The sequence below is a fragment of the Pteronotus mesoamericanus genome, unplaced genomic scaffold (assembly GCF_021234165.1).
Source record: "Pteronotus mesoamericanus isolate MK-2021 breed Mesoamerican mustached bat unplaced genomic scaffold, CSHL_Meso_final contig_25, whole genome shotgun sequence".
NCBI classification, from domain to species: Eukaryota; Metazoa; Chordata; class Mammalia; order Chiroptera; family Mormoopidae; genus Pteronotus; species Pteronotus mesoamericanus.
This window is the reverse complement of record NW_026555105.1, coordinates 24,301,055-24,372,129: the sequence shown is the minus strand read 5'-3', so window position 1 is coordinate 24,372,129 and position 71,075 is coordinate 24,301,055. Positions and strand designations below refer to the sequence as shown.

At 45.3% G+C, this 71,075-nt stretch overlaps 1 protein-coding gene and 1 non-coding gene across 3 annotated transcripts; both read left to right on the top strand.

The window, feature by feature from the left end:
• The first annotated feature begins 10,679 nt into the window (after positions 1-10,679).
• RASSF2 (Ras association domain family member 2) lies at positions 10,680-45,579 on the top strand. Of its 2 annotated transcripts, XM_054573999.1 has the most exons (12): positions 10,680-10,773; positions 11,745-11,818; positions 29,828-29,918; positions 32,363-32,438; positions 34,449-34,600; positions 36,934-37,022; positions 38,355-38,515; positions 39,299-39,400; positions 40,335-40,386; positions 40,877-40,998; positions 42,211-42,308; positions 43,683-45,579. In XM_054573999.1, the coding sequence occupies exons 3-12, from the start codon at positions 29,860-29,862 to the stop codon at positions 43,750-43,752; spliced, it is 981 nt and encodes a 326-aa protein (XP_054429974.1). In that variant the 5' UTR covers positions 10,680-10,773; positions 11,745-11,818; positions 29,828-29,859; the 3' UTR covers positions 43,753-45,579. The 2 variants fall into 2 exon arrangements, with proteins under 2 accessions (XP_054429974.1, XP_054429973.1); XM_054573998.1 differs by lacking the exon at positions 10,680-10,773 and having other exon boundaries at positions 11,542-11,818.
• Positions 45,580-50,756: 5,177 nt separating this feature from the next.
• On the top strand, positions 50,757-50,886 carry LOC129071042 (small nucleolar RNA SNORA3/SNORA45 family). The gene has a single exon (XR_008529202.1). It is a non-coding gene; the product is annotated as a small nucleolar RNA SNORA3/SNORA45 family (small nucleolar RNA).
• Positions 50,887-71,075: the final 20,189 nt, after the last annotated feature.

Below are 71,075 nucleotides of genomic sequence, written 5' to 3'. Positions count from 1 at the left end.
CACCAATGCCAGCCTCAGGTTCCCAATTTGGTTTCAAGTTTTTATTGAAGCTAGCAGTCTGAGTGAGGATCCGCAAGCATCATCCCCTACATGGGCCTGGCTGCTGAGGAAGCAGAAGACATGAGGGTTAAGAGAGGGACTGGTGATGGACTTTCTGGGTTCATATCCCAGCTCTGGCATCTGCTGGCTGTGATCTTTGCAAAGTTAGCCACTCTGTGCCACTCTGTTTTCTCATCTGTAAAATTAAGAAAAAATTAGTAGCTCTTTCAGGGTTGTATGAAAACTAAATGAGTTAATGTTTATAACCTGGCAAATAATGTGATAGGATTTATTTTTTCATTTCCTTCATTCATCACGTATGTGTTGAGACTCACAGTGTAATAGATGGAGAAGGATTTGAACTAATACATAAGAAACTATCCTGGCCTTTGAGCTAGTTGCCCTGAGTAAGTGCTCATGGTAGGTGTGTTTTGAAATAGTGCTGTGAGAGCACCGAGGAAGTGATGGGGTGAGTGGGGAAAGGCATTTCAGGGAGGACTCCTCAGTAGAGGTAGCACTTGAGCCAAGTTTTGGAGGATGAGCAGGCATCAAGAGCAGCTCCCAATGTGGAAGGCTTATGGCAGCGTTCTAGTTAACCAGGGCCCTGGGGTGATGCACCTGATGTTATATTTGAGTGGATCTTACTTAGATTGTATGTTTAAATTGGGGGACTGAAGGGTAGAGGGCACTGCTGAAGGTTAGTAAAGTCTTCCCATGCCATCTTTGCACTGTCATGGAAAAAATAGTCCAGCAGATAGGGAAGGTAAGGGCATCTCAAGAGAAGAGAATGCCTGAGCATGCGCAAAGGTACACAAACACATGGCACATTTAAGAAACCGACCATCTGAGGTGTCTCAGAAATGCCTAGGGGCCTGGGTCCCACGGAGAATACTTGGCCATGAGGCTGGGCTGCCAAAGATGTAAGGGCCAACAAGTAGGAGAACACTTTCCTCCTCTGTCCACCCCGTCCCTCTCTGAGAAACTGACGCATCTCACGTTCCAGCCCCACCATACTACTGGCCACACAGGGGATGGGTCCCAGAGATTGAGAGAGTTGATGGTGGATGCAAGATCTCTAGACTTTGGGATCAAGGCTGTCCTCTGGGTGGGAGCTGGTACAGATATGAAGAGAGAAGGCAATACAAGAAGGAGGAAAGAAGAGAATGATGTAGCATGAGAGAGAGAGAGAGAGAGAGAGAGAATTCTGTAGGTCATACTCTATGCCAGCGATTTTCAACCTTTTTCATCACATGGCACACATAAACTAATTACTAAAATACTGTGGCACACAAAATACTATATATTTTGCCAACCTCACAAAAAATAGGTATAATTTTGATTCATTCATACCAGACAACTATTGTTGTGTTGGCTGTTGTCATTTTTTAAAATTTGACAATCTAAGTGAAAAGAGGTCAGTGCTCTTGACTAAATAGTCAGGTATTTCATGTTTTAAAAATTCTTGTGTCACACCAGCTGAAAATCACTGCTCTAGCCCATCTTGGACTTGGCTTTTTTATTTCCCATGAGTTATTCCAGAAACTCTTGATTCTTTCAAATCTAACTCTCTTTACTTAGGCTGGCTTAAATGGCTTCTGCTTCTTGTATCCAAATGGTGTAATGAGTTGATTTCTCTAAGTTTCAACTTTTCAGCCCACCAAATGATGTTGTTGGATGAGATTCTGCCTAATAATTTTTTGGCTCCATGATTATTTTTATTATCTTTCCCTATGCCTACCATAACACCTTGCACACCATACCTATCTAGTAAATATCTATCAATATAATTTTGAATGTACACTCAATTTATGTTATGAGAGGATAATAACACTTTCAGATTAAGTAATTACTATTTCGATACAACAAGAAATGGAAGAGGAACTTTGATGGAATGTAACCTTGGGGTAAAAGAAATTTGAATAGATTTCTAGAAAAATTAAATAAAACCTCCTATCTAATTTGAAACACAGTTTTGTTACCAAATTCTGTTTATAAGCCCTTTGTTTAGATGGATAGCTGCCCAGAAAGTTTAGCCTTGAGGCGCTCTACCAAATACTTTTTGTGAAAAGAGATCTATTGGCTGGAAGTGAATGAGTCAAGGCCATGTACTTCGGGTCTTCTGCCCTGCTTTTTCCTTTTACCAGTCCATGTCTATCCTTTAACTGGAGGAAGAAAAATCTAGTAAAATAGGTCTCCTGTTTGGGGCCTGAGACTCACCCACTTGAACCTACTTAGGTACCAATGGTATGAGAGCTTTAATCCACCCTCCCATCTCCAAGGGTGAACTCACATACTCTCTAACATAAATATTTTAGATGCTGTGGAAATTTCTTAGTGGTAGATAAAGTGGATTCTTTTATTTTGATTTTTTTAAATTTAAATAATTTTTTATTTTTCAATTACAGTTGACATACATTATATTAGTTTCAGGTGTACATCCCAGTGATTAGACATTATATAACTTACCTAATGATCATCCTGATAAATATTGTACCCATCTGACACTATATATAGTTCCTAGAATATCATTGACTGTATTCCCTATGCTGTATTTTACATCCCCGTGACTATTCTGTAACAACAAATTAATACTTCTTAATTCCTTCACATTTTTCACCCATTCCCCCAACACCCCTCCCATCTGGTAATTGTGAAAAAGTTCTCCGTACCTATGAGTCTGTTTCTGTTTTGTGTTTATTTTGTTTTTTAGATTAAATTGTTGAGCCCTGACTGGTGTGGATCAGTGGATTGAGCACCAGCCTGTGAACCAAAGGGTCGCCGGTTTGATTCCCAGTGCAGGGCACATGCCTGGGTTGCAGGCCTGGTCCCCGGTAGGGGGTGTGCAAGATGTGACCGCACAGCGATGTTTCTCTCCCTCTCTTTCTCCCTTCCTTCCCCTCTCTAAAGATAAATAAATAAAATCTTTTTAAAAAATTGTAGATGGATATATATTTGTTTCCATTTTATTGTTCATATTTTTAAATTACTTTTCTTCTTAAAAAAGACCCTTTAACATTTCGTGTAATACTGGTTTGATGGTGACGAACTCCTTTAGATTTTTCTTGTCTGGGAAGCTCTTTACTTGTTCTTCAATTCTAAATGATAACTCTGCTAAGTAGAGTAGCCTTGGTTGTAGGTCCTTGCTTTTCATCATTTTGAAAACTTTGTGCCAATCCCTTCTGGCCTGCAAAGCTTGTGTTGAGAAATCAGCTGACAGCCTTATGGGAGCTCGTTTGTAGGTAACTAACTGCTTTTCTCTTTCTGCTTTTAAGATTCTTTGTCTTTAACCTCTTGCATTTTTCATTTGATCTTAGCCAAAAGGCTGAGAAGCAATTAACCTTTTGCATATTAATTATATTTCTTGGTGTGGGACTCTTTGGGTTTATCTTGTTTGGGATTCCCTCTGTTTCCTGGACTTGTATGCTCTTTCCTTCACCAAGTTAAAGTTTTCTGTCATTTTTTTTTCAAATAAGATTTTAATTTCTCGCTCTCTCTCTTTTCCTTCTGGCACCTCCATGATGTGAATGTTGGTATGCTTGAAATTGTTCCAGAGGCTCCTTACACTATTCTCATTTTATTTTTATTTTTTTGGATTTTTTTTCTTTTTTCTGTTCTGATCAGGTGTTTTTTTCTTCCTTATATTCCAAATCACTGATTTGATTCTCAGCTTCGTCTACTCTATTGTTGGTTCCCTGTAAATTATTCTTAATTTCAGTTAGTATATGTTTTTTTCATTTCTGACTGGTTCTTTTCTATGGTTTCCATGTCCTTTTTTATGCTGTTACGTTCTCACTAAGTTCATTGTGCATTCTTATAACCAGTGTTGTGAATTCTGCATCTAGCAGATTATACTTGTCTTCATTTTGTTGAGTTCTTTTTCTGGAGTTTTGTTCTGTTCTCTCATTTGGGACAAGTTTCTTTTTATCCTCATTTTGGCAGCCTCCCTGTGTTTGTTTTTATGTATGATATAGAGCTGCTACACTTCCTGTGCTTTGTAGAATGGCCTTAGGTAGAAGGGGTTCTGTAGGGTCCAGTGGCATTCTGTAGGGTCCAGTTCCACTGGTAACCTCCCTGATCACCCAAGCTTGGCACTCCAGGTGTGTCCCCATCCCTGTGTGGGCTGTGTACGCCCTCATGTTGTAGTTTAGCCTTGATTACTGTTAGCACATCAATGGGAGAGATTTACTCCCAGGCTGATCATTTGCAAGAACTGGCTGTGCCCACCAATCACTGGGGAGGATCAGGTGTGCAAGGAACCACCTCACAGAGCAGAACTTGCTTCAGTGGGGCTCTGGTACCCACTGAGTCCACCCCTTGATTATGTCACTTATGGAGGTGGTTGGGAGATGCTTCAATACAGTTCTAAAGCTGTTTACCATGTGTGCTGTCTCTGGGGCCTCCTGGGAGGTGTGGGCCAAGGTCACCTGCTGCCTGTGTTCTCCCTGGGGCTTCCTGACATGAGCTACATATTGATCTGCAGATGGCTTCTACTTGTGCTAGGCTTGGGGACACTTAGCAAGAGGTACAGGACACCCTGAGGCCAGATGTTGCTTGTTTGAAAGATATCAAGAAAGTTTGAAGCATAAGCCAACATAGGACATTCATATGGAAGAGCCCTGGAAACAGCTTTGGTGGGCTTACAGTTGGGTAGGGTGGAGTCTCAGGGAATCACCAGGGCAGGGTGAACAATGTGAGCCAAGCTGATGGAGGCTCTGATGTGGTACCTGTCTATTGACTCTGTGGGGTTCAGGGGTCTCAGAAAAGGAACAATGGCCTCTGCCAGAACTTTTGTCTGACAGGAAGTTGCCATCCACCCCGCCCTCCTCCCTCGCCACCCACACTAGCTCTACTCTGACACCAGACAATTCAATACCTTATGGTATGTCCCTGGTGCTTTTTGAGCTGCTACCCCAGCACTGGAGCTCAGAGGGAGTGGTTCCAAGTAAGTCGATGCATGGGCCCTTTAAGAGGAACTGTTTGGGACTTCAGAAGCCCTCTGTCTCACTCAGCCACAATCCCCACTGGTTTTAACAGTTATGGGGACTTCTCTTCCCAGCACTGGAGCCCCGGTCTGGGGGGCTGGTGTGGGGCTGGGATCCCTCAATCCTCAGGGGGCACCTCTGCAGCTGTGATATCCCTGTCAATTTTTATCTGTCACACATGGATGTGGGACCAGTGTGGACTCTTTTAATTAAGAAACTCCTTTTCCATGAAAGATAAACTAGAGTTCAGTGACAGAATCTTTGTTACTCAAATTTCCCTCGGTCTCTCCATTTTATGAGAACAAATGTGGTCACATTAACAGACATAAATATAAATTTCATGAGCTCACTGAGACCTCAGCAGTCTGAAAATACCTCTTTACTGCTTTGGGAGGTGGGGGTGTGTTAGGGTGTGGTTCCCAGAGGCATCTCTCAGAAGCCCCTGAATAAATCCAGGAGATTCCAGGGTTGTGTCCACCAATACCCATTCATGTCAGCTTGTTAGGTTTCTGTTTTTCTTTGTATTAAAGGTTTTTGTTTTTTCATATGTTTCTTTCTATCCCCCCAGTTTTATTAAGATATAATTGACATATAACATTACATAAGTTTAAGGTGAACAACATGATGACTTTGATATACATATATACTATGAAATGACTACCTCATCCATCACCTCACATAGTTACCATTTTTTTAACCTGTTAAGTTCTTTAACAGTCAGCTACTGCTCTATAACAAGCTGTTACAAATCTTAGTGGCTTAAAATGACAACCATCTACTTAGCTTGTGCTTTCTTTTTTTGGCTGGTATTTGGGCCAGACTCAGCTGAGCTCCCTCGTGTGTTGGTGGTCAGCTTTGGGTTGGGTTGGGTCTATCACATGTCTGGGGCCTTGGCTCTGGGCCATGTGATCTTTCATTCTCCAGAAGGCCAGTTCAGGCTTATTTACATAGAAGAGCCAAGTTTCAGTAGAAAGAGTAGAAGAATGTAAAGCTTCTTGAGGCCCAGGCTCTAAAAAGGCACATGACCTCTGCCACATTCTATTAGCCATAGCAAGTCGCAACGTCAACTTAGATTCAAGGTGGGAAAATAGACACCACCTCTTTGTGGGAGGAACTGCAAAGTGTATGCAGGGAGGGGAATAATTATGACCATTTTGGCAATTTATTGACTACTTTTGGGTCACCTTGTCAACATACCAAGCCCTTGAAACAGAGAAGCTGAGTGTTGGCATGTCAGAGTCCCAGTGGCAGATCTTACTTGAGCTTCCTTATTTCTCTATAACTCGTTAGATCTTCTATGCAGATTCTCTCCCCTTGTATAGAAGGGGAAAATAAAGGAGTCTGATGCAATAATATAAACAGTCCCACTGGTAACCTTAGATTAAAAACTCTCAGAGTTATTCCTTCATTCCCTAGCTCTCTCTAACATGACTCTTTGGAGGGGGGAGGTTCTGTCTTAACGTTTTCTTGTGCTGGCATGCAAAGATGCCTCTGGGTCCCCCTGGTTCCCCAGCACAGGGCCTGCTCCAGACCATCCCTTGAAAGCAGAATGATCAGGGCCCCATTATTGAGGGTCTGCCTGGCACCTGTTGCTCATGCCTGCAGCTTGTGTGCCTCATGGTCTGGATGCTCCACGCTCCTTCGAAGTTCTGCAGTGCTCCCTAGCCTCCTTTGGGACTTGGGCCTCACCAATGTTCCTTCTGAGTTCCCATCCTGTCCTCTTCCCAACCCTTGACCTAGCCTCCAGGGTCAACCTGTCCAATCCATGCTGGATCCTAGAGCCAATGATCTGTGTGTTCTCTGTCTCATCCCCTCAGCCCAATTCTCTTTGCAACATAGACGTGAAGGGCAGCTCCACGCACATTAACTAGTCCCATCTCAAGTGCCAATGACAACAGCTCCTGCTTTTCTGCTTCAGATGTTTCCCTGAGGCCAAAGATGTCCAGACAGCCAGCCTCCATGTCCAGAAGAGGAAAGCATTCCCAGGGAGTAATCCTTAGCCTGTGGGGGATGAGTCAGCGGATAAATGCCCAAGCCCCCCGCCTCCACAAACTTCAGAGAGCACAGTTCTGAGGCTCATTTTACACAGTTCCTCAGAGAGTCCCTAGAGGGTCCCCAGAGGGATGGAGCCCTAGTTGCATATCCTTTATTAACGTCTTCTCCTTGCCTGGCTCAGTCTCTTGCTTTCTAAAATCAACTCTTAAGTAAATGATCTGCACCCATGTCCTTGTCTCAGGTTCTGCTTTTGAGGGAACCCAAAGATGGTACCTATGGAAGGTCTGTGCTTCACAGTCTAGTTTCATTCTGAAGCCCCTGGTCATTGGGAGCAAGTGGGAACTTTTGCATCATGTCTAGGCTATGCACGAATCCTGAAGTGACCATAGGAAGCTAAACCCAGGCCCTCCCTCTGTGTAGCCATGGTGATCCACTACATTAATTTAAGTGAGGCTGCCCCCTCTCCTTGGTTAGTACCTGAGAACAGGAGAGAGCAGCCGGTGTGGCAGTCTTCTCTCTTCTATCCTCCAGAACTCCCTTCATCCTTTGATATATAGCCTCACTTTGGTCGAAGGTTAGAAGCTGGGTAGATGTGGCATTTCCGGCTGTCTGTGTCCCCTGCTTCCTCCCTTCTCTTAGAATCAATCCATTGGGAATAGAAGAGTGGGCTTTGGGCGCCCACTTCTTCTCTGTATATCTTATTTCTCCTTAGGCATAAAGTAGAACTCAGATCTACTGGCAAAACTGCCTCCTGAGATGTTATAGGGGGATATAAAGGAATTTGGAAAATCATTTTCTGTCTGACCATGCTTGACATTCCTGCCACTGTTCTGCTAAAGAGACAAGGGAAGTTGGCTGTGGGACTCCATGCTCATCAGTGACGTCCTTGCTCCCAAAGCTTGTGCAGTGCCAATAGCGTCGCCACTAGCCACCCTATGTGGCTATTGAGCAATTGAAACGTGACTAGTGTAACTGAATTTTAAGTTTATGTAATCTTAGTTAGAACTTAAATGAAAGAACACTCCATTCAATTATTGGGAAACTTTTAAGCAAGTTGTTTGGAACAATTTGGGTATGTGAATGTATTTTTCAAGTTTTTAATAAAACCTAAATACAGATCAAGTATTTTTGATGAAAATTTAACATCCAAATTGAGATGTGTGTAAACCCACACCTGATTTTAGTTTTGGTAGAAAAATAGAATATAAAATATCTAATGAATAATTTATATTGTTTACTGATTGAAATGGTAATGTTTTAGATATTTTGATTTAAATACAATATATTAAAATTAATTTCATTTATTTGTTTTTACTACTTGTAATGTGGCACAGAATAAAGTATACCTGTGGTTTGTTTGCACTGCATTTCTATCGAAGGACTGGGTGTAGGCAATGCTTGTATGCTGCTTCCCTGAGGCCATCTGCCTCCTGATCCAGTCCCTGGGGGTGGAAGGCTGCAAGAAGCAGCTTTTGAGGGGGTGGGGCTTTAATAAACCACTTTGCAAAATATTGTCCCTGTTGCAATTGTATTGTCCTTATACTGCCTTGAAGGATAAGGGCCTATCCCTTTCTCTCCTGTGACTCCTGTATAAGGAAGTTGATGAAAAGAAAGAGGTTTTCTGTTGTCTTAAACGAATCAATCAATTTATTCACCACCATGGAGAGTACAAGTGAAGAGGAGTGGACTTTATATTAAGCAGAGAGTATGGGTAGGGTTCCTGGCAGTTTTGTTTGGACAAGGTAAGCCCGTCCCTGGCCCCAGTTGATTGGGCATGGGATGGGCATCTGACCCAAGCTGGGCCAATGACCTGCTCTTCTGGGAAACTGGACTAGAGACTAAGGAATTCAAGCTTCACTTGGCTGCTTTCTTCAGCAGGGGAGCTCCAAGGCGCAGTGATGGAAGCAATTGCCAGCCTTTGTCATGTATCTGGGGTGTTAGGAAAGGCCAGTCTGTGATGTAGGGGAAGAGCTGGCCTGTGTTACTGGAAGCCCTCCAGGCTCTGGTTTGCCTCTTACTGAACTTTTCCTGCAGTTGTGACCCTGAGACTACAGAGAAACCTCGATGTCCTCAGAATACATTCCTCTGAGGGTGCTCATGTTACCTGCAAAGGAAAGAAGCTTAACTAATACACAGTAGTGACTCGAGGTGGGAATTCAAGGGAGAGCTTTGTGTTTATAGCTCTAGGGGAAAGAACCAGATGATTTTTTTTTTCTACAGAAAAAGCTGGTCAGTGGCCTCCTTGTTCCTGGGTAGCTGACACAGTTTTCAGTACCATCCTACAGCTGCTTTGGGTTCAAAAGACTTTTGTGACTGGCCTAGGAAGCAGATCACCATGTATAATATTTTCTTTTTTTTTTTTTTTAAACTTTTAAAAATTGTTGTTCAGTTACAGCTGCCCCACTCCCTGCCCCTTTTGCCCTCCCCTGCCCCTCCCCCTCCACAATCAATCCCCACCCCATTGTCCATGCCTATGGGTCCTTTATACCGTTCCTTGACTTGCCCCTTCCCCTTCTTTCCCCAGTATCTCCTTCCCCCCTCCCCTCTGGTCACTGTCAGTTTGTTCTTTATTTCCATGTTATAATATTGTTTCTAAGGGAAACACATTCCAAGATCCAAACAATGAATTTAGTAAAGAATGTTTGGCTTCCTGGAAGGATGAGCTGATCCTGCTGTATCCTGGGGGTTGGCTACCCATTTACTGTTAGGTCCCCTTCTCTTTGGCTGGGGACTGGCTTTTCAGAATTGGGGTATGTATGTAAAGGGAGAATTTTGATGACAGGGAGGGAACAGATAAACTCCCACCCCCGCCCCCGCTCGCAGCTGGGGTGCTCTAAGGCTTCGTGCTCACTGAGAGCCCCCTCGAGGTCCAGGGGTGAATAAGAGGGGGAAGTGAGAGGTGGACAAAGACTCTTAGCCTCCTTCACATTACTGTCACGTCTGCCAGCCCGCTGCTAAGTCGAAGGGGCCTGGCTTAGCTCTTGCTCAGCTCAACCCGTTTTTGGAATAAGCCTGCTTTTGAGGGGGAAAAACATCCTACGCCCACTGCCTGAGAAATTCGGGGCGCTCGAGGAGGGCTCCCCGGGGCAGAGTGACTGTTCCCTGGGAATGGCTGTCACAGCGCGGGGCGAGCCGAGGTGCTTGGGCCAGGACTCCATCCTTCCCCGAGTGGGCAGAGAGAATGGAGCGAGGGGAGCCAGTTCATCCTCCTCACCCTCGGACTCTTATCCCCTCTCCGCATTCACTCCCCCTACCCCCCCCCCCCCCCCCCCCAACGCACCGCAGCCCGGAGAGGCGCTGACAGCCCGAGCCCTGACTCAAAGGCGGGGAGGTAGGGGACACGCAGCCACAGCATTGTCTGGGAGGGAGGGGAGAAGCTCCGCCCCCCCGGGGGGAGGGGAAAGAGGGGGAGGGCGGGAGAGGAGGGGAGGAAGAAAGGCGAGGGAAGAGGGGTGTGGGGAGAGATGGAGAGCTCGAGAACGAGGGGGAGGGAGGACGATCAGACTGGATAGGGGAAGATAAAGCCTTTGGGGCGGGCAAGAGGGGGAGGAGGGGTGGAGGGGGAGCGAGGAGGGCGGGGCGTCCGACCCCCAGTCGCCCGGCCGCCCACAACCCTGCCCGCTCGGATTTGATCCCGACCCTCCGACCGCTGACCCAGGCGCGGGCTGGAGCAGCTCCCCACCCCCGACTGGGCACCCCTCTTCCCAACTCCACGGTCTCCGCCACGCGCGCGAGATGCAGCCGTCTCGGAACGCAGGCAAGGCGCAAGGCGCGCGGCGCGCGGCGCGGGGCGCGGGGCGCGGGGCGCGGGGCAAGGCTGCAGGCGCGGCGTGCGGGACGCAAGGTGCAGGGCGCCTGGCGGGCCTCTCTCCCCTGCCCCTCTTCCGCCTCTCCGAAAGTTTTCCCGCATAGTCCTGTGCTCGGTCCAGGCCAGCCCCTCAGTCCTCGCCTGCCCCTGGTCTCCTCCCTTCTACCCCAGTCGCGGGAGGTTCGCGGGGATGCGGACCCTCCAGGGGCTGCGTGGGCTTGGAGCCCCAGCCCACCCGCCTTCCGGCCGGAGAAAGTTGTGGCTGCGAGCCCGTCCTCCCTCCCCGAGCCTTGGGGGTTCTGCCTTCTCTCCGCTTCAAGGGCGGTGGCTGGAAGACTCCCCTACCTCATCCCCGGGGTCCCGGGGACTCCCTGGCGAGGTAGAGCAGGTCGGCAGGTGTAGGGATGGCAGACCCCAACAGCCCCGGTGACCACCCAGACTTCAATCCTGTCCTTTCCTCCCTGCCCAACGGACAGTTCCTTAGAGGTGGGTTCCAGCCACCCCCACCCCAACCGCGGCCCCACTCAGGCCCCCTCTGCCTTCATGAGGGCGTAGAGTACTCGGGGGCAGGGCTAGTCCTCGGGGCACTTCCCCTTTACGGTCTTCCCGCCCGCCTCCGGGGCTGGTGCTTGAGGTCGGTGGAGACCTCGGCTTTTTGTGCTCTACGCCCGAGAGCGGCAGGTGCCTTGGGCGGACCCCAGCCACTTCTGTATTTCGAGCGCCTGCTTTGCATTCGGCTTCTAAGCAGGGAGAGCCCTGGGGACAGCAGAGAGAAGCAGTGGCCTGACAGAGAAACTGAGGGTTCCATCTTGCCCAGAATTGCTCTCTGGGTCCTCGGTTCCTCACAGTACCTTTGCACCTGCGTGACAGGAGGAACTGAGCACAAGGCTTCTCAACGCTGCCGCGCGCTTTCTTCCCAGGTGACCGGAATCCGGGTCTCTAGAACGTGTTCTCCCAGAGGACCGAGGCTGTGTCTAGAGTGGCCAAGTTTACAGTGAGTACCTTACATATAATGAATGAATGTTTGAACCCCTAAGCTGACAAGTAACAATTTGTCCTGGAGCGGGACTCAGTTCCTGCCACAGTTGATCTTGGTACAATGGAAGGAAAGAATTAGAAACAATGATTGTTTTAAACAGCTGCCTGTGAGCCAGAGCCAGGGGCCTCTTTCCAGAGCATCTGGATGAGGAATCTGGGGTTGGAATTATGTTACTTATCAATCCACATTTACTTACCGGGAACTTTTTCTGTGGCGGTCTGAAAAGTGAAAGGCACTTCATGACTAAGATCCATTGGGTTGCTCTAAGAGAGTTCATCTCTTTAGCTTGTGTCCAAATGCTGTGTCCTAGAGACTAAGTGTGGAGTTGGCCTGGGAGGTGCCCATTTGGGATCAGACCCTGGAGTGGGGCCATGAGTCTGGGCACCGGCTGTGCTTTCTCCTCTAGACAGGCCCGCTGATGCAGGGTGGGGAGGTGTGGATAAAGAGGGCCTCAAATGATGGCTGGGTTCAGAGCTGTGGGGTAGTTTTGGAAAGAGGATAGTTCTTGCTCTGAGAGAAGGAGGCATAGCAAGCAGCCTGCAGGGACACCTAGGAGTCTGGACTGTATAGTTCGGGTTTCCCTGTGCTGGGGAGGGTGGAGGTGAGTCCCACTCCTCCTTCAGAAGATGGGAGAGCAGAGATTGAGTACTGGGGAGACCGGGTAATCTTTGGGGTGCAGTGCATACAGGACCCATGCTCGTCTGTCCTTGTTTATGTGTTGGTGAAATCAGTTAGAATGATGAGGAGCACCTTAGGGGAGCCCGGCTGGGAGGAAGCCAGGGGACCTGGGGCCCTCACGCATGCCCTTCTCCTAGGGAGGGTGGGAGTGTACTTTCTACCCCTGGCTGAATGGGCCAGGGCATATGCAGCACCTGCACCTGCTGCACCTCCAGCTGGCAGCATCCCCACCTTCCTGAGGGTGGTCTCTCTCTGCCCTTGCGCTCCAGAGCTCACCTCTGCATTTCTGCATGGCTTCTACTTGGGAGTTCAGGCATTCTCTCCAGTTTGTGTTATCTTAGGAGTTAGGAGTGGTAGGCGACCCTATACCTTGTTTTCCATCCCTCAGTCCTCCTCAGTGTCTGATGTACTGGCCCAACTGGGACTTACCAGTCATCCGCTGGTTCTGCTTTGATTTCTTGGTCTATTTCCTGGTGCCCCAGAGCCAAGCTTTGTGTCTGCTCTCTGTGAGTGAACTGCTGAGGAATGGCCGAGAGAATGGACTAGAGAGATGCCCAGGACCACAAAGCTTGGCATCTCTGCCAGAGTGCCAAGGGCTGGACTGTGGAACTTGCCAGAGAAAGGTCCTGTCGCCAAAGCACAAGAGGACCTTGGCTTGATTATGGCTTTCAGTTCTAAGATACTTCAGCAGGAAATGTGCTCACTGCGAGGTGGGGTGCAGGATCAGGACCAGATTGCCAGAGAATCCCATGGGGAGGACGGGATGCAAACTGGGAGATCCGAGAGCAATTCTGGGACTTGACCACGTCTTCTTCTTCTCTCCCCCAGAGCGAAAAACTGGGCAGTTCTCCTCCGTGCACTGGGCATAATACAAGACATCCAGTCTGTCTTTAAGACCTAGTTGCTGAGAACTCCTACAGCTGGGTTTATAAAACCAGGACTGCAGGCCCCTCCCACCACTGTTCACAATAGGGTCCAGTGATTTACCCCAATGACACCCTGTCCTATTTAAACACCTCCCTGCCTCTTCGGAAGAATTTTAAATAAATCCTTAAGGTTGGGTGAGCTCCCACAGACTTGTGATTGTGGTTTCATCTATTTGGCCTGCTTGTAAGTTCCCAAGGAGGATGTCTAGGGGGAGGGGATAGGGCAGGAGGCACGAGGAAAGCAGGGCACGATAAGCAGGGACGGCCTTCAGACCTGGCCGGCTGGACAGCCAGGGGGTCATTTTTGGTCATCCCTGGGATGGCAGACTCTAAAGCCTGTAATCACAGGTTGATGCAGCTGCTTGGGATGACAGCTTGAGGCTGCAGAACGCCTGTGCAAGGCGACTGTGGCTGAACCAGAGGGGACAGTCTCTCACACGAGAAGCAGGCAGGAAGGGCGTTTGGCTCATTCCCAGGGGATGAGCAAAGTAACTTCGAAGGGCTTTTTTTAATACTTCTATTGCAAGTTGGCAAAAAGATACCTGTGCTCCCCTTGGACAAGTCAACCCAAAGTGACTTGACAAAGTAGGTTTACTTTACCAGCACGGCGCTTTACCCAGAACTGGCACTCAGTTAAGTGTTTGTTTGATTAGTGGCTCATTTCTTTAAGGGTAATGAAAATAGTATTGAATTTGGAGTTTGAATTGTATTCTTCCATTTTCTAGCTGCGTGGCATTGAGCAATGTCAGCACCCTCCCCATGTTCTTTTGGCTTCAACCAATGGCTGATGGGAGAAGGTGCATAAATACTTCAGCTCCCTCACCTCTTTGTTGAGGTGATTTCGGGGCATGTTCCGTGCTGTCTCAGAGGTACCTGGCTTCTTTCATTGGCTGCCTTCCCTTCCCCGTTCACTCTCCCACTGCCTTCCCTGGCACCTGAACCCTTATCTCAGGGTCAGCTTCTGGGGACACCACCCTGAGAGAAGCTTTAGTCCATAATTAAAAAGTCATTTGATGTCTCTTGAGTTTCTGTTTCCCCAGTTGTAAGATGGAAATGATAACGATCTCACAGGGATATTGTCCTGTGTGCTCAGCCCAGGGCCTGGCAGACAGAAAGCATTCAGGCAAACATGTGCTGGCTCACTGATTAGTATAGAAGGGACTGTGATGAGTTTAGGAGTGAAAATTATGATGGACCGTTGGGATTTATAATGCTGTCTTCAGGTCATGTGAGGAAACTGAGGTCACTTGCTCATGGTTTTTACATCTAGATTGTGACCTGTGATGTGTAACAGCTGGTTCTGCTGGGAGGAAGAGGCCTTGTTTTGTGGCATTTGCTAGTCTCTTCTGTGAAAACATACCCACCATGGCAGATTTCAAACTGCTAACGTGGCATTACTCAATATGGGAGTTGGGACGAGCTGTGTTGCGTCAGCTCTTGAAGCCAGCAGGAACCAGCCTGAGCACACATCTGGTTGTGTCTGAGCTGCGATGGGACCTCCGATCTTGACTTCCAATTTTGTACACAGGAAAGAGCATAAAAATTATACTAGGTGTCAAAATTTGGGGTGTGTTCAACACTGCCCTAAGCTGGCTGATTCACTGTATGTGAGGTACTTCAGGATTCATTTAAAGATTTTTGAAATGTTTACGCTATGAGTCTTTCTGGGCCCCAGTTTCCCTATCTCCAGGCAAGGGGTTAGATGACTCCACTAGTCCTGTCCAGCCCTTGGTCTTTTTAGCAAGAGTCCATTGCATTCTCCCCCTGTCCACACAAGAACAAAACCGTTAACAAAATAAAACCCTTCATGCATCCACAACTTACCTTGTCCACTATAGGACACCCAGCACTGGACCATCCTAGCACTTTGCTGTAGTCTCTCTGGCGGCACATGGATCCAGGAGGCATTAACCCAGTAAAATTCCTCCTTCCTTGGGTACCAGTTTCACTTCATGCCACAGGCATGGTGTGTCCCCAGAGGAAGCAGGGGAGTGAGGAGGAGGGGATGATTTCTCATGGAAAGGACAATCCTTCCTTCCCTGAACCACTGTGCAATGCCATAGACACCCAAGTGGAATCCAGGATAAGTCCACATGGGGAAACAGACTTTTTTAATATGACAGAATACAACATCCCTGCTGCATTTTTTGTTTTGTTTTGTTTTTTTGTTGACAATCTTCCTAAGGGAGTCCCTGACTCAGCAATTCCACCTGGAGGATTTCTTACCCTAAGGATATAGTTGGACAAGTACAGAAGAATATGTGCACAGGGATGTCCTTTGCAGTATTATTTATAATAATAACCACTGCAACAAAACAATGGAGACTAAATGTCCACTAATAGTAAACTTGTTCATTACGGTATATCTATATACTTTGGAATACCATGTGGCTACAAAAAATATAGGATAAAGATGTTTATCTATTAACATGGTAAAATAGATATTTCTAAAGAGCAGGTTACCAAACAGTATGCTATTTTTATAAAATATATCATTCATTTATATTTGCCCCTGGAAGAATACATGGCAAAATATTAACTAGTGATTATCTCTGAGAGGTAGAGTCCAGGGAGATTTTGATCTTAATCTTTTTTACATTAAATATTTTTATATTTAATTATGGTAAAATACACATAATATAAAATGTACCCTTCTAATCATTTTATTCTTGTATGTGTCCCAACAGGGGATTGAACACACAACTTTGGCATGTTGGGACAAAGCTCTAAGCAACTTAGTGGCTGTCTCAGTTTTTTGGGGCCGCTAGAACAAAATACCACAGACTGAGTGACTTGTAAACAACAGAAGTTTATTTCTCACAATTCTGGAGGCTAGAGGTCAAGATAGGGTGTCAGCAGGGTCTGGCAAAGGCCCTCTTCCAGACCGCAGACTTCTCATTATATTCTTACATGGTGGAAGGGGATAAAGGGCTCCGTGGGATCTCTTTAATAAGGGCACTAATCCCATTCATGAGGGCTCCACCCTCATGCCCTAGTCACCCCTCAAAGGCCCCACCTCCTAACATAATTGGCTGTCCATATTTGTGTGTTCCGCATCCATGGATTCAACCAACTGTGAATGTGAAGTACTCAGATGTGGGGGTGGGGTGGGGAAATGTTACCTTATTTCTGATGTGCTCTATGTAGTTAGGCCTACAATAGTTGTGTCTGTACAGAACATTATTCTCTAAACAATACCATATAACAACTATTTATATAACATTTATATTGGATTATAAATAATCTAAAGATGATTTAAAGTATATGGTAGAATATGTGTAGGTTATATGCAAATACTAGGTCATTTTATATATGGGATTTGAGCATCCAAGGATTTTGGTGTCCATGATGGTCCTGGAACCCGTCCTCTGAAGATACCAAGGAATGAGTATACCATCACGTTGGGGGTTAAGACTTCAACACAGGAGTTTTGGGAGGATGTCGAACATTCAGATCATAGCTTTAGCATTAAATGCATTCACAATGTTGTACAACCATCACCACTATGCATTTCCAGAACTTTTCAATCATTCCAGACAGAAACTCAGTACCCGTTGCACTAACTTTCCACTCCCCCCATTCCCTAACCTCTGCCCTCAGCCGCTGGTGGCTTCTCTTTACTTACTGTCCATGTGAATTGGCTGAGTCTAGGTACCTCACAGAAGTGGAATCATATTTTTTTTGTGGATCATAATCTTTTTGATTACCTATATTTAAAAAAATGTTTGTTTTACTTGTGTAATAAAAAGAAAAGGAAAGAGAAAGCCTGGGAGAGAGTTGTGGTATTTGGTCTCTGGTGGTTTCGCTTCAGTCAGTCAGGGTCACAGGGCCTGACCTCCGTCTCAGTGGGGCAGGACAAAGGCGGGCAGCCAGGGGTTGACAAGCAGCCCTGCCGGCCTAGAGGTGACCTCAGTTGTGTCTTGCCGGTCGCTGGCAGCTGGGCCGTGAGCCCCAGGCCCACTGCTGCCAAACTGTCTCGTCCCAGGGTCTTCTGTGTGTGGCAGTGGGATAGAGAGGGTGGGCTTGGGGTTCCCAGCTGTTCTGCCCGGGGTGAGATCCAACAAGGTGAAGTGGGTGGTTGACACCATCTTCCCTGAAGAATGAGAACAAGAGCCTTGGCCTTTCTATTTCGAGCATCCTTTTGTGTGTTTCAGACTCTGCTAAATAGCCACATGGTGGCTGAGGGTATGGCTGCTGAATGTGTGCACAGGCAGGGTTGGCCTGGCCGGGGTGGGCGGAGGACCTTCGCTGGTGTGGTCCAAGAGGCCCCAAGTGCTGCAGGGAGATAGGTGGTAGCCTCAGATTATGGGTGTTCTCTTCCTGAAGCTCCGTATAGGATCTTACAGTTGACCATAGGGTTATTTGGGACAAGGACTGCTTTCTGTGCATGTGATTGTTTGTATATGTGACAGAGTAATCAGACATGTGGTGCAGTGGCGTGGGAAAAGCAGAAGAGGTTATATGTGCGTTTCAGGTCAAGTCTGAGGTGAGAGGAGGTTGGGAATCTTCTGGACCCAGAACTGGGAAACCAGGTCATGTGGCTGTATTCAGGGGTCATGGAGTGGGTCAAGTGGCTTTGCTCTAGGGTGCCTAGTCCTGTGGAAAATGCTTCAAGTTCCTCATTAAGTGAGCTCCCAGCAGGGCCTGCCTGCCACTGCACAGAGCTGAGGAGAGAATGTAGGTCTGGGAGGGGCACCTATATCCACTGGGTTCTCCAGGACTTTCTTTACCCAGCTCTGCCTGTTTTCTGTCTGCCTAGTAAGAGGCTGCTTTTTTTGCTGCCAGAAAGTTGGGGAACTGAAGAGAGTTTACAGAGATGGCCTCTGAAGGCCATTTTGAGGAAAAGTTCTGTTTTTCATGGTGCTGGTTTTCTGTTAGAGTTAGTCATCTGGGTGTATGTGGTTTTGTGGAAAACTTCCCCTCAGCTTCCTGGAGATGTTCTGGAAACCCCTGGACATGCTATCTGAGGGGGTAAGAGATCTGCTGTGTGAGGGTGAATTTCCCTGTGCAGGGTGTAAATGAGGTTAAAGGCAGGGTGGATGTCAGATGCCCCATAATGGCTGTGCCAGGGGAGGGCTCAGCACACGGGGACCCTTCCGTCCCTCTCCCCTCTGGACTGCCTCTCAAGTACAAGGAACCTCCCCTCTGGGGGTGGAGGAGGCCAGCGATCCTGGCTCTGGGTTTCCAGTTCTGGCCCCAGGGAGCAAGGAAGGGAAACCCCAAGATCTCTGCACACAAAGAGTGTGAAGCTATTGCACCAAAAAAGGAAGAACTGTTGGGGTTCCCCGAGGAAGGGGATGTGAGATCAGAGATGAGTCTCATAGAAACCACTCAGTAAACAGGAACTGTGGCCAGGAAGAAATCTGTGCTTGTAGGAGAAGGGGCAGTGGAGGTGGCCCCTCCTCACCTGCCCGGATAGGTCAGCAGGTCCCTGCGGAGCGAGCTAAGACATGAACCCACAGATGGCCAGTTGGGGTTCCGGAGCACATGGGGTGATACAGGCTTCAGGGTCTCCCTGGGGCTCCACTTAAATCCTGTAGTTGCTGGCCTGGAGGAAAGATTAATTTGCCCTTCCCCAGTTAGGACATGGAATTACCCTAAAAAATACGCCTCAGTTTTGAGAAATGCAGGTCAAGGAATGCTTTGTCTTATTTGCCTTATTAGGGCCAGAAGCTGCCTCCACCAACTTCCCATTCTGTCCTCTGAGTTACACGGAATTTCCCACTTTGTTGGCTTTCAGCCTGTGAGGGGTACACCTTGCCAGCGTCCCTTTGGTTGCAGGTGATGTAGGTGCTGCTTTAGGGAGGCAGATGTGACCGTGCCCTTCCCTCGGGATCCATAGATATTAGAGGGTCAGCTTTCTAGATCTTGGTTTCTCTGGACCAGAGTCTAAATTGTACACACACACACACACACACACACACACTCCAAACATGTCCCTCACATACCCATACTTAGACACACACACACAGCTTTTTCTGTCTGGAGTTTTTACTTCCTTTATGCCTTTTTTTTTTTTTTGGTCTCACTCAAACACCCCAATTCTCTGATATGAGGCTGAGGGCCTTTAGTTTTTCTTCTAACATTCATCCAGGTCAAAAGCTTGTTGGGACTCCTCTATAAACAAGTAGTTGTTCATCTGGGCCTGTGAGATGATTGTTTGGGTAGTTGTCAGGAGCGGCTTCCCAGGTCACTTACCTGGCCACCCCTCCTATCCTGCTGGCGTGGGAGTTGGAAGCAGGCCTTCCCGGAGGAGTCCCGGGACCATTTCCTCAGATCTTTCCAATCCTACTGAGAATTCAGACCCATGTGCAGAAAACCTGAGCTGCAATGGGGGACCTGAGCAGGAGCCGCCCTGGGAAAGAGGAGGGGCTTTGCAGACCAAGCTGGTGGGGGCAACCCAGCTTGGCCACCTGTTGAATCTCAGTTCCTCATCTGGTACGTGAGCCAGGCTGGGGCTGCCTTTTGAACGGAGAGTGAGGTTTCCTGTTAGCAGGGACCTTGTATCTGTCATCAGTCAGGTTTCCAGGCTTTTTCTGGATCAGGGGACAGGTAGTTTGTGGGTCCCATGATTGTCAGGGGTAGCTTGTTCTTTAGGCAGAGGATGAGACATTTCTGAGGTGCATGGCTCTGCAACACTGTGAGAGCTCTAGTCTCTGCATAAGTGTCTCCATCTCTGGCCCCTGAAGGGTCTGCTTTCCCTACAGCTTGTCCATTAGGCCAGCCACTCACACACTCACCTCCCTTCCCTGGGACCCCCAGGGCTGCGGTGGCCGGCCACGGAAGCTGGCCGCACCTGCCTGTCCTGCACGGAGCCCGCGTGTCCAGTGCTTAGCAGGGGCACTGTGGAAGGAGTTCATGGCATGGGTTCATGTCAGCTCTGTGACCTGGCATAAGTCGCCCAACCTCTGGGACCTTCTGTTTCCTCACCTGTGAAGTGGTAAAATTAAAGCCTTCCCCATGGGTTCCTGCAAAGTGTAAGATGAAAACTTCTAGAGTCTCATTACCAGCAGCACCAGCATCAATTGGGAGCTGGTTAGAAATGTGCATTCTCAGGCCTCACTCCAGAAGTACAGAAACAGAAACTGGGAGAAGGGGTTGTCAGAATCTGTATTTTAAAGAGCACTTTGGGGGATTCTGATACTCTCTGAAGTGTGAGAACCACTCTGGAAAATGGCTGGGTCAGGTGCTTTTTAGCTGAGAGCTCTTCCTCTTCATCTTAAGAGAAGCTGTAGTAAATTGCGGTCTGCTTTGCAACTTCACATTCCTGGGTTGGCACCCCAGCTTTACCCCTTCCTGGCTCTGTGTTTTGGCAAGTTATTTCAATTCCTTGTGCCTTGTGTCACCTACAAAATGAGGGTGTTGGGGTTTCTTTCTTTCTTCCTGTGCTGGTTGTAGGGATTAAATTGAGTCAAAGCAGGTAATAATAGCTGTAGTAAGTCGCCATTTGTGGTAGCTTTCTATTACTCAAACTTGTTGTCTTTTTATGAGCACAATAATAATACTGTGATTGTTCTGCTTCTGATTTTTTTTGGGGGGTGGGGGGTAGGTATCCAGGGCCTCCTGCAACTAGTCTTCTGCCAGTGCTCTTGAGCTAAGCCCTTTCCTAGAAGCCCTTACCTGCCTCCAGGTAAGTGCCATCTCTTTTCAGGCGGGGCAAGCCAACTTTTTCCACATGTCCTTTTCCTCCCTCTTCTATGATACTTAACATTCTTTGGGGGTAAGGAGGGGCAAAGTCTTTTTTTCATAAAAAAAGTAAAGCCAAGAAAGTTCAGGGAAAGCACCTAATGTTCCCTTTGGTGGCGTTTGATGCTTAGACCCTTTCTGGAGTAGAGTGATTGGGAGAGCTGTGTGGGTGGGGCAGGGCGGGGCAGCCCGGACCCCAGGGCAGGCAAGGGGCTGGCGGTCCATTTCAGGAAGTGAGGGCTCAGGGATCAGTGGGCTGAATGGTCCCAGAGAGGACACGGGACTGGCCAATAAGTGGGCCTTTCATTGGATGGAGCCTGCAGGAAGGAGGCAAAGTGTGCCCTGTTTCCTTCCAGGGCAGCCCACATTTTGCCCATGCCCAGGACAGGCTCAGGTTCGGAAATCAGGAGGTGGAATCTCTTGTAATCTCTAGATCTTGGCAGGGCTCCAGGCCCCAGCTCAAGTCTCACTCCTCGTGTGGCGCAATAGGGCTGGGGTTTCCTGTTTGCCATCTGCACTTCCTCCTGTCTCTGTACCAGGGGGCTGAGCTACAGAGGGGCCAGAGCTCTCTCCTCTGTCAAAGCTGCTTGGCTGTAAAGCAGAGTCCTTCAGGAGACACAAGGGACAGCCTTTAACTGTAGTATGAAGCACTGTCAGATAACTTTTTTCTCCAACCCAGGAGATCCAAATTGTCCCCAGAAGGCAGGGCAGTGTTCAGTGAAGAGGTGGGGACAGACCCCTAAAGAGGAAGTTGCAGGCCTCGAGCAAGCATTTCCTTTGCATCTGGGGCCCAGGCTGGCTTCCTGGCTTCTGTGGTGTGGTGCCTTGCTTTGCATGATGGGCCCTTTGGTTGGCTCTGTGCCTGTGTACCCTGGCCCTCTGGGATGCTCCACAATTGTCCCCTTACCCTTTTGAAATATTAGTGTATGTGTATGTGCGTGTGTGTTGGGGGGTGGGGGGCTGCGCTAAAGACAAAAATTTTGCTTTTGCAAAATTCTATTTTCTCCATTCTTGAAAAGCTGCTGTGAGAGGCATTTGTTGGTGTCCTCAATCTCTATTCTTGTCAGATTTCACGCTGCTTCCCAGTTCTGGTTGTACATTGGCAACCTCCTGGGGAGGCTTTTAAAATGATCATGCCCGGGCCCTGCTCAGAGAGTCTGATACAGTTGGTCTGAGTTACGGCTTGGATGTCAGGAATTTTAAATCAACCTCTCTCACCACCCCTCCCTCCCCCACTCTGGGAGAGTCTGAAGACCATCTGGAATTAGGACCTCTGAGGTGAAGTGTGGTGTCTCAAGGTCAGCTGTTCCTCCTTCCCTCTTGGGTTTTGGCTGAGGCCCTGCCCAGTGTGCAGCCCTCTCCTCAGTCAGGGGGAGGCTCTGTGGGGGGGATTTTTTTTGTGGAAAGCCCTCCCCTCCTCAAGCCTGCCTCTTTTCCTAGCTATACTTTCTTAGACAGTGGGCCTGCCTGTGTCCTATAGATCAGCCTTCGTCCCCTACCTTCCATCCTATGCTGGGAGCAGAGGTAGGAGTGGGGAGGGGCCTGGCTCCTGCTATACAACCAGGAAGACAGTTAAGGAGACCAAACACAAATAAATCACCGAAGGTGGGCGGCGGGGTGGGGGTCAGTGCTTCATCTCACCTTGGACTTTTCTGCCAGGTTTTGCCCCCCTCTTCTCTTGGGACTTGGCAATTGATAATTCAGCTGAGAGACACTTTGTCTCCAGGCTAGACCTGTATAGCAGTTAGCCCAAGAGCCATGGACGCTCTGACATCCGATTAACCACCCTGGGTTGTCGGGACTCCTTGACAGAAAGGGAGTGAGGGCACTGGAGCTTGGAGGAACCAACAGCCAGGAACAGAGGACATTCTACTCTGTTTGGAGCGAGCTTTGGATGACTTTTCCCACCTGCCTGAGCTTGAGGATTTGATAGTTACCCGCTCCACAGGAAGCTAAGCTGGTGAATTTCACTTATTTGGGAGGCCTGGAGCAGGAGGCTGGAAACACCTGTGAGTGGGAGGGGCTGTGAAAAGGAACAGGAAGGGATCCTTCCTGCAACAACTTCAGGATTTTGAGTGGTCCAGAGCTTGGGCAAGTCTGTCCCCATTCCTCCAGCTCAGCCCAGCTCTGCACCTGATGGCCCTATGTGGGCAGCTATTTCCTCCCAGCCTGAGGGTGAGTAGGAGAGGGTGACGAAGCCAAGAGCTGCTTCACGCCCAGACATGGGGCAGGTGTAGTGGACGATGCTGGTCCCCAAGAGGATCCCCTTTGTCTATTGTGTGTTATGGGTATTAACTGTGGAGGGGTCTTAGCCGTTTGCTAGTCCTGAGAATTGCTCTTACAGGGGAATGCCTGGGATCTCAGGCCCTCCTTTGAGGCGTGGCCTGTAGTCAATGACTGACTAGCTCAGAGGTAAAAAAAACCAGGCCTGCTCGGCTCGAGGTGTGACAGCTCTGTGGAGTTAGTCACAGCCTGCAGCTCCCTGGGGATCAGGCTGTGGCTGGACTCCAGCTGAGCTCACTTCGCTCCCAGTCCTGCTTCCCTCACTGCCTTAGTGGGCTTCTCCTGAAACCTTCCCTCAGTGAATCCCGTGCACAAGATTCCACATTTTGGGCTGTGCTTCTAGGAATCCCCTGACCTAAGACCTCAGGTTAGCTGTTCCTTGGGCCGGCTGTTGAATGCCTCCCCCTCCCCCGAAGAAATAATGATAAGGAGAATATTTGAGGAGAGAGTTTTTTTAAATTGACTTCAGAGAGAGAGGAGGGGGAGAGAGAGAGAAACATCAATGTGAGAGAGACATATCAATCAGTTGTCTCCTGTACACACCCACACCACACCTTGACCAGGATCAAACCTGCAACTTATGTATGCCCTGACCAGAAATAGAACCCATAACTTTTTGGTGTACGGGGTGATGCTCCAACCTACTGACCTATCTGGCCAGGGCAAGGGCCATGAATTTTTAATAGTGACAGAGAAGGCAGAAGAGTTGCAACCAGCCTGCAGAGCGAATCCCTGTCTCCAAGGCTGCAGATATTGGCAGGCACCATCGGAGGAAGTGCACTGCGCATACCAGCCCCATCAGCGGCTTCCTCCAACTCTTCCTCAAGTGAGAAACAATACTCTGTTTAAGGAGTGTGGGACTGAACTCTAAACTTCCGGTCCATTGTCAGCTCGGCTGCTGGGCTTGCCTTAAAGTGAATGTAAATTTATCTGGCTTTTCTTTTTCTGTTTCCTCCCCGCAGCTGGCAGGAGGTAGCCAGTGATTTGTGGCGATGGTTAGCAAGTTTGTGAAGAGAGATGCAGATGTTGCCCTTGAGGCAGACAAAGGAGGTGTTTGGTTGGGTCATAGAATCAATCATCAGTCATTTCAGTTCAACAATGTGATAGGTGATATATTTTCCTAACACTTTTATCCCAGGAAATGAAAAAGTAAGAGAAAAGATGAGGAGAAGTCAAGCTGGAGACAAAGACTGGGCCACATGAGTCAGTAGATTAGATTTATAGCAATGGCTTTGGTAAGATCACCCAACAGGTTGAGAGTAGCCATGAGTTTGAAGAATCCTCACATTTGGGCCATCAGACTACTTGATTTATATCTGTAACTGCGAAAAGAGTTTGTCCACCGTGCGCTGGGTCTCTGTGACTATGGCCAGATGGTCTCCAATATAAGGAGAGATGAGACACCTTGGTTAGCCTAAGAACAGAAAGAGAAGAACAGAGCTATACATTTTGCACTTCACAGTGTACACTCATCTGTTGTTTTAAGCTTTACAGACAGGCCTACAACCCTCAGTGGAGCTATGACCCTTCAGAATAATTTTAAGTAAAAGCTAAATTCTAATATATCTAGTATGTTATGATTTGCTGTTGGCTTTGTATCAATTGGTAAGTAAAAATACAGTGATGAGAAAGATTTCATATGTTATTAGCTCTTTGTATTTATTTTTCTGTGAATTATCTGTTCATGTCCTCTGACCAGTTTTTAGGGAGTGTAGAATCTTTTTCTTATTGATTTATTAAAGCCCTGTACATATTAAGGACATTAGCCTTTTTTCATATGTATTGTAAATATTTTTCCACAACTTGTCATTTGCCTTTTGACTTTGGGTAGGGTAAGTTTTTTTCCTAAACAGAAATTTAAAATTTTTACAGATTGTTATCAATTTTTTTATTATGCCGTCTGGGTTTTGGGTCTTTTTTTCCTCCACCCCTGCATGTTCTTCCCCTTTGGCAACCATCAGCTTGTTCTCTGTAGCTATGGGTCTGTTTCTGTTTTGTTTCATTTATTCATTTGTTTTATTTTTTTAGAGTCCACTTATAAGTGAAATCACATGTTGTTTGTCTTTCTCTGACTTTTTTCATTTAGCATAATGCCCTTTAGGTCCATCCATGTTGTTGCAAATGGCAAGATTTCATTCTTTTTTATGAGTAATATTCCATTATATATGCCAATCATATCTTTATCCACTCATCTATTGATGGATGTCTCTTGACTGTTCTGTATCTTGGCTATTGTAAGTAATGCTGCAGTGAGCATAGGGCTACATATATCTTTTTAAATTAGTAGTTGTTCCCCCTCACCCCGATGTATACCCAGAAGTGAAATTGTTGGGTTGAATGGCAGCTTTATTTTTAATTTTGTGAGGAACTTCCATAGTGTTTTTGTAGTGGCTGCACCAATTTACAACCCCACTAAGAATGCATGAAGGTTCTCTTTTCTCTACATCCTCACCAGTACTTGCTGTTTGTTGATTTATTGATGATAGCCATTCTGACAGGTATGAGAGGATATCTCATTGTTGTTTTACTTTGCATTTTCCCGATGATTAATAATGTTGAGCATCTTTTCATATGGCAATTGGCCATTTGTATGTACTCTCTGGAGAAATGTCTATTCAGGTCCTTGGCTCATTTTAAAGTGGAATATTTGTGGGTTTTTTGCTATTGAATGATATGAGTTCCTTATATTTTGTATATTATACTGTGGCTGGTGTGGCTCAGTGGATTGAGTGCAGGCCTGCAAACCAAAGGGACACCAGTTCGATTCCCAGTCAGGGCACATGGCCAGGTCCCCAGTAGGGGGTGCACGAGAGGCAGCCACACATTGATGTCTCTCTTTCCCGTTCTCTAAAAATAAATAAATAAAATCTTAAAAAAATATATTTTGTATGTTAATCACTTATGCCATATATGGCGTGCAAGTATTTTCTCCTATTCTATAGATTGCTTTTTCATTTTCCTGATTGTTTCTTTTGCTGTACAGAAGTTTTCTAGTTTGTTGTAGCCTCACTTATTTCTGCTTTTGTTGCTTGTGCTTTTGGTATTATATCTGAAAAATTGTTGCCAAGATCAATGCCAAAAAGGTTTTTCTTTATATTTTCTTTAAGAATGTTTTTGATTTCAGGTTTTACATTTAAGTCTAATCTACTTCAATTTTTATAAGTGGTGTAAAATAAAGGCTCAGTTTCATTCTTTTGCATGTTGAGTATCTAGTCTTTTCTAATGTTAAGAGACTTTTGTTTCCCCATTGAGTATATATGCATGGGTTTATTTGTGAACTCTTAATTCTGCTCCACTGGTCTATGTGCCAGTATCATACTGCTTTGGTTACTACAGCTTTGTAGTATAGTTTGAAATCAGGAAGTTTGATGCCTCCAGATTTGTTCGTTTTTGTCAGGATTGCTTTGCTTATTTGAGGTCTGTTGTGGTTCCATACAAAGTTTAGGATTTTTCTCTATTTCTATGAAAAATGCCTTTGGAATTTTGATAGGAATTGTATTGGATCTAGAGATAGCTTTGGGTAATATTGACATTTTAACAATATTCTTCTTTCTGATCCATGAACATGTGATATCTTCTCATTTATTTTTGTCTTCAGTTTCTTTCATCAGTTATATAAGTTTAAATGTATAGATATTTCAACTCCTTGATTAAATTTATTCCTAAGTATTTTATTATTTCTGATGCCATTGTAAGTGGAATTATTTTCTTTATTTCTTTTTCAGATAGTTTGTTGTTAGTGTATAAGTACGCTACTGATTTTGTATGCTGCGACTCTACTGAATTTGTTGATTAAGCCTAACAGTTTTTTTGGTGTAGTCTTTAGGATTTTTTACATACAAGATCATATCATCTATGAGCAGAGACAGTTTTAGTTCTTCCTTACTGATTTGGATGCCTTTTACTTATTTTTGTGGCCTGATTGCTCTGGTGAAGATGAGAATAGGTACTCTTATCTGATTCCTGATCTTAGAGGAAAAGCTGTCAGTTTTTATCATTGAGTTTGATGTTAGCTCTGGGCTTGTCATATCTGGTTTTTATTATGTAGAAGTACATTCTTTCTATATTGAATATGTTGGAATTTTTATCATGAAAGATGTTGAATTTTATCATATGCCTTTTTAGCATCTATTGAGATGATCGAATAATTTTTATCTTTCATTTGATTAATGTGATGTATCACATTTATTGACTTGAGTATGTTAAACCATTCTTACATTCCTGAGATAAATCCCATTGATCATGTAATATGATCCATTTAATGCACTGTTGAATTTAGTTTGGCAGTATTTTGTTGAGAATTTTTGCATTTATATTCATCAGGTGTATTGACCTATAGTTTTCTTTCTTTCTTTTTTTATAGCGCTCTTACCTGGCTTTGGTATCGGGGTAATACTGGTATAGTGAAATGAGTTTGGGAGTGTTCTCTCCTCTTTAATTTTTTGGAAGGGTCTGAGAATGATTGGCCTCAGTTCTTCTTTAAATGTTGGGTAGTATTCACCAATGAAACAATCTGGGCCTGGGCTTTTCTTTTTGGGAGGTTTTTAATTACTGATTCAATTTTACTTATTGTTGGTCTGTTCAGTTTTTCTGTTTTTTTCACAATTTAGTCTTGGTAGGTTGTACATTTTTAGGGATTTATCTATTTTTTTTCCAGGTTATTTAGTTTGTTGGTGTATAAGTTAATGGTTTGACAATTTTGTTTATCTTTTCAGAAACAAGCTCTTAGTTTCATTGATCTTTCCTATTTTGCTGTTCTGGTCTCTGTTTCATTTATTTCTGCTCTGCTCTTTGTTATTTTCTTGTGCTAATTTTGGGCTTAGTTTGTTTCTCTTTTTCTAGTTCCTTGATGTATAAAATTAGGTTGTTTATTTGGGACATTTATTTTTTATTACTGTATTATTTATTGCTATAAACTTTCCTCTTAGAACTGCTTTTTCTGTATCTCACAACTTTTGGTATGTTGTGTTTCAGTTTTTTGTTTCAAGATATTTTTGATTTCCCTTTTGATTTCTTCTAAGATGGATTGTTGAATGGCTAGAGGCATGTATAGATGGACAGATATGTGATGAAAGTAAATGTTAAGAGTATTCTACCATGGCTACCCATTGTCTTATTTCTGCAACTTTATGTTGGCAACCCTTTAACTAGACGAAGAAAAGAAGAGAAACAACTCAAATAAATAAAATCAGAAATGAAAGAGGAAACATTAAAGATATCAGTTTATGTTTGAAAATTCTCATAATAAAATAAATTTCTGGTAATGCCATTACCCAGAAACAGCCAGCCTTTCCTTCATTTATACACATATATGCATATACCAGGGGTTCTCAAATGGTGCAATTTAGCTCCCAGGGACGCATAGTAATGTCTGGAGACATTTTTGATTGTCATGACAGGGGAGGTACAGCTGTTGGCATCTAGTGGGTGGAGGCTTGGGATGCTGCTAAACATCCCCCAATGCACAGGACAGCAAAGAATGATCTAGTCCCAAAGGTCAATAGTGCTGAAGTTGAGAAATCTTGACATCTATATGTATATATATAGACATGTATGAGACTGTATACACACACACACAGAGCAGGCTCAAATAATGTGTTTCATTCAATGGCATTCTATTGTAATGTTGATGAAATGCCTTAGGCACTTACCTCTTGTTTATATAAATTAACCTATGGTAAAATTGTTACATTATACATCGTTTTGCTTAAAGTCACAGAACCTGTCGGTAAAGCTGAGGACTGACTGTGTGTGTGTTAATGTATATGTAATTGAATATATGAACATATATTTATTCAAATAAATGTATACATATGCATATTTTATGCTTACATATATTTTAAACATTAGTAGACTCGTAGGTTTGTAACCTGTATTTTCATAATGTATCATCATTTTTCCAGTAATTGCCTTCACAATATCATATTTTAATGGTGATTATAGATGTATATGCTGCAATTTATTGAGCCCAGCATTATCTGGGCATTTTTAGATTATTTACCAATCTTTAATATTCCTCAGTAGAGTCTGAGCTCCCCCTGTCAGATGAATCTCTATTCTGTATTGTGAAGGTTTCTTCAGGGAAGACTCGCTGGTTGTCCTTGGAAACAAGCGAGGTGTCAACATTCTCTGTGGCTCGGGCACTTGTTCTGGGGCTGTCCAAGGGTTGTCATCTTTCCTTTGGGTGCTTTTTTTTTCTGAGGCTGTGGCAAGCAGAGGTGGCAGCCAGCAGTGTAGCTTGTCATTAGTCCTGGGTCACCATTGGGCTGCCTCAGCTATGGATCTGGAAAAGGCACAGAGAACCACGTGCCCCTGGTCCCTTGGCCCAAATTCTGCTGATTTCTAAGGACACAACCTGACTCTAACTTTTGTCTTCTTCTTTCAAATATAGGTCTCTCCTTCTGATGAAAAGAGAAAGGAAGAATGGACTACAGCCACCAAACGTCCCTAGTCCCATGTGGAAAAGATAAATACATTTCCAAGTAAGACTTTTTGCTGTTGTGTTGTGCGTCCCCCGTGGCCAGTCCTGTGTGGATGGAAGCCATGGGCAGAGATGCTTCCTTTGTACACAGGAGAGCTGGGGCTCTTTCTTATGTGTGAGAAAGAGCTAAGTAAGCAGCTAAGTGTGGACTAGTAGGAGCATCAGCAAGGTTGCTGCTCTAGAAAACAAGTCCCCAGAGCTTGGCCATAGAGAGTGAAGTAAAGGGGGCCTTTAAGATATAGAACTTTTGAAAGCTCAGAAGAGATGGTGTCCTGGAGGACTTCCAGGAGGAGGAGTTTGCAGTGGCTGCTCAATGTTGTGTCTGTGGTGTCTCCTGGGGGAGTCTCAGCTGAGCTGAGTGCCTGTGCTGCTGTGGGTCTGGCTAAAATAGGCACAGGCCCCGCCCCCCCCCGCCCCCCCCAGCAGGAGGAGACCCTGTCATTGCTTTATAGGCACTAAAATCTCTTGAAGTCAGCTTTTTGGTCATGTGACAGGGCTGAGCCAAAAGAGACTCTTTTGAATTATAAGTTTCAGGATGTATTTTTATATCCAGCACAGGGATTTACGCATACTGGATGCTCTCTGTCTTAACTAAATGTTTAATTTTTCTGAGTCCAAATTGTATTAATTATTTTAGACACCCTTGGTCATCTACAGACACACAGTTGTGTGAGATATGGGTCATTCTTATGGCTTCATGGGTGGATTTCCCCAGGGGCTTCTACTAACCAGTAATTTTACCTCCTAGTTTCACATCTGTGTGTTCAAAAGTACCAAATGGTTTTTGTTTTAGGATATTTAGTGTCACATCTTTTACTAGGTCATTTCGGCTTGTGTAGAATTACTCCACTTCTTCGGGGTTTAGCTTTTTTGGAGCTTCTTAGAATTTCCAACCAGCTTTGATCTCTGGCACTTCCTCAAACATCCCTATTGAGTGGCTGGATTTAGAAGAACCAAACTCCATTGCCCCTTTTTGGGAACAGGCAAAAGCACACTGCAGCCTCCTCGAGCTTCTCTCCCTCCAAGACCTCATGCACTAGCACACATTTGTAAACAAAACTTGATCAGACTATTCTCAGGTTTGACGAGGGCTTACCCTGATCACAACGGGCATGTAGCATCTCTCTCCCATGTTTAGTAGAGCCGTGTCCCAGAGGAATGCCTGGAAGCCAGTATTTAGCAGCTAAGAAGGCCTGGTACCAGCCTTCAGAGGGGGCTTGAAAGTTAAAAAAAAAAAATTTTTAGTAAGTGAAAGGCACCCAGGATAGAATAAGACAAAAGCACCCAGAATAGAATATCACCAGGGCCCAGACCCCCTCATGCCCACTTCTGGTCACTACTCCCCAAGGAGACCCCCTATCCTGAATTCTGACACCCATTTCAAACTTTATATACTGTATTTAGCCATGTGTAATGCACACCCGCATTTTTTGGCCCAAGCTTTCAGAGAAAAAAATCTTTCATTTTAATTTTTTAAATTCAATTATTTATATATTTATATTTAGATACTTGTGGGGTTTTTTTTTTTGTATTATAAAGGAATTTTAGCATTTATTTATGAACATATTATGGCACAAGAAATTTTATGTAACAAACAACTACAGAACACAAGAACAGATACAAGATATTTCAGGTATTACCCATGTATAATGTGCATCCTTATTCTTCCCTCAAATTTTTGGGCAAAAAAGTGTTCATAGTACATGGCGAATTACGGTGAATGGAATCAGACAGCAGCTGATCTTTTGTGTCTAGCTTTTACTCAATATAATATCTGAGATTCATCTATGTTGTATGTAGTTTATTCTTATTCTCATTGCCATATAATATTTCATTGTGTGACTATTTATATAGCTGCCTTTATTCATCCATTCCACTGTTGATGGGAGTTTGTAAGTTTTTAAACACATGATAAGGTCATGTCCATGAAACATAAGTCAGTGGAACCAGAACTGTCCTTTTTTTTCTCAAAAACCTAGAAGTTTCTGAGCTTTTCTGAGTGAAACAAGTCGGTAGGGATCGTCCTCTCCTGACTTCCAGCATGCATGAGGGAGGGAAGGCTGAGAGGCAGGACAAACCCTGTCTGTGGGCTCTCAAGTGTGGTTGCCTCTGTGAATCTGTGACTTAAGTAAGGACTGCTTATATAGCTTGGATTTGAGGAGTGTTGTCAGAGCTGCCAGCCTTCATCAGCACACAAGGCAGCCTTGGTTTTCTAGAGTTGCTCTTCACCTTCAGTCTGTTCTGGGTGGTGTTTACTCTTGATCCTGGGTGAAGATGGTGATGGGGGTGGCATAGGATGCCATGTGTGTGCATGTACACACGTGTGGACAAGCTCCCAGACTGGGGTGACTGAGGGCCAGGTTAGAGGTGAGAAAAGAGGGAACAACTGCATTATAAGTGGCTTCAGCTAAGACTGTTATACCTCTTGTATTTTCTTCCCCTAAGGAATGAACTTCTTCTGCATTTGAAGACCTACAACTTGTACTATGAAGGCCAGAATTTGCAGCTCCGACACCGTGAGGTGAGGAGTTCCCAGGGGAGGGCTCTGAGGCTCACTCACTGGAAGGCCAGCCCAGTCTTTGTCTCCATCTGTCCGGGGTCTGAGGGGCCCTGTGTACTCTGTCCCTGTCCTCCTGCCACAGTGAGTTGCTTCTTTAGCATATTAACAAGAGATCCTGATGTTCTTTGGAAGGAGACCCCGGGTCCAAAGTTGTTCCAGAAAGGGCAAGCTCTTCTATTCCAGAGACAGCCCTTGGATTTGTGACTGCACTAGCCCCAGCCTCACAGAGGGGGGCCCTCCAAAGGGAGGCTTCTGTGAAATGACCCTTCCAGATGGCTCGCAATTTTAGCAATTCTGGAAACTTCCTAGTCCTCTATGTTTACATATTTCAGCCCATGTCTTATTGTTGCAGCAACCTGGGTAAATCACCTAAGCTCTGCTGGTACCCCTCACTTTTCTCCACAACTGCAGTGGCCTTCTGAGGGTGCCTTCTTGGAATACCATTTGTTAGTCATCTGTCTTTTCCCAGCCCCCATCCTGCATCTAAGCTTACTCATCCTGTATCCATTTCTGTAAAGCCTGTTATCAGATAGATGGGAGTTATATAGGAGCCTGGCAGAGTAATTTATACTCAAGTGTCCTTGACTGATAAGAAGGTATGTATAATACCCTTCTTATGTGTAAACACATTTTCAGGTTATTAAGATAGGGTGATTTAAACCATAGAAAAAGATATCAGATGGTAGAATTTCAGCTACTAAGGCAGGCTGTTGGGGATAGTATGTAGATGGAGTGGCCTTTTCTTTGTCCCTCAAACAAGTCAACTTAGGCAAAGCCCTACTTTGGGTTAGATTCTGTCCTAGAAGAATGGAATGTAAAGCAGTGGTAGCGGCCTTGACCACCAAGAAGGCCATATATGCAGTTGGTACTTAAATAAAGCCCTTCTCCCCAAGATCCACAAATGTCCTAATGTTGCTCAGATCCTCTCCTCTGTTCTTTTATTCCCCCTCCTTCTCTAAGGATGATCTGCGGCTCTGGTTAGTTGTCTACGGGTCAGGTATCATTTTCACCCATGGGGCTTGTCCTGAGGATGTATCCATGGCTCAGATCTGACATCTGTGGGCCCTGCCCAAAAAAGATTTTTCTGAGGCTTGGCAAAGAAAGCCTGAACCTTTTAGGCATTGATGTCAAAGCTTCTACTTATTAGTGGCTGGGCCATTAACAAGACTTTTGTCCTTAAACAGCTTTTTTGGGGTGTGTCCTATAGAAGAAATTCTCAAAATGCTTGGTGATTAAAGAGTTTTATGGTCATATAGGCGATCCATTTCTCTGGATTATGCAAATGCCCTTAGAAGGTTTTCACATAACTTCTTATTAGTGAATCACCCTTGACTATAAATTTGGAATTCTTGCCAGATTTGTTCACGTCTTGGGTAGTCATAATATAGCACATTAGCTCATTATAGGCTCTGGAAGTTCTGCTGTTAAGAAATCTGATTAACATCTCCCAACTCACGATGACTTAACACCCCTTTTAAGGTAACAACTGATTGCTAGAGGATTCTGTATTCTCTATTTGGCTAGGTATTCTGTATATTCCGTAGAATAAACTTGGGTAAATATTACTTTAAATCTCCTTCACCCAGCAGGTCACATTGCTAAACATATGCTGTAGCTAAAGACATCATTTTCCACAGGAGGGGAAAATAGCTAATTCTGTTAGTAAGGCCAGTCTTACTTTAAGAAATATATTCTTCTCTCTTTAGAGTCATTAGTGTAAAAAAACACTGAATTATTATATTTTGCACATGTGTACTTGAATTGCGAGGCAACTTGTGTGCTGGCCTGCGAGGTCACCTTCATGGCCTCAGGGTAGTTTACAGTGGGGAGCGTCTCGGAGCTGGGGTGTGAATATAACTCAGCTGCGCCCTGCCAGGACCCATTCAGGATGCTGTCACTGGTCCCCCAGCATGGTACGCCCTTCTGCTGGGCTTTTCTTCTGGACTTACCACACCATTTGCTTTGTGGCAGGAAGAAGATGAGTTCATTGTGGAGGGGCTGCTGAACATCTCCTGGGGGCTGCGCCGGCCCATCCGTCTGCAGATGCAGGATGACAACGAGCGCATTCGCCCCCCTCCCTCCTCTTCCTCCTGGCACTCTGGCTGTAACTTGGGGGCTCAGGGGTAAGTAAAGACTAGGGTTTTCTAGGGTGTCTGAGAGTTCTGTTTGTTCTTGAGCGGGTAGACGGCACCTTCTCCCAGCCAGCCTTGCCCCCAGCTCCTGTTCCTACCTCCTTCACGGCCCACCTGCTGTGCTTTGGGATGAGGGGAAGGGGGCAGGCGTTGGTGTGATCAGGCTTCTACACCTGTCACCACAATTACTGAGTGACAATCGGAATGAGGAGAGGAGATGCTGAGTCAGAGAGAAGCACCAAAGCCTGGTAAGCAGTGTGTTCTGCTTCATGGAGAGTTCCCAAGTCTCTGAGAGGCATTGGTGGCCACCAGCCAGGCCCAGCCCGCATGCAGGTTTCTGACAGGACACCTGATGTCCCAACATCCTCCCCACTGGGACCACCGCATAGAGAGATCCCGCTCTGGAGACATTTAGGGCTCGAACCTTCAGACCGGAGCTTTCCATGTTTGGGCAAACCTGGAAGAGGAAAAGGAATATCAGACCCCGTCCAAGCCAGCCAAATGGAGTATGTAGTGGTGTGATAGTCAGAGCCTGGGAGGTGCTCTCTTCTGAGTCCCCACTGGACAATCTGTGAAGGCTGAGCCTGTTCCTCCCTCCCTCTGCCAAATGAGTAGCTGAGTGCATCTAGTAAGGCACGCCCTCCCTACTGTCTTTCTGGGACTTCAGTTTTTAAGGTCAAGTGACTAGCCTGTTTCATCTTGAAACTTGCTGATGCTGACTGCCTTCTGACCAGAGCACGGGTTGAGCATGTCAACCTCTCTGCCAAGACCACAGTGATGATAGTTTTTCTATTTTAAATGAGATCCAAGCCGTCTCTGTTGGCCACATTAGACATTTTGTTAAACTCCACAGCCAAAGCTATCTTTCTCTAAAGTTGAGAGGAACCTATACTGTGGCCAAGCCCTGGAGCTGATCTGGTTGTTTTCCAAGAGAATTTAAGGAGGAAAGTCTTTGCGCATCCCATCAAATTCTGAAATGTCTGGCCACGGCTCTGCAGTTTCATCTGTTTTTGCTGTTCTTCACACTCTGCTCTGCATGCAGCACTCTTACTGGACTTGATTTCCAGTGCGCCAAATTCTTTCCACAGCCCCACCCGACACCCAGGCTAGGTTACATTCCATTCCCTAAGTGAGATGATTTTTGAAATTTCATTAGACCTCGTGGCCTTTTTCTGGGCCTGCTGAAGGGTCCTTCACTCTGCACACTTGTTTCTTTTCCCTTCCCTGAAGCATCAAGCTATTGGTTGGTTCTTGAAACCTGCAAATACTGAGTATTCAGAATGTAAATAACGTCATTCCAGATGCCTGCTGTAATACAGTGAATGCCTGGACCACTGTGTTAAGAAGGATGCTGAGACCAGTTTCTGCTTCAAGAAGAAAGAGGACTTTGGAGAAAGAAGGAGTGGGTGCTGAGTGTTGACCACTCCTGAGAGGCTCTGACTAGTTCCATTCTGGGGCCAGAAGTCCATAGGTTATACTACAATAGGAAGTTCCTTTAGGTTTTCCATTTTAATTGTCTTCCCTTAAAATTATCATCCCTTACATGAGTCCTATCTATCTACTGGGTTCCAGCAAGCTCATGCTCTTCTCACCATGGGATGGTCCTAATGGTTAAATATGGTTCTCATTTCTGGCCAAATCCTATGTTAATTTCAGGTACATTTCTTTGAACTGTGTCCAGTGCCCTTTTCAACTTTGAGGAGTAATATTTGCCAGTTATCATGGCAACAGCAGGTCTCAGCTCACACTGCCAGCCTGAGGCTCTTTCTCAGGGTGGTTCATGAACACTACTCAGTCCCTGTAACCCCAAGAATGCTGTCATCAGCACCCCTTCTAAAGCCACCCTGGCCCTTGTGGCAGCTCACCTATTACTTTCCATTCCTCTTAGATGCCGAAGCAGTTTCTGAGTTATTTCTCCAACAGAAGTGGATCAGAACTGGAACGTTGTCCCGAGAGATAAATGACCATTATTGGGGATTTCCAAATAAGCTATAGAAGCGACACATGCTTAGAAATTCAGTGCAGGCAACACATGGGTTTTGTTCTTCGCTGTTTTTCATCCTGGCCTTGATGAATTGGGTGCTTATGTGGCTGCAGCTGCTGGGAATGAGCAGCTTCTCTCTCCCGACCTCCCCTCCTCACCCAGTGCTCAGCCTGGAGCTGGTCTAGCCTCATGGGACACTCAGCACAGCCCATCCAAATCCTTAATCCCCAGCCTGGCACAAGCAAAGTGCTCCCTGTACAGAAACAGCGTGGGGTGGGAGTGAGGGTATCTCCCCATAGGGGCTGAGCCAGCCTCTCTTTTGTCTGTTTTCTGCCCCCAGCACCATCCTGAAGCCCCTCACCATGCCCAACATTCAGATCACAGAGGTGGACACTCCAGCTGAGAGTGACCAGACATCAAGCCCCACAGGTACATGCATGGTGGGAGGACCCTCCAGTTTGGGGCCAGCTGTATGAAGACAGATGCGATAGATGTTATAAATGGTTATTTATTTTCTGAATAAGTAAAATCCACATGACTCAAGATTCAAAACTATTTAAAAGAATATAAAGTTTTCCATTTAATCTACCATATTTTACTGTGCATAATGCGCACTTTTTGCCCAAATTTTTGAGGGAAGTATAAGGATGCACATTATACGTGGGTACTACCTGAAATACTTGTATCTGTTCTTGCGTTTTGTAATTATTTGTTACATAAAATTTCTTGTACCATAATATGTTCAAAAATAAATGCTAGAATTCCTTTATAATACAAAAAACAAGCATTTAAATATAAATAAATAAATAAATAATTGAATTAAAAATTTAAATGAAATCTTTTTTTTCCTGAGAGTTTGGGCCAGAAAAGTAGGTATACATTATACATGACAAAATATGGTACCCATATTACACAGCTCCCTCCATAGAAGCAACCTAAAGGCATTCCTCCTGAGATATTCTTTGCAAACATAAGCAAATACACACCCACAAACCTTTATAGTTGGATGTCATTTCTTTTCTTCCCCCTTTATATAAGTGGTAGCATTTGCACATCTCTGTTTCTATTTATCAGTTTATCTTGAGGGTTGTTCCATATAAATCCATAAAGAACTTCTGCAGTCTTCACAGCTCTGCAGTATTCCATTGTGTGGAAAAATGACCACTTCTGTAATCATCCCCTACTGATTGATTTTTAAGTCATTTCTAGTCTTTTGCTATGACTAACAAGGTTGCAGTCAGTGGCCTTGTTGATGTGTCATTTCACACATTTGCCAGTGTTTGCAGGATTCTTTCAGGTGGAATTTCTGGGTCTGAGGCTTCGTACATTTGTAATTTTGATAGATAATCAGCTTGCAATATCTTGAAAGTTTTTGTATCTTGCTTATCCTCTGCCAGACACCGCTCTAAGTACTTTATATGAATTAACTCAGTTAAACCCTCACAACAGTCCCGTGAGGTGAGTGCTATTATTATCCCCATCTCACAGATGAGGAAACTGAGGCAAGAGAGGTTAGTGTTCTATAGTAATGGTAGAGTTGGATTTGAATCTGGTAGTATGGCTCTGAAGTCTGTGCGTCACTGTATTGCTTCTCCGTAAAGTTTGCATTGTGTCTTTTCCCCGAGCAGGAAATACCGATTTTATAAAATATGTTTTTGGGGAGGTGGTAGGTGCCGTAGCACTGGCCACCAAGAGGGTACCATGTGCCAACTGCCACATGCTGGGTCCAGGCAGACAGCTCCTTTTCCCCCTCCCTCTCAGACTCCAAGGGCCTGAAGCCCCTGCAGGAAGATACCCCGCAGCTGATGCGCACACGCAGTGACGTTGGGGTGCGTCGCCGGGGCAATGTGAGGACACCCAGCGACCAGCGGCGAATCAGACGCCACCGCTTCTCCATCAATGGCCATTTCTACAACCACAAGGTAGAGGGCACAGAGTGGTAGGGGGTGGAGGGCAGCCTGAAGGCGGGCCAAGCCTCTTCCTAAGCAGCCACCTCTTCAGGGCTACAGACACCTGGGAAGCCAAGTGTTTGCTGTTAAGTCTTTGAGTTGCGGGTGGGTGGCTGGCTCTGTGAGGAGCAAGGGATCCCAAGTCAGGAGACTCCCTAGGTGGTGGGTGAGATGACCCCACAGACACCCCTCGCTGGATATGAGCAAACCCCTGTGTTACTCTCTTCCTGCACCGTGTGCCTCTCAGCTGCTGTGTGGTCTGACTTTTCCATGAGCCAAGGGCAGCACCCCCAGCAGAACTGTGAGGCTCAGGTGAAGGGGCATCAGGACCCCACCTGTTCCACCCCAATTAGCTGACTCTCCCTTCCTCCTGCTTCCTGGTTCAAATCTGGCCTCAGAAGCAGATACATCATGGGAATGTGGTCAGAGTCCTCTTCATGTTGAAGTCGCAGTGGGAAGGACTTTGTATGTGTTTTATTGGGAGAGAGGGCCTCCCTTATTTAGTCTTCTTCCCCCTCCCCAACCCTGCCGCTTGGAATCCTCAGACTCCTCGAGCACCTGAATTAGCCAAAGCTGAGGGCTCTTCGTTGACGTCAAAGCCCAGTGCGTGCCATGTTATGCAAAGGCAGTCAGGGAGCATGGCTTGGGTGTGATTGTCCCTGTGCCCTTTACCCCAGGTAACAGGGTGGGATTCCTGGGTTTTAGATCCCGTGCTTGTCCCCACTTCTGCCCTGAGCTGGACCCCTCTATTGACAGACGTCAGTGTTTACCCCGGCCTACGGCTCTGTCACCAACGTCCGCATCAACAGCACCATGACCACCCCGCAGGTCCTCAAACTGCTGCTCAACAAATTTAAGGCAAGTACCCTCTGCTGGTTGGCCTCAGACGGGCAGCACGAGTGTCTTGGGGGTCCCAGAGGTATAGAGGAGGGGGCTGTGGAGGGTGTGTGGTGAGGGGGCACCAGGCTGAAGTTTGGGTTCTTCAGACCCCAGGCATCAGCATCCCATGGGAACGGGCTAGAAAAGCAGCCTCTCAGGCCCCTCCCCTGAATCAGACTGGCTGAGTCCGAAGCTTGGAGGAGAGGCCAGGGCACCTGCTCAGCAAGGGATGCAGGGAATTCCTGTGCCACAGAAGCCTGGGTAGCACCAGCCCACGGTGCTTTATGGGCCCCTGGAAGGACTGCGGGCCTGACAACCAGTTTTGGGGTCCTGTGCACAGATCAGTTTCGGGACCACAGCTGGGGAACCTCCTTTGAAAATGGACCTTCAATAGATGTGCACGTTATAGTGCAGGAGTGTTTTAAAAGTCTTGTCACTCTATATGTTTCTCACAATCCCCTTACTATGTCTGTGGGAGACTGGGTATTCTTATTTTAGTGGACGGCGGTGTCACCAAGGGGTCTAAGGGCACAGGCTCTGGGTTCATGTCTCCATTCGTCACCTACTAGCTGGTTGCAGGAGTTGGACAAGTTATTTAATCTCCCTGTGCTTCTGCTTCCTCATCTGTAAAATGAGGATAGCAACACCCTATTAGGGGGTTGTATTTGGGGAATTAAAATGTAAGGTGTGTAGAAACACCTCGCCCAGCCCAATAAATGTTAGCCCCTATCTGTTATTATTGATAACATAACCTGCTGCCCCATTTCCCTATCACTTCTGAGAGCTGCAAGTAAATAGCCCTCCCCTGAAAAAGCCCAAAATCTATTTAGCTTTGCAGTGATAAGGCAGGAATGGCTCAAAGTTCAGATGTGTAATGCCTGCTTTCAGCAAGCATCTTTTGCTCCTGATTCAGATAGAGAATTCGGCGGAGGAGTTTGCTTTGTACGTGGTCCATACCAGCGGTGGTAAGTCTGAAGAACACAGTGTGCTTTTAAGACTTTTAATTAACTCAAAATAGCAAGTTAAATAAAAACCATACACACACAAAACTACCCTCTCCGTCATTTGCTTCTTGTTTATCATTTGGAAACTTTCAAATGCTGTTTGCCTCCAAAACTGGTGGAGTGTGATGTGTGGTCAGTAAACAAACCCTGAAACCTAACTGACTATTAAAAAAGGAACTGGATTTTCTCAAGAGACAGATAAAACCAATTCATCCATTGTAGCATCTTCCAACGGGTCTGAGGCCTGGCAGTATTGTTGGGGAGGGAGGAGGGGGAACACTTGCTTTGGGCCGCACCTATTGAATTGTTCATTTGCAAACCAGTCTCCTGACTTGTATGGCCACATATCCTAAGGTGCCTGGTTCATTTGGGTCCCTGAGTTGAACCCTACTTATGATAACAAAGTCCTCACGCCAAGCTCAGGGCTGCCTCTGGCTGTGTGTGGTTGCAGAAAAACAGAAGCTGAAGAACACCGATTATCCGCTGATTGCCCGAATCCTCCAGGGCCCGTGTGAGCAGGTCTCCAAAGTGTTCCTTATGGAGAAGGACCAGGTGGAGGAAGTCACCTATGATGTGAGTCCTTTTTGAGTCGATGGACTGGCCTCAGGAGAGTGGGGTTTTGTTTGGGTTACCTGACTTTTTGGTCAAGGACCATTCCCCATTTTGTTGCCATTCCTCAATGCAAGATTTTTCTGAAGTAGTAATGGCCATGGGGCCAGAAGAATGAGTGTGGAGATTAGGTTGAGGATGTGCCTCTTGCAAGTCGTTGGAGGAATGTCCAGGCACAAAGTGACTTCCAAAGAGGTAGTAAATATCTTGAGCTTTTCTGGGGTACTATAAGACAGCCGAGAAGTTTCTGCAAACTCCCTCTTAGCAACATCAAGAAGTATATTAGTCAGTTTTTGTTGTAGTAAGACACATCCCCAAATCTTAGCAGCTGATAGCAGCAAACATTTACTTTTTGTTCAGGATTCTGCAGGCTGGTAGCAGCAGCTCTGCTCTAGGCTGGGGATTGAGGGTCTTCATTGCATGTCTTATTCAGAGACCCAGGCTCAAGGGGCCGTGGCTTCCTGGGGTACGCTTTTCATTGTAGATGGCTGGAGTGCAAGAGGCCAGGCCAAACTGTGTGAGCCCATTTAAAGCTTCTACTCAAATTTGCTGTATGTCATGTCCATAACATTCCATTGACCAAAGCAAGTCTCATAGTCAAGTCCAACACGAAGAGGGTGGAGAAATATACTTCTCCCATGGAGAAGGGTAGATAGAGTAGGCTGGGGACTCTGGTGGAGAAGGAAGGAACAGTTGTTTAACTTCAGCTCACCTGGGAGCCACCCCACCCCCACAGCCTGTCAGGATCAAGTTCACGTTGGGATGACTGTTTGAGACCTCAGACACAGTCATCATTCTGAGTCATGGTGCCTTAAATTCTCTTAGGGGAGAACAGAGAGGTATATGAACTATCAGGGGTTCAGGTGTTTGTCTGCATCATGGAATCAGGACCAAGTGCTGTTCCATGTCTGACATCACCTCAGCAAGGACTGGATACATGAGATGAAGAATGAGAGGTAATGACATAAGTGTCATATAAATGAAGGGATCTTCACTGCAGACTCCATGCCAGCCTTGGGAAGAATGAGGCTTGCCTCCTGCCTTTAAGGAAATCCTGGATTAATGCAGAAATAGATTTCCTGAGGCTTTGTGCCTTCCATGAGAGACACACACCAGAAGGCATTGGAATAATTCTGGGAAGGAACATGCATCCCAGACTTACTTCTTCCTCCCCAGGTGGCCCAGTATATAAAGTTTGAGATGCCTGTCCTGAAAAGCTTCATTCAGAAGCTCCAGGAGGAGGAAGATCGGGAAGTAAAGAAGCTGATGCGCAAGTAAGCCGGGCCCCCAGCTGGCTGGTTGGGTTTCTGCTGGGGCCTCCGTGAGACACTGTCTGTCCAGGTGCCTTGCACGGTGCCGGGCAGCCACGTGGGTCTGGGTCTCAGGGGCCTTCTTCAGGGGCCTTCCCATCGGTGAATCCACATCCCAGATGGGGACACAAAACTTCAGCATCTTTGGTCTCTCTGCGTCTCACGTCAGCTTCTCATTTTGATGTGAGACATGAAAATGTCCTGGGCACTTTAGGAAGGTTGTCTCAGCAGTGGCATGTAGTCTGAGCAGCCTACCTCTGAGGTCCTTTCCTCGCACCCTTTTCCTCTTTTTAACATTTCTCTGGTGGAAATGGCATTTGGGTTGGCAAACCCAATAAAACTTTTCTCTGGAGAGGATTTTATTATTTTTATTTTTGCTATACATAGTCATAAAGTAGAACAATTGATTGATTTTTTTTTGCCACTACAGAATAAAGCCAATGCTGTATTTGCTGTATCAATGATAATAACTAGTATGATAGCAGTTGACACTTAGTGAACACTTACTATGTGCCAAACTTTAAAAACAGCTTTTGTTGTGCAGCACAAAGCCCTGAACATAAGGAATATCCCCTGTAGCCACGCCCAGGGGTGCCCACTCCAGTGTTTGCATCGCCATAGTTCAGGAGAGGGGTGGGGGTACTCCACTCACCAATGAGCCATGGACCTCCCTGCCTGATAGTTGCTATGGTATCTTCTGCAAAATGCAGGAACTGACATTAGGTTGAACGACATTTCTGTAAGCACCCCCATAATGGTCAAATAATAGTAATTTCACATGGTCTAGCCCAGGTGAAGATAATTCTTATTGTGCATGAAAGTTCCAGGGGTGTCCAGCCTTTTGGTATCTCTAGGCCACACTGGAAGAAGAAGAGCTGTCTTGGGCCACACATTAAATACATAAATACTAATGAAAACTGATGAACAAAAAAGAGGTTTTAAGGAAATGTATGGTTTTGTGTTGGGCCACACTCACGGCCATCCTAGGCCACATGCAGCCTGTGGACCACGGGTTGGACACCCCTGGTACGCATAGTGCCTTGGACATAGTAAGCACTCAGTTAATGGGACTCTTATTATTGCTTCTGTTATTTCACCCTCTTGTCCTCCTTAGCCAGACTTTCTAATTAAAGTAAAATAATCCAGTTTGGAGTTAGCCTCTTCAGCCCTTCTTATTCTGTTGTGGAAATGAACACAGCAGCCAAGTAGCTATAGTGGGCCAATGGCAGAAGCAAAGGGACAGAACAGTCACCCACACTGTGATCTAGGCTGAGAAGTAGGGTCGCAAGGAGGTGTGTGTTGCCTTCTCTTCTCCACCGCAGCTGTTTCTGTCCCCAGGTACACTGTGCTCCGGCTAATGATTCGGCAGAGGCTGGAGGAGATAGCCGAGACCCCAGAAACAATCTGAGCCACAAGAAGGAGGGGATCCAGACACCACAAAGGCTACATTGACACAAGAAGACCCACAGGAAGCCGAGTGCCTTCGTTCCACAGAAGCATTTAAAAACCTCTTCCGCTCCTGGATGGAGAAGCCAGAAGAAAGCTCCCCATCCTTGAATCCCTGCTCTTCTTTCTTTCATTCACAAACACTTTTGCTTTTTTGTTATTAGGAGGACCCAAAATGTGTATCTGTGAGCACACACACGTCCACACATGTGTGCACACATATACATGTCCATGTGCCTACACGACATATTCACATGCATTTAAGTTCCAAGCAACCAGCACAAGTGCCCTGAGGCTGGCGGATGGGCTACTCATGGGCAGGAAAATCAGGGGAGGCACCAAGCTGAGGGGTTTTAGGCTGGAGAAAAATGTCTCTCCTCAAGTGCCTGGGAGCAGCCACACATATCTGCCCATGTTCAGAAGGGTCAGGGGGCTCAGCGAGCTCCCATTTGGGGTGTTGATATTAGTAGAGATTCTCCCTGTATGTCCAGAAGGATCTGTGACCATGAGACTCTTGGAAATGAACGAAATGACAGCCCCATGCACTTGGGGCAGGTCTCATGGAAAGAGAAAGATAAACCAGCAGTGGGGTGGATGCAATAAGCCCATGTTTTTACACTGGAAACTTTGGTTTTAAATAACAAAGAGGTATGTGGTGATCTCTGCGGATGCCTGTAAAGAATGGATTCTGCCTCTGTCTTCACCTCCGTGGCCCCCTCTAGGAGACAGGCGGGGGCCTGATGTTTCCTGCAGCAGGCCAAGCTGCTGACCCCAATGCTTCGATGCCTCCTTGGGTTGCAGGAAGGATCTCATGAAACAGGCCTCCCTGGTTTGCACATGGCACTGACTGGCTAGTGTGACCTAGGTCTGGGCTTGTTCTGGCGTGGAGGCCAGAAAGCGTGCCTCCTTAGGGAAGCGCAGCGGCTCCTTGCAGACATGACAGGTGCCTGTGGGCACAGCCCATTTTCACATCAGCAAGGGGTCTTTCTGCACTTGAAGCGGCACTTCTGTGTGTTTTATTCAAGGCTTTATTCTTTCCAAGACTGGATTCTTGCAAGTCGCCCTTGCCTTGTGGAAGTGGACTCCCAAGAACGAGGGCTTGACTGAGTGTGGGGTTCAGGGAAGCACTCTGGGCTGCCCTGTGAAGGTGCAGAGGGAGGATGGAGCTTCTCTTTCAGCTTCTCTGAGCAGCCACCCCGGTGATCCTTAGAGCAGACCCCAGTCAGGGGACAAGAACAGGGACAGTCTGTCCCCTGTAGCCCCCATCAGAAAGATTGCCAGGCAGCTGACATCCATGTGACTGGTACTATTTGAAGAGGGACGGGCCCGTGCTTGGAGCAGAGTGCCTGGCTGTCGAGATCCACCAAGCAAGGTCAGGAGCTCTTGACAGCAGATTCCTGTGAGCCTTGTTGGGGACGGGACGCTCCCCATCTCTTCTCCACCTCTTCTCTAAGAATGGTTTGAAGAGCTGGCCAGTTGAAGAAAGGAGAACCATTGATTGGTACCTGCAAGGAAGGTAGATCTTCGCAGTAGACCTGTTCCTGCCCCAGGCACCCTCCCACTCCCTTCCCACTGCTGTGGCCTTTGTGGCCTCTTTAGATGGCTCACAGCTGTGGTCTTATTGTTGACTTTTAAAAAGGTGGCATGCTGCCACCTGGCATTTTTCCAGGGGTCTCAGCAAGCCTACCTCTTCTGTGAGGACAGCACCAACAGCCCAGTGGGGAAATCCGGAGGGCCTTAGTCTCAATCAAACACCTTGGTGGGCTTTGCAAAATGCACAGACTTGGGGGGGGGGGGAAGGGTGGAGGGGAAGCTTCCTTTGTTACCGGTGGGAAAGAGCAGTGCATAAGTGCAAACATGCTTCCTGAGTTCTGCGTTCGAGGAAACGGCTTGGAAAACTTCTCTTCCAGTTATTTTTATGTTGAATGCTCAAAGCCTTCACCCCAATAATTCTCCTTAAGAGGGCCAGGGAGAAGAATTTCCACTAAGCAAAGACTAACCTCTAACTTCTATTGGACAGCTCCTTCTGTTTGTAAAATTCCCCTGTAATTTGCACTAGCACCAGGATAGTGTTAAATGTGGAAATGTAAAATGTCAGGTTTGTCAGATCACTTTCTAAGAAAGTGCTAAGGTAGACTTGGCTCTTTAAAGATGGGGAGTTGGGATGGAAATGAGGGGAAACGTATTTTACACAATGCGCATTCCATTTAATGCAGGCCACACATTCCCATCTTGGCCCACCCTGTTTAGAGACCATTTCTCACATCCTAATAACCCAATCAGGATTTTTGGAAAAGTTTTTTGAAACAGCAGCAGGTGAAATAGACACTTCTCCATGGTGTGGAGCTGGATTTTCTCATTGGTATCAGATGGGCCTGCAGCTTTAAACTTGTCAACTGATTTGTGTGGGTTTATGTAATTGTGTGCAATGAACCTGAAATCATGTGAAGAACAAAGGCCAATTTATAGGCTTTTTCCCTAACTTGTGAAAAGCAGTTAGAGCCAAAACTTTCTTTTGCCAGGGGCTTATGTTACGAGGTGATCAAATGAAGAAAAACCTGAGTCCATCTGGCTGGAAAGGGTGTCCTTTCCCCCAGGTGATGGTGGAATTAAGCACAAGATCACATTCTCTGTGATCGCATTAGTGGGAAGGGGATGAGTTAAACGGGCAGGGTTACCTGGGGGAGGGACGGAAAGCACAAAGGGTGGGTGAGGCTGTGCGAGCTGGGGAGGCCTGTGCCGCTGGTCTCCCGGCTGGACAGACTTTAACTAGGAGTTGAGATTGAGGCATGAGGGTCTCAGATTAGCCACCCATCCAGGGGAAGCTGCTGAGACCAGAGGTTGAGGTTTTGGTCTGAGACTTCAGGGAGGAGTATTTTCAGCCTTCTCCCTACTAGAAGAAATAGCAACAACAACAACAACAAAAAACCAGTAACAGCCTATACTCTTCTTTTGGAAATCTCCAGATAAAGACACTATCTACATCAGTGTAGATAAGACTGGCAATGACAAAAAAAATAACTGTTCTCCAGTGCAAAAACGTCTTGGTAGGAACTCTTCTGCAGAGTTGGGTGGTTATTTCCGTGTCAGAAGGGTGGAATGGGCCACGGGAGGGCAAGAACCTCTTTCTAAGAAAGATCTCTCTTAAAAAGAAAAAAAGTTATTTCAAAGCTCTGGGCATGGAGAACATGGTGTCATACATGCATCTCCAAAGACAGACATTTCTGTCTGAACAAGGGAATTTCAGAGTCTTAAGTGACCACACCATGATGTGGGGGCTGGGATAGGAGACAGATGAGATTTCAAGCCCCGCAGAGGCAGCAGTGTGAATTTTTGGGAATCTACTTAAATTGTTTTACACAAAGTCTTGCTTGAATCAGATGAGATAGGAAAATGATCTATTGAGGTAGAAATAAAAAGAATGTGTCAGCCTTTCTTTCGGATGTAATTTAAAGCGGTTACCCTATCACAGGAGGTTACAGCGCCTCCTGTGTTTTAACCGAGCACAAGACATGGACATGCTGTGAAGGGAAAGCTTCCATCGACTTTTGAGTCTTCTAGGCAGATCACAATCCTGTTTCACAGGCTGATGGCTTCTGGTGTGTTTTTGCTAGAGTTTCCTAAGGGTTTCCCCACTTATTTTAGTTTTGTGAAGTGTTCCTTTTTTTAATTATAACTTGACTTTTAGCAATGGTACATGACCTGGTTCAATGTTTGGTTCTGAACTTACAAATGTATGCGTTTAGATATTGTAACATAATTTGACAAGGCTTCATAGAGAGCCGTGAATTTCTGTAACATTTTGATATGTTTTAATGCATCTGACTTAGATCTTGTTGAATAAAGCACTTTTCAAAGAGAAGTCTTCGGTGGATGGCTCCGTGTGTGTCCGCTGGGTGGGGAGCTCTGCATTATAGGAAGTTGAAGGATAGGAATGTGCAAGTACACCCAGAAGAAGAGTTGATTTCCTTGGCCTAGAGTTTATGGTTGGTTTTTTTTTTTAAGATTTTATTTATTTATTTTTAGAGAGAGGGAGAGAAACATCAATATGTGGCTGCTTCCCACGTGTCCCCCCACCGGGGACCCGACCTGCAACCCAGGCACACGCCCTAGACTGGGAATCGAACCTGCAACCCTTTGATCTGCAGGCCGGTGCCCAATCCACTGAGACACACCAGCCAGGGCTAGAGTTTATGGTTTGAATGGGCTCACACTTGGCTGTAATACTCCAAATAAGTGAAATAAGAATGCCCCTGTATAAGTCTTGAGTTCATGCCCTGGTGGAAACAGCTGGGAACCACCATCCAATGAGGCTGGATTTTTGTCCTGACTTGTTGAGATGAACTCACTGAACCTTTACATAGGACTTGGTTTACTCACCTATAAAATAGCCAAGCGGGTATGGGAACCTGGGCTTGCCTCTGTCGGAAGCAGTCTCCTAGGGGTGACCAAGTGTAAGACCTGTCAACTTGGCGAGGCCATGGTACCTGGGTATTTAGTCAAACACTAGTCTAGATGTTTTTGTGAAGGTATTTTTAAAGATGAGACTCAATATTTAAATCAGTAGACTTGTGAGTAAAGCAGGTTCGCCTCCACAATGTTGAAGACCTTGGAGTAAAAGACTGATTTCCCCAAGGGAGAGGGGATTCTACCTACAGCCTGCCTTTGGACTTGAGCTGCAGCATCAGCTCTTCCCTGGGTCTCCAGCCTGCCGGACTACCCTGTGGTATGAGCCAATTCCTTAAGCTTAATCTCTATGTATACACGTCGTATTCATTCTCTGATTAACACAGAGGGGTTATGTGGTTAATCCAACACATTTGAATATGTGACTGACAGTTGTCTTCTTAGGAAACTGGTCATGGAACATAAATGATGACCAATGTAATATGATCTCTAGAAAAAGGTAACAAAGAAGACAAATATTTTAACAATGCCCTCAAATGATGCTTATATGGTTTTCTTTTTAAAGAGAAAAGTTTGGATAAATCACTACTCTCTTTAAGTGTTGTTTTAATTTCCTATATTTAGAGTTTTCACTTCAAGCAATTGCTTTGTAGTTGCTGAGTTAACAAAGCTGGGAGAAACCAATGGGCAGACGGTTGGCACTTCCAAAGCAGCGAGGCTTTTGTACCATATGGCATGGAGGTGTAGATGTCTACGTGGGTGACATGGACAAAATATGACCAATGGTCTGTTTGGGGGCCCCATTGAGACCCCAACTCAAGCAGTGAGTCATGTAGAAGTTAGGGTGCCTACAACCATCCAAGAATGCTAATAGCCTTCTGCCAAAGGAAGCAGCAGTTCTTGGCTTGCTTTAAGGGGACAGATTTCATGAAATAATTTTGTGTTGCTTATTTTAGGTAATAAAATTTTGACTGAGTTGAGTTCTCTGTGAGCACCAGACTTTACTGTGAAGTTTTGAATACATTTGAATAGGTTTGGCTGAGATTCTTAGATGCAAGCAAACCTACTGAAAGTTGAATTTGGGTAAAATTGACATTACTCATTTTTAAAACCATGCAATATAAAAATTGTTATCTATGATTTAAGTGTATGTTATATAAATATGTAAGGTAACTTTATATAAGTATATACTTTATAAGTAAGTTAACTTTAAAAGTTTCAAAACTACAGGCCCACCGGTAGGGGCTGTAAATCCAAGTTTGGCCAGGACAATTCTGGTTCCATCTGTTGTTGTAGTGTCATTATCAACGGCAGCCCTTGCTGCTCTCAAAATGTACCAGGGATGATGGATATGGTCCCCTACACACTGACCAAAAGCAGCTAATCATAGTTTTCATATGTGAGGTTTTTAAGATGAAGCCATAAGTTGGAAAAAGTTCAAGTTTTATAAAGTATAAAACTTTATAATGGTTAGAAAGTCATTTAAATTTTAGGATCTCTAAACACATGCTTCGATGGAAAGAAAATATATTTTATATGCCAGATGTTTTGATAATGCCGATTTAAATGTTCTTGCATTAGAAATCCATATTTTTTAGTGGAATTATAAAACTGGACACATTAGCATTAATTTGTGACTTTTGACTGTCACCCTGTCCATGCCTGCAGAACCATCTAAGGATCAATGGCATTGAGGCTTGGGCCTTTTACAACATCCTCTACCGAGAGAAATCTGGGTTCCCAGGAGGGTAGCTGGTGCCAGATCTGGGGCATAAGGAACAGGACAGCATGGGTATGTTTTGCCAATGGAAAGTCATTATGCATCAGAGACGTCTGGGGTGTAATTTCAGGGACAAACTGCTGATGAGAACTCCCACGCACAGCAGACATTGAATGTGTGGGATTATGAAAAGCCTGGAATTTAAAATGACCTCAAGGAAAGATTCGAAAGGTAAAGGTCATATGTATAGAAATGTAATGTATTGTTCACTTAAATTGTTCAGGTTCCTCAGCCAAATTTTGGCAATAAAACGAGTTGTCACAAAAATCAATTTAAGTTGTTTGTCTAAAAGCCTTTATGCTAACCAAGCAAAAAAAAAAAAAAAAGAAAAAAAGAAAAGATTATAACATCCATGACTCATTAAAAGAAACCAACAAATAAAAGTTGAATTTAAAATGGTCATCATAATCTAGAGGGAAATTATTAGAAATACTAAATAAATTTTGTAAGGTTGGCAAAAACAATGTGAATATATACACATTAATTTTATTTCTATGTATCAGCAATAAAATTAGATTTGAAAATAAAATTTAGAAATGGAAAGGCATACCTCATGTATGGACTGCAAAGATAGTAGCTCTCCCCAAACTGATGTAAGTAATCCTAATAAAAAGCCAAGTTAGGTATGCCTCAATTATTAAAATAAGAAGAGCCAAGTAAGACTTTTTCTTCTTTTCTTCTTGTTGTGATAAGGCTATAGGTAAAATAAAAAATATAATCATAAATATTATTCAGCCATTAAAAGTACAATATAAGTTCATTTAAAAACTTAGAAAACACCTGAGACTAGAGCCCCACCCTGGCAGCTGGCGCCCTGGTGTGCTCCAGTCCTCGGAGAGAACCTGCTGGTCATGAGTCACTGACGAGGGCAGTCAGTGCCCCCGGTTAGTGCCCAGATCAGAAACATGGCAAAAAAAAACAAAAACAAAAAACTTAGAAAATATTATTATTAAAGTGAATAAAATAGCCTGCTCAGTAGGACTACAGAACTGTGTATAAAAAAAGCCTATGAAAAAAGTTACCTTGGAATGTGGGGAATGGCATTTTTTTTATGTCTGTACCTGGCTTTCTTTTTTTTATGTTTCTCCATTGGCTTTTGGATTCCAATTCCCTGCTTAGTACATCCAAAAATATTGAAGGTCCAAAAGCACACATATGTGCAAAAACACAAACAATCCTAAGATTAAAGCTAGACAGGACCTTATCTCACTGGTGAATGGGGTCGGTTTTCTCCAGCTAAATAGCATCAACATCCCTGTTTTAATAGGAGGCCCAACACGCAATTGAAATGTAGTCCTCATGTCCCAAACCATGTGTGTGTGCATATAATATACACACATGTCACACACGTGCGCGCACACACCAGAATGGGAGGATCACATCCATAGGCCCAGGGCCTTCGAGAATACCAGTCACCCTGATGTCTTTCACTGTGAGAAATTGGGGAATTCCTTGTGTTTAGGCTCAGTCACCCCAGACACTAAACCCCCTTTCTAAATGTATTCTCAATGCCTTCAGGCACTGGACAAACAGAAGTTTTCAAAAGGAGAAAAAAAATGCCTATCATAAATTCTGGAAACCTGTTAGCCAGAATATGTTGTCAAACTGTCCAACTTTGTTTCTTACTGATGCAGTGCCGGCAAGGCTACCCAAGGCCTGTATGGAAGATTCTGGATGTGTGCTTCACCCTACCTGGGCACACAGGACTCCCACTATTTCCCTGTTCTACCATTAAGAAAAAAACCCAAATGTATTTGTTTAGTATATTCATCACAGGGACACAACCAGAGACAATTTAAAAAACAGAAACAGAACAGAAATGACACCACAGCTTAAGATACCGAGTCCAACAGAAATTAAGGGGAAAACAGAACATCTAAGGGCAAATGGAGACAACACAAGGTGGGAGGCGGGACCGCCCGGGTCGGGGCTCTCAGCTGGAGAACTGCTTTGAGTCTGTTTCTTGCAGGTATTTCTTAAAGGCTGTGAGCTTTTGTCAGAGCTCAGCAGGCTGTGTTTTCAAAACACCACAAATAACCTTAAGAAAGTTAAGATATAATTAAAAAGCTCTAAATCACACCAAATGCTAAATGACCTTAAACAGTTCTAAATAACTCTAAAGCCTAAGAAGTTTAAAACCTAAATCCTTAACACCAATAATTATGCTAAATGATCCTGAGTGAATTTTAAAAATCCTATACAGCAATAAAAGATCCTAAGTGGTCATAAAAGATCCTGAATGATCTTTAATGGCTCCTAATACTCCCAGGGATGCTAAACCTTAAATGAACCTACTCTAATCCTAAAACACCCACATGATATTCAGTGATCCCAAATGACCTTGAGACTTTAAGAGAGTGTTAAGTCCTTATCCAGCCTACTTATACCTAAATGGTCTCTCCCCACCTGCTCCTGGGACCCCATTGCCTCCGGCCTCCTCAACAGTCACTGTGCTTCACACTTTAGCCTGCTGTTCTTCAGACACGCCAGACTTTGCGGTCACCATTCTCTCTTTCTGGAACATTCTTCCCCCAGCACATCACATGCTTGGCTCCTTTTTGATTCAGGTCTCAATACAACCCTTGCTTCCTAGTGAGGCTTTTCCTGAGGCTTTTCGCCACCTCAATTAGCTGCCCTGCTGCCAGTTACTCTCTGCTTCTAGTCCCTTTAGAGCACTTCTCACTGTCTGAATATATTTGTTGATTTATCTATCTCTTCCACTAAAACCCATGAGAGTAACCCCAACTCCTGGAGTAGGACCTGACCTTTGGCAGGTACCTCTTGTGGAATCAACAAATGAATATCCAGATGTATCCTAAACATGAAGATCTCAAAATGCCAAGAACACCAAAGCTGATGACCACAAGGTCTTGACCCAAGAGTCTCAAAATCTTTATTCCTGTAATCCCCAATAAAATGACCTCGGATCGTCGCAACCTATCGAATGGGCCCTAAATCACTCCAAATGCTTCTAAACCCTTTGTGATCCTGAAATGGTCTGACTTTAAACAATCTTAAAGATCCTGAAGAGGCATAAATTACTCAAAATGACTTTAAGCCCTAAATGATCTTCAATGATACTAAGTCATGTCAAATGATACTAATCATCCTTAAAAAGCTCTAAGCAACCCCAAGAGAACCTGAATCTTCTAAGTCTCTTAAAGACTTTATTTTTGAATCTTAAACCATTTTAACTCCAAAAGTGAATATCCTGAATGGGGAAAAAAAAAAAAAAAAAACCCGCTGAATTCTAATGACTCTAAAGAACCCAATCATGTCAATGACCCAGTGGTTAATGTGCCTGACAACCCTAAAGCCCTAATGGTGGAAAATTATCCCAGATGACCTCAAACCCTCCTAGGACAGAGAGATTCTTGGGAGGAAGTTGTCTTATTAAAACGTTGACTCAGTTTCAGCAGATTTGGCTTGAGACACTGCCTTACTATCCAACTCCCATGGATGTTGATGTTGCAGGTCCACATACCACACTTTGAACAGCAAGGCTAGAAGGTATGTAAACCCAAGTGACCCAAAAATATCCTAAGAGAACTAAAACTACCCTCTATTCTAAAATGTTCTCAAAGGTCCTAAACAAAACTAAATCCTAAATCCTTAACAACCATAAACATCCTCAAGTTTCTGAAATGATGCTTAAAACTCTAAGCCCCAAATTATCCCACATGACCCTAAACTAACTCAAACAAGTCTAACTGCCCTTAAGGATCACAAGAGATTGCAAAAGATTATAAATGTTGCATCTCCCTAAAGTGCCTTAAAAATTCAAATTTACTTAATTTACTTTAAATAACTCTAAACTTCAACAGTCCAAGAGAACTTTAAAGACCCAAGAGATCCTAAATACACCTAAGATCCCAGACTCCCTAAACAATTCAATTAGATCCAAAATTATTCTAAATCCAAGTTGACCTTAAATATTTCAATGGAGCCTGGATCCAATGAGCCTGACTTTCCCAGTCTCAATGACACGAATGCCAACAACTCCAATGAACTTGACATTAATGACCCAGCCATCTTAAACCATAACAGGCAATGGAGCAGGCACCCTGTTGGTGGCCTGTGCTGACCCTAATTACCCCACACCCCAGTGACTCAACGTTTATGCTCCAAAGAGCAGGGCTCTGTTTATATGCCTTTAACCCTGAACCAGAGAAGCTATTTATGCTGAACCGGAAGCCCATGAGTTCCCTACAAAAATGGGTGATTCCCCCTGCCCCCACTGACACTGCCAACCTTAAAGTCTAATTACCATGAACTGATGCCCCTGGACTCTAAACTCAGGAAAGGAGATTGGAGCAGCCCCACGTACACCCTGATGAGAGCCTTACCCTACACCCATCCCTTTAATGATGGGGTGCCTTCACTCTAACAATCCTAATGGCATGAGAACAGTGACAGAGATTACCCAGAGGCTTACCTGCACCTAAATTGGACTTGGATCCTCAGAGGCATAACCCTAATAATCCACACCTTAAACCCTACCCTTGAATAACAATAAAGCTGTATTAAAATAGCCCAATCTTGGCAGCAGCTCTGATTATTCTGGTGTGGAACACCATACAGCCTCCCCACAACATTCCTTGCTAATTTAGCTCCACGTGCACGCCCATCATCTGAGGAGCTGGTTACAAAATAAGGTCAAGTGATATTCCTTAAAGGTTTACTCCACTTTTGATCTGGGGCCCCAAAATCACCTGAGGACTGTGCACCATATTTCCCTTGTCCAATGTAATCACTGAAATTCATCCTGAATTAAGATGAAAATAATGCAGATTCTAGGCTTTCTAAGACCAAATTTAAGCTGCCTTTAATGTCATGAAGTTGTTTTTTAGGCCAATGTGACATTCAGCATGTTGTAGGAAAAAAAAAATTCCCCAAAATGCCATGTAATGGACAAGCCAGGTGCAAGGATCCATACAGAATATTATAAGTGAATACTGCTGAGTATCCTGGCGTTAACTTCTTTATCCCTCCAAGGAAAATGTTCCCAAAATGCATCCTCTGCAAATTCAAGATCTGTAATACTTTCTTGGACATATTGAAAGATAATGATTTGATTTCAATGAATTACATAGAGGAGCTTAAAGTCCTGGTAATAAATATTTGTCTCACAGTGCACTATAATTTCTTTACTCAGAATCTGTGGAGAAAGTAAAGTCCATAGACCTAGCACAAAATCAATTCAACTAACTGAAAGTTGGTGTCAAGAAATAATGTTGAATGAAAACAACTAGTTGGTAGAAGGTACAGACAGGACGTTATTTAAGGGTCACATACACCCACATACACAAATACTCCCTATATTAACATAGAGAAAAAGGTTGGAGTGATACACAATTGTTAAAGGTTACCTTTTGCCTAGGATGGGCAGTGGTGGTGGTGCCTTTTCCTGGGATGGACTAACTTCTTTTAAAACACAGTTTCCCTTTTCTTCAGCGATACACATGCACACAGTTCACACAGTCAATGAGCCTGTCTCTCCTGTTGCTTCTGGGCCGCACTCCCATCCCTCCCCCCAGCACTGAAGGCATGCAGCCGATTCTGTGTTGGCTTCCGGTTTATCTGTAAGTAACACATTGATGTCGCCCTTTCTGATTTGCTAATCCAGGGTCTTGTTTTTCTTTATCTCCTTCCCCACCTTCTTGTGCCAATCATAATTTTTGGTTGGATCCCTGTCCAGCCTTTACATTATATTACAAATGCTTCGTAAAATCAAGCTGTGTACTGTACTGTAATTATTTTACCTCTTTTAGTTAAGGCAGGGCTGACCCCGGACTCCCCAGCTCTTAGCACTTTCACTTCTCAGTGATTATTCCCTCCTTCTCAGCCATTTTAAGGCCACCCTATGCTTTTGAATACTTTCCAAAGCAATTAGTGAACTGTGGAAGCTTTGCTTCTTTCCCCCTATCATTCATTTAACACTGGAAACAATAAAGATCTCAGAGACAAGAAAGAGGGCGTGTCTGGAGGACAGTGTGTTCCAAAGGAGGAGCCACTTGGTAATTCAGGAGGCCAGGCCCTCCTCTGTGTAAACTTTAAAAGCATGCTGAAATTGCCTCTCTACTTTCTTGCTCCCTGCCCAAATAATTGTTCCAACTTGTCTTACCTTGGGTGAGTCTCTGTTCTCAGATGATGGCAGGTGTCTCCATCTCAGATATTTCACTTGGCTTTTCCTTCTCTAAGGGGTCCAGGCACTTGGGTATTTGGGGGCAGCTTTGAGTTGCTTTCCTTCATTCTTTTCAGTGCACACAGCTGTTGACCCAAAGATACCCACCAGGCAGAAATAATGAGTGAAGACATTTTGGGGACACACTGCTGAGTTTTCAGCCACCTGCCCATATGAGAGAAACACTTTGCCCTATAGATTCGGGGTTTAATTTATGCTCCATGTGGACCAACCTGGCATCTGTTCCCTGGAACACTGGGCTTCCTTAGGCTGCGACCACAGGTTGGCCTGTGGTCTCATAGGAGGGAGCACTACAGAGCTAAGGCCAGTGGTTGGGCAGTGCCCTCCCTGCTGATGGCATTTGGTCTCGTCTCTTTTCTTCTGACTCCTGTTTCGGTTGTGTTTTGGGGGCTCATTTTGGGGGCATATATTGATGCCCACTTACTAAATACCCCAAGCCTTGGGGCCCTCCATATGAGCCTGGCTTTTCCTGACTTCTATGTCCTGCTCATTCCCTGCTGTTTTTTCTACCTGTGGCCACAATGTCCTCCCTGAACAACCTGGATTCCAGTTGTCCACCCACTTAGCATATTCCTACCACCAGTCCTCCGATAGCTGCTTCCTTTTCCCTTTTCCTTGGGTTCTGCCTGGGGGTGTCCTTGGGTCCATCAGGTTGGGGAGTCTATCCTTCCTCCATCTGGTCCCCCAATGGCTTCCAACTGCACTTATAATGAACTTCTATACAGTCTTCAACGCCCTCATCATCAGCCCCTGGCTACCTTCCCCACCTCATTTCACCTACCCACCTTCCTGCTCCTTTTGCTCACATCTGCCTCCCCACACCCTCAACACATTCTCAACTTGGGCCTTTTGAATACATAGTTTATCTTCCTGCCAAGTCCTGCAGGAAGAGACACCAGCTATTTTGCCACAGCTACCTCATTCTTATTTTTCAAGTCTTAGCTCAAAGGTCCCTTCTGTAAGGAGGCCATCCCAATCACCCTAGCAATGCCCTCTTCCCCAGGCAGTCACTCTTCGTTATTTAAAAAAGTTTATTATTGAGATAAAATCTATACAGTGAAATGCACCTTTCTTAAGTATACAGTGTGGAGAATTTGACAAATGCCTACATCAGTGTGGCAATTCCCCAATCAAGAATCAACCCTTCCTCAGTGCCTTGTTATCCCATTGCCTTGTTTCATCAAATTTACTCAGCTCTGCTCAACACTGTCTTGTTTATTTGTTTGTTTTATGTTTCCTCTTCTACAATGGAGGCCCCCATAAAAACAGAGATCTTGTTTGTCTTCCTCATTGCTGTTTCCCTCATGCTCAAGGTGTCCTTCTTGGTTGCACTGAATAAATAAATGAACGGCCTTTCCATTTGTATGAGCATGTTGCCCTTGACTTACATGCTGCAAACTCACCCAAAGGATTCTGTGGGGTTAGGCAGTGCCCTCTCCTTGGTGGAAGGGGATTCAAGATGCAGGTAGCCCTTGAGGTGAGTAACACTCTTAATACTTCCGCCTTCGAGGGAACGTTGTCAGAGTTCTTCCTTTTACTTGGAGCTTGGCTTCACGACCTCCCCCTCCGCACCTGCCCATACGAGAACGCCACCTTGGAAAGTCATGGCCGGAGAGGTCAAACTCAGCCCAAAAGTCAGTGTCATTCATGTTAACCTTGGAACGTTCCAGTGAAGAATGAGTGCGTGAGCTAGAGTTTGTGTGTGTGAAGGGCCCCTTCTAAAATCGCCTTCTGTTTACGTAAAATGTCCTGAGATATACTCCTCCCTGACGCCATGGAGAAGGTCTTTACAAACCTATCTCCAGGAGGTGGTAGGTGCGGAGGCTGAGGACGAGGTATTGTCCCATGTTGGTAACTTCTAGCCTTGTGACTGAGAATTTTACAGTTACCGTCCCACCTCCATATTAGCTGAGTGCCACAACCTTACTCCACATCCCAGGCGCAGTCTTCAGAAGGACTGGGGGTCAAGAAATACAGGGCCATTTTTAAAACTGATGGTTTATGAGAATGTCAAAAGCAAACTCTGCAGAAGACCTTGTTCCAGACGTTCAGGTTCCTCCTGAATCCTGGCAGGTTGGCCTCTCTACCATCTGAGTCCGTGGTTTAGGGCGCCCTCTGGTGGTTGAGACGCTGTGCTACTTCCCCTTTCTTACCTCTTCTGAGCAACGGAAGGCCTCCACAGCGGGGTGGGAAAAGACTACATCAATTTTAATAGAAATAATTGAATTTTTAAAATCTTAAAAATAGTGACATTTTGACCTTAGTGGCTTGTGTATTACATTGCATAAAGTAAAGGGAAGAGGTGCCTGGAGGACGTATAAGAGCCTCTTGCCTTGGAGTAGCTGCCGGTGACGCCTTCGCTGGGCTCAGTGATTTGTACATGACGTTTTTGACACATCCTTGGTGTGCTTTGATGATTCTGAGCCAGGCTGTTCAGGTTCCCATCCTTGTTCCACTGATGTGAGCCCTGGGTTACTCTCCGCCCTCTTCTATTTCATCAACAGGTTAATGGGGGAAATATTAAGACCCACATCATGGAGCTGCTGCAGGCATTAAATGCTTTGAGAACGTTTAGAAAAGCGCCTTGGTGGGGACTATGTGAGTGTCAACAACTATTATTTATTTCTACTTAGACTAAAATCCTCACAAAAACTCTAAGAAGCTTAACAATTACCACAAAAATATAGGTAAAAAAGTAATGTAAGTGCAAGAGGTAGAGAAGATAGACCACTCAAACTAATGTACTTTTAAATGTATTTAAAAGTACATTTCTACAATTTATAAATAAATGTCAGCACATATTAAGGATGCTCCCTGAGCAGGTGTCCAATCTGAAAAGCTTGAGGGCCACCGGTTCTGAACCCAGATGGGGACCAGTGATCCCTAGTAGAGGTTTGGGCTTTACCCTGTGCATCTCCCTGGATTTGCTTAGTTGTCCTTTGGGTTGTCATGGGCCTCAGTGTTACATTTCATGTGGGGACACTGAAGTATGGAAAGGTCAACACCCTTGTACAAAGTTACAGGGTGTGTCCACAGCTAGGCAGGGCCTCTTCTATGCAAATGCTGCTGGTTTTCACATGCTCCTGGATGCTTTCCATGACATTAAACCTCTTGTCCATTCCATTCTCCTTCGAGGCTCCAGGGGAAGACCATTGGCCTTTATAACTCGCCTCTGTCTACCTTCTGTTCCCCCCTTCCTCCTGTCTCAAAAGGATAAGCGGGTTTGGGACAAAGGAAGTTTAAGAGGGGGCCCTCCTCTGAACTTTATTGGGTCTGCCATGTCCAAGGCAGAGAGAATGCCCTGCATTGTCTATGTCCTCGTCAGGGCTATTTCCTGGGCTTTTTCTGCCATTCCGGACCACAGGGTGGCTGTTGTTATTCTCAGACATATTGGCTGAGACGGAAGGTTGAGAAGGGGTTGAGAATGAGCTTCCCACATGATGAAGGGAGAGGAGTAAGAGCAAAGCTCCTGAGGCTGGTGAGAACTTGTGTTTTGGAGCTGACAGGAGGCTTGAGTGGCAGAAACAGAGTTAGTCAGGAAAAGAGGGGGCAAGGTGAAGTTAGAGAGTGGTACAAAGCTTTTGAGGTCAAAGGAGTTTGGATTTTATTCTTGGTACAAAAAGAAGCTTTTAAAAGGGGAAAGAGAGAGAGAGAGGTGTCTTATCTTTTTAATAGACCATCCTTGTTCCTGTGTGAACAGAGACAGGAATACCAGCTAGGAGCCTGCTGTAGACACCCAGATGAGATGATGGCAGCCAGAACGAGGCGGTGGCAGTGGCGGTGCTGAGGAATGAGTGGATTAATAACGCATTTTTAGAATAGATATTATAAGACCAAGACTTCTGGTTTGGGGTATGATGAAAACTACCATCAACTACCAATTTCCCTCCCCGCAAAATTATTCCTGGGAACCTAGAGGAGAGAGAGGAAGGGAGATGATGGGCATGCATGTGGCATTTGAATGTGGATGCAGAAGTAATAGTGGCCTGTCGTCACTAATATTAGTTGACTGCTTCCTATGTCCCAGGCACTGCCCTGAGCCCTTGGCTTTCTCACACCAACCCCTTGAGGCAGGTCATTATTTACACTTTACAGATGAGGAAACAGACACTACAAGGATCAGTGACTTACTCAAGGGCATGCACAGCTGGTAAGAGGAGCTGAGGGATCTGGGATTCAGCATAGCCTCTGTGTTGGCCATGCCCCAGGGGAGGATCCCCAGAAAACGGCGTTGGAGTTGCCTTTTTAAGGTGTTCGGAGGTCCCTCACGCAGGTCTGAGCAATGGCCCCTGTACACTCCGGCGCCATGGCTTGACTACCTGGACCATCAGGGCCCCTGAGTACCTCATGTGTGGCCTCTTGTTATAAACCACTCAGGATCCCTGTATCCCCAGCCTCAGCCCAAGTTGCAGACTCATCTTTGCTCCCATCTCTGGATGATGGCTAATTCACTTGAGAAACCTCTTTCTTGGTTAACAATGTTAACACACAAGGGTTTGTTTTCTTGTATTTTTCCTTTTTTAAAGATTTTACTTATTTTAGTAAGAGGGAAAGGAAGGGAGAAAGAGAGGGAAAGAAACATTGGTCGGTTGACTCTTTTATGCGCCCTGACCAGGGATCGAACCCACAACCCAGGTACACACCCTATGGGGAATCTAATCTTGAGCCCTCATTTTGCAGGATGACGCCCAACCGAGACACACCACTCAGGGCTTTTGTATTTGTTTTTTGCTTTTTAACATTTGTTTTAAATACACATTGAAAAGTTCAGATCTTTAAAACTCTGCTTTAAGCCCTTTTGAGATTTGAAAGTCAGATTCCAGATTGGAGCCTGGTTTGGTGGTGACAACATGGGGCTCTCATGGGCTTTGAGGCAAATTGCAGGCAGAGCCTTATTCTCACCCCGGTGGCTCCCAGCCTGGCGTGATGAGCGCCTTGGCCAGCTGTAAATGCTCCCCAGGCAACCTCTGATTTTCTTCTGGTTCTTTGTTCACCCGGTTTCCCTTCCTGCCTGCTCCCATTCTTCCCACCAGCAGGAAGAGATGACGAAAACCGGGGCCAAAGCTTCCTTCAGCTGGCCGCACGGAGTCCTGGACACCGCTGAGCCTTGCAGAGAACAATGGAGCTGTGGCGCTCGGGAGAGCCTGTGGGTCTGCTTCCTCTGGACCATCTTCATCCTTACCTGCCATTTTTGCTGACTGAAGCTGTTACCATTCATTCTCATGGACCACTGCCTGTAGGGAGTACTTTGGCGGGGGGCCAAGGGCTGAGCTTCCCCTGCATCATGACAGTGTAAGGACAGTGCACTAAAAAAGGTAGAGAAGTCCATGAACTTGCTTTCTCAGCTTCTATATGGCTCCCTGGTCCCTTATTTCCTAAGTGAGAGGGCAGAGCTTAAGGAAAAGCCAGCTTTTGCTTTTTTCTCACGTGTCCATGGACCTTTCTAAGGTCCCTGGCTATAGGCTCTCAGCCGAGCCTGGAGGCCACTGCGGAGGCTCCGTCTTCCCCTGCCCAAGTTGTTTCCTGTTGGTGGCTACTGTGAACAGAGCGCCGGTGAACATTCTTGTGTCTTTTGGCAGACCTGACGCTCCTTTCTATGGATCTCCACCGAGGACTGGAACTGAAGTCTGCAGGAATTCAGGCTCAGTTAGGCTTTCTGAAAGGCAGAGGGAGAGTCAGTATTGGTTCAGAGCTGGATAAGCTGCTGCTCCTGAACCCCAGCGGCCCCAGCCCCATCTGTCCAGTCAGTGCCTGAGGAAGATGCCCCAAGAAAGCAGGTGCTTCCTTCAGAGCTGCAGCAAGCGCTTCTCAGTGAAACAGTCCAGTCCACCCCCTCAGCCAGGCTGGGCCAAGGTCTCATGTGAACCAGAAATGCCTAGATGAGAGAGGGAGGGGCCCTGGGTGTTCTCTTGCCTGAAGAAAATTGGGGTAAATAGAAACATAGAGGAAAATCAGGGGCTGAGCAGGGAGCAGGACTGTTTAAATAACCCATAAGCAGAAAACATGACTGCAGGTCCCAGGATTTCCGAAGCGTTTGGTGGGACACCTGGAGCCGGGAATGCCCTTCTTACGTGTCTTGCTTTGGGAGGGAGGTGTATTACGATGATGCAGAGCTAGGAGGGTGCGCGCCCGCTCCACCCTGTCCCTGCATGAGGACCACGACCTCCAGGTGAAGACTCCAGCAGCAAGAAATGACCTTCCAACTTTGTTGATGAAAACTATAAAAATACTAAAATTTATTAAAAGGAGGCAAGAAGATGCGGAAGTTAAAGTGCGGCCTTTGAAGTCAGACTAACTGCCTGGGTCCCCTGCTTACTAGCAATCGTGACTGGTCCCTAAGCCTCAGCCTCCACTTCTATAAAACAAGGATGATTACGGGGCCCACCTGATAGGCATGAGAGTTAAGGCAACCACAGGTAACTTCCTGAAACAGGGCCTGGCACATACTAATCACTCAATAAAGTGCTCACATATGTTTTTGAAATGAGGGATGAGATAGAAACATTTTCTCGTGGTACTGGTGAAGCAATATTAAACATGCCCATGCTAGGAGCGGCTTGCTTGCATGATCTCACCGACACATTCAGTAGCCAGAACAGCTTGAAGGTGTGACTTTTCGGACAAAATAACATGATTTTAGTTTCTGTAGACTCAGTAATAGCAGTCCTTAAGAAACCTGCACTGTGGTGCAAATGGTTAAACATGGAGGATTTGACTCTTTCCCGACCTTAGATAATTCTTTTCACTCATCAGAGAAAGAAATCTATAGTCCATTTTAAAATCATATTTACAAGAGATTTCCAAGCACTCCAATGGAATAGGAAGAAGTTTTTTCTTGGACTTGAGGCATCAGAGGGAATTAGCAACTCACTTGTTTCTGGGGATGGGGGTGGGGAAACTAGAGAGGTTGGTAAAAGGGCACAAACTTTTAGCTAGAAAGTGGATAAGATCTGAGGAGGTAATATAAAACCACGGTGATGAGAGTTGACAACACTATTGTATAACTGAATTTTGCTACGAAAGTAGGATTTAAATGTTCTTACTAAAATAAAAAGATAAATAGGTGAGGTGAGGGGTATGTTAATTAACTACATGGGGAATCCTTTCACAATGTGTACATGTATCAAATTACCACTATGTACACTTTAAGTGTCTTATTTTATATGACAATCATACCTCAGTAAAGCTGGGGAAAAGTAAGCCAGCTTGATACAATATTCAGCATTCCTACTTTTGGACGGCGGCCATGCCCGCCACTGCACCGCCAACGCTGCTCTAGCATTCCTACTTTTGCGTGTGACAGGCCAAAAGAAAAAAAAAAAAACTTGCTGACTCAGATCTGATAACGCTGTAAGGAAGCTCCACAGTTTCGGGCCCACGTTTGATTCAAATATCCAGAACTGACTGGCAGAGGTTGCCGCCTTTCCAAACAACCTAGGAAGTGAATTAGGATTTTCTGATTTGCCAGACATGAATGGTAAGAGCAGAATCCAGCTGGACACGGGACCTGAGGAATGGCTCAAGCCATCTTCAATTTATTCTTGAATTTATTGGGGCGATACTGGTTAATTAAATTACATAGGCTTCAAATGTACAGTTCTATTATACACCATCTGTATATTGTACTGTGTGTTCCTCATCCCGAGTCAAGTCTCCCTCTGTCACGATTTCTCTCTCCTATACTCTCTTCTACCTCCCCCTCCTCCCCTCTGGTAATTAACCATGCTGTTGTCTGTGAGGTGGTCTTCTTCTCTTTTTTTTTTGCTTAATCCCTTCATCTTTTTTACCCAGCCCCCGAAGTCCCCTCCACTCTAAAAGCTGTCAGTCTGTTCTATGTATCTTTGACTCTGTTTCAATTTTGTTTGTTTATTTATTGATTTTTTTCCTTAAAAGAATAGCCATAATTTTATTGTAAAGGTCTTAGTATACTAGGATGCTTCTGTTTTCTAATTAATAGCCTAAATATATACATAGAATATATCAAGTTGGCTTTTATCAGTTCTACTACCAGATTTTATCAATTCAGTATTTATTAAGCAATATCCTTTGAAGTATACTTGTTTGTCAGGGAATTTTAACATTTCTGTGCATTGGTTTGCTATATTTTTTAATATTCTTTTTTAAAGGATATTTTATTCTCTATACTATTACACTTGTCCCATTTTTTCCCTCCCCTTTATTCTCGCCACCCTACACCTCTCCTCCTACCAGGGTTCCCTTCCCCCCCTTTTTCATGTCCATGGGTCATATATGTAAGTTCTTTGGCTTCTCCATTTCCTATGCTGTTCTTAACCTCCCCCGGTCTATCTTGTACCTACCAATTATGCTGCTTATTCCCTGCACCTTTTCCCCAATTCTCCCCCTTCCCCCAGCCCCTCTCCGCTGATAGCCATCTGCATGATCTCCATTCCTGTGATTCTGTTCTTCTAGTCATTTACTTACTTTGTTTTTGTTTTAGGTTCAGTGGTTGATAGTTGTGAGTTTGTTGCAATTTTACTGTTCATAGTTTTTTATCTTTTTCTTAGATAAGTCCCTTTAACATTTCATGTAATAAGGGGTTGGTGATGATGCACTCCTTGAACTTTGCCTTATCTGGGAAATAGTTTATCTGCCCTTCCACTCTAAATGATAGCTTTGCTGGATAGAATAATTTTGGATGTAGGTCCTTGCCTTTCATGACTTTGAACACTTCTTGCCAGCCCTTTCTTGCCTTCAAGATTTCTTTAGAGAAATCAACTGATAGTCTTATGGGAACTCCTTTGTAGGTAACTGTCTCCTTTTTTCTTACTGCTTTTAAGATTCTCTCCATACCTTTAATCTTGGGTAACTTAATTATGATGTGCCTTGGTGTGTGCTTCCTTGGGTCCAACTTCTTTGGGATGCTCTGAGCTTCCTGGAAGTCTATTTCCTTTGCCAGATTGGGGAAGTTCTCCTTCATTATTTTTTCAAATAAGTTTTCAATTTCTTGCTCTTTTTCTTCTCTTTCTGGAACCCATAGCTCAGATGTTGGGACGTTTAAAGTTCTTCCATAGGTTCCTAAGCCTCTCTTCATGTTTTCGAATTCTTGTTTCTTCATTCTGTTCCAGTTGAAAGCTTATTTCTTCCTTCTGCTTGAAATCATTGATTTGAGTTCTGGTTTCCTTCCCATCATTATTGGTTCCTTGTATATTTTTCTTTATTTCACTTTGTATAGCCTTCATTTTTTCCTTTATTTTGCCACCACAGTCAACCAATTCAGTGAACATCCTGATTATCAGTGTTTTGAACTCTGCATTTGATAGGTTGGCCATCTCTTTGTCGCTTAGTTCTTTTTTTTTTTAGTTTTGATCTGCTCTTTCATTTGGGCCATATTTCTTTGTCCCAGTGTACCTGTTATGTTGTAAGGGGCAGATCCTTAGGTATTTGCCAGGGTGAGGCAACTCACGTGTCTGCATTGTGGTGCTGTATGTTGGGGAGGGGTCAGCGAGGGAATAACATCGCTTGCTTGGCTCTCGGCCGGCTTTCAGTCACTTCCCCAGCTACCTACAAGCAAATTGAGCCCTTCTGGTACTGATTCCCAAATGGATGGGTGGGTTTGTGTACATTCTAGGACCCTGTGGGTCTCTCCAACAAACACTCCTGTGAAGCTGGGAGTTTCTCTCACTGCTGCAACAGGTTTTTAGAGCCCGAGGTTTTGAAACTTTCTTTTCCTGCACTTGAACCCTGGGTTGTGCGGTCTGTCTCACTCCCCAGCTGTTCCTCACGGTTTATCTGTTCGAAAATGTGGGACTGCCCAGACCACCAGCTGCCTCCTCGCCTGCCTAGTCCTCCAGCAGCCGCCTTGCTGCTTGTCCTCTCTGCCCCAGCTGCCTGTCTCTGCCCCTCCTACTGGTCTGGATGAATGTTTCTTCTTTAGCTCCTTGGTTTTCAGACTTCCATACAGTTCAATTTCCTGCCAGTTCTGGTTATTTTTTGTTTTTAAATTTGTTATTGTCCTTCTTTTGGTTGTGTGAAGAAGTGTATCTACCTGTGCCTCCATCTTGGCCAGAAGTCCTGTTTGTTTATTCTGTTCATTAGGCCCCACATATAAGTGAAATCATATGGTACTTGTCTTTCTCTAACTGGCTTCTTTCGCTTAGCATAATACTCTCCAGGTCCTTCGATGCTGTCCTGAAAGATAAGATTTCCTCCTTTTTATGGCCATACAGTATTCCATTATGTAAATATACCACTGCTCTTTTATCCACTCATCTAGTGATGAGGATTTGGGCTGCTTCCAAATCTTGGCTATTGTAAACAATGCTGCAATGAAATAGGGGTGCATATATTCTTTCAAATTAGTGTTTGGCATTTCTTTGGATATATTCCCCGAAGTGAAATGGTTGGGTCATAAGGCAGTTCCTTTTCATAGCATCAGAGATAGAAACCAGCAGGAAAGATTACCTTTGGGAAAAGAGCCTAATGTGTGTTTCTGCACTGCCCCCTGCTGGCTGATGCTGGAACATTGATTCTTCCTAGAAGACCTAATAGGATGCCATATTGCTGCTTTTGGGAGGCAGGGGGCTTCTCAAAGCAAGTGTTGAGCTAGAGGCAGTTGGAGTTGGCTGAGACCCTCCCATCAATGAAGGCCAGACCTGGAAAGTGGGTTTGAACAGCAGCAGATGAACTTCTCTAAGACATATCAGAGCTGGTTAGTGCTTCCAAGACAAAGACGTAGGATCATGGTAGAAGGAAAGAGATTCAGGGACAGTGGAATTCAGGAGTCAGCCAGGTAGAGAGGTGCTGAGTACCCCATCCTGAGGGCTCCAGTCCCAGCAGGTAGGCTGGGGCAGCTGCTGTGTAGAAGAACACAAGGTGACCGAAACACATCATTGCATTTGGAGTTACCCTCAGTACACAATGGAAGATGCACGTGTAAATGAATAACTATGTCACAAAGTGATGAGGAGGCAAGTTATTTTACCCAGAATCTTTAGACAGATCTCCTGGAGGTCATGTCTGAGCTGGTCCTTAGGCATGAGCAGGAATTCTGGAGGGAGTGGGGAAGGGCTTGGGAGGGTATGGCAACAAGGTAAGGCTGTAGGGTGTGTTGGGAATTATGGAAGGTGAGCTTGGAGAACAAGACAGGGCCGGTTATAAAGGACCACCTGCAGTTTGCTAAGTGTCATGACTTTCTGTGCATGGCAGAACGCTCTTAAAGGATTTGGAATTGATGTGGAGGACCCTCAGAAACAGAGAACAGTAGATGCAAAATAGACCACAGGGATCAACTTATTCTGCTTTCCTTGTAGAATTAGAAAGATTTACAACCTGGATTGTTTCTGATACATCTGAAAGATGTTCTCACAGACGTACTATATCTCTTGTCAACAATTTTGTTCTTTGCCTTTTTTATGGTGCAGGTAATCTCTGTAGTACTCAGGCTTTTGCTAGAGTGGGAAGGCAAAGATGATCATCCTAGATTATTTTGAGCCACATATATAATGATGCTGTACCACTGATGGAGATATAAGGAGCTTTTTTAAGAGACCCAGGAATTCCACCCTTCAGTGCTTCCCTCTTACCTACTCCCTTGCTCCTCAACGTGTGGCCCATGGACCAGCAGTGCCGGCGTTGCCTTGTTAGAACTGCTGAATCTCAGGCTGCCCCAAACCTGCCAAAGCCGAACATGACTTAACCAAGATCCCCAGGGAATGCATGTGCTGTTAAAGCTTGAGAAGTGCTGCCCTATTGGATGCAGGACCAACAGAGGGAAAGATTGTTGCTGGTCTTGCCCTGTCTGTTCTCCAGCCGCATGACATCACTCTCCTCCGTATGACCCCATGTCCCTGCTGGGCTGAACCACTTGCAGCTCTTTGAATGTCCCTGGATCTTTTTCTTTCCTTCAGTGATACTGCCCTTCCCCTGTCTTCTCCTGCATTCATCCTTTCAGACTTGCCCTCTCTGGAAAACCTTTCCTGCCAGGGCCCGTGGCTGGCATAGCATTCTCCCACCCTACACGCTTGTTATCCGTGTCTTCTCCATCACACTGCAGGCACCTTGAAGGCCAAGGTGGTTTCTCATTCACTGTGGTATCTGCAAAGCATGTGGACAGTCAAGCATGTCATAGAAAGCCCATAAAGATTTATTGCTAACTGATGTTGAACTCCAGCAGCAGCCCCAGGTGCTATCTCTGCTCTGTCCTTGGCTCTTCACGGGACCCAAGTACTGCTGGGCATCCACCAAGTCACTGTCTGTGGGGTGAGAGATCTGCAGGACGACATTCGATCCAGCTACAGCCCCCTACTTGACAGGACCTCAGCTCTGATTGGGGAGGGCTCTACAAATTGTCTATGGAGTGATTGAATGTGCATAAAAGCTTACAAAGTAAACAGTCAAATTAGTTGTGCTGGGTCTGTCATGCAGGCTCCCAAGAGGATTGTGTACCTCGCCTTCAACTTCACAGTCAGCCACATCACGCTAGTGACTTGAAATTGGGCAGGTGTATTAATCATGAGCCTTATTTTTCTGTATCTTGCGATGTTTTGACATCTTCAAAAATCTTTCTGGCTGGGAAGACACTATCCATCTCAGGGCCAGCCAATATTTAGAGAGCAAAGAGCTCAGCTGGGAGCCTGCCTTAGATATGCAAATGCACCAGTGCAGAGCTGACCTCCAATATGAGGCCCGCCACCCAACGGGGCAACAGCCCTCTATTTTAAAGGGCCAGATACCAGAAAACCAGAGACTGCCACTGTAGCCCAAAGGCTGCTGAAATGACTCAAACTAGCCAATCCTGCACTGTTTATCTTGCCTTGCCCTCCCCATGGAAAGCCCAACAAAGGTTTCTGGCCCAGGCTCCCTGTGGGTTCCTTGTGTGGCCTCCTGCATGACTTGCCATACCTCCCATTTCTAGGGGTCTGAATAACAAATTTTTCTTTAAGTTGAGCTCTTTGTGTCATCATCCAGTCACCTTTATAAATTAAGACCTGGGTGCATAATGCCAGGTCACTATTTATATCATAAAAATTGGCAAATTGTGCCAATCAGGGCTCCCCTCACCCACTTACCGCACCCAGAGAGCTGTTAAACCAGCACACTAGCACACCGCTGCATATGTGCGCACACAATTATACCACCAGAATGCAAACATCCTCATGGCAGGCAGTTGCCTTCCTTGTCCACTGTTACTGCTCCAGCAAGGAGTAGAGCAACACACATGAGAAACTTAATATGAGTTTGTTGAATGAAGGCATGAATGAGCCCACAAAATGCCCAAGATGAGACAAAGGACATTAGCTAAAATGCTGCACTCAAGTTAGTAGCTGAAATAGTGTCCCGAGGAAAAACTGTTTGTAATTCTAAGTAAAGCCATCTGCTAAGGCAGAGGGGCAATGACCTTGCAATAGAGATGTGGGGCCCCACAGAAAGGCTCCGGCCCTGCCTGGGGGGAGAGTCTGGAACCTGAACTTCTGGAAAAATCTGTCTGCACAGGTCAGCATCCTCCATTTAAGAGGGAACAGGTTTGCAGACACACTAAGTCTGAGGTTCCATGACGGTCCTTTTAGCCTCTGCTTTTGTGACAATGAACCCAGAAGAGCCCTTTAACTTTGGGTGGGTGGGAGGCCCTCTATTTTTTGGCTATGCCACGTGGGCCGAAAGCTGAGAAAAACCCACCAATCTTTGCCTCCCACTCCCCTGTGTTTTTTCCCAGGGGTGCAGAACTGCTGAGGGGGTTTGGCTTAGGCTCAGGGAGGAATAAATGACCTTTAAGAGATGCTAAAAGGGTTCTGGACACAATTTTAATGTATGTGGGGTTTTCCCCACACATCCAAGCCATTCTCTGACACCAACTGATTGCCCTGTTATTCAATTCTATTCTGACACTATCTACCTAGATATAGCATCTTATTCCCCAGGTTAAGGGCTCAAGGTCTTTCAAGACTTCCTGCTTCTCAGGCACCAATCCCAAGTCCAGGGAAAGATATAGATCTGAGCTCCCAATAACCTCCTCTTTGGGCTCCATTACTAGAGTGGCTCACAGAAATCAGAGAAACATTTACTTATATATTATTGGCTTATTATAAAAGGATATAACTCAGGAATAGCCAGATGGGAGAGATGCACACAACAAGGTATGGGGAAAGGGCATGGAGCTTCCATGCTCTCTCTGAGTGCATCACTCTCCCCAAATATTCACCTGTTCACCAACCAGAAACTCCCCAAAGTCAATTTTTGCAGATTTGTATGATGACTTCAGTGCATAGGTATGATTGATTAAATCATTGGCCATTGATGATTAACACAATCTCTTACTCCTCTCTTCTCCCTGGAAATCAGTGGATGAGACTGGAAGTCCCAACCCTCTCTTCTCAGTTGATTCCCCTGGCAAACGTCTCCCATCCTTAAGTGCTTCTCAAAAGTCACCTCATTAATATAAACCCAGTAGTATTGGCAAGGGGCTTGTTATGAATAGCAAGACACTCATTTCACTTTTACGGCTCTACAATGATTTCAGGAACTGAAGACAAGAGACCAAATATTATAGCAAAAGATTCTCCCATCGCTCTTATTTAGCTCAGGAAATTCAAAGGGGTTTGGGAGCTGTGAACCAGGGGCCATGGGTGAAGGCCAGATATATATGAGAAATATATTTTGGTCATCTGAATGGCCAAATATATATTTCTTATGAATCACAGTATCACAGATGCCATATGCTCCTTTATTTTGTTCTTGATTGCTAAGTAGCCCTTAGTTAAAATAGCCAATTAAAAACATTAGAAACCTTAATTATGGATTTGGAAATTCAAGTACAACACAACTGATTGGGTCTTGCTTAGCCAGGACTGTACTCTGGACCTTTCCCTCTGTTCGGCCCTTGACAATCTCTCTCTTTGTTGTTACTTGAGCCCAGAGCCCTCGGGGCATAACGCCC

Bases quoted from the DNA above. Each gene is read 5' to 3' on its own strand.
- RASSF2 (XM_054573999.1), top strand. From the start codon at position 29,860: ATGGACTACAGCCACCAAACGTCCCTAGTCCCATGTGGAAAAGATAAA. The intron at 37,023-38,354 runs GTACATGCATGG...CCTCCCTCTCAG, and splicing joins CCAGACATCAAGCCCCACAG to ACTCCAAGGGCCTGAAGCCC. The intron at 42,309-43,682 runs GTAAGCCGGGCC...TTCTGTCCCCAG, and splicing joins GTAAAGAAGCTGATGCGCAA to GTACACTGTGCTCCGGCTAA.